This window comes from Telopea speciosissima, chromosome 8, assembly GCF_018873765.1.
Source record: "Telopea speciosissima isolate NSW1024214 ecotype Mountain lineage chromosome 8, Tspe_v1, whole genome shotgun sequence".
Lineage (NCBI taxonomy): Eukaryota > Viridiplantae > Streptophyta > Magnoliopsida > Proteales > Proteaceae > Telopea > Telopea speciosissima.
The window spans coordinates 33,109,410-33,181,498 of NC_057923.1; positions in this window are offsets into that span (position 1 = coordinate 33,109,410).

Sequence of the window (72,089 nt, forward strand, 5' to 3'; positions counted from 1 at the left end):
CATAGTGGTCATGAAGGCATTCACCTCACCGGCTGCTATACCTGGCTGAGGTGCGGCAGCAGTGGCTTGAGCAACCATTAGTGCCCTCGACGAAGTAGCCAGCACTTTAAAATCTTGAGCTTCGGTTCCGTCCGACAGTTCAACTTCTGGGACAGTTCAAGGGCGTCTTCCTCGACGACCACCTTGGTTAGTTGTTGTGTTGACCATCTCTGCTTTTCTGGAAGAAGCCACTTGTTTAATAAACCAATACTTCTTACCATGATCAACAAGCAGTTCCTATTTAACACATGTACATTTCCTATTCCATAGTTCCAGTGAACATTATATTGTCATCCTAGTAAGGTGTTATTATTTGTTTAATATTCTGTTCTTGTTCTATTTATTTGTTTTATGTTGGAGGGGTGTATTATGTTGTGATATGTTATGCATGATGTCATCTTAGATTTAATTTAAATAGCAATTCTCTTAATTATGTACCTGTGTCTAGTAGGCAAGCCTCTGCAACTGCCAACTGGTGATAACAATCTGCGCGTAAAGATAGGCTATGTCACCTCTAACCTCGTTTGCTAGGGATAGGTAAATGGCTCGACCCACGGGTCCACTAGTGTTCGCAAGAGCTAAGTAAACTACCAATTGGTTCTCAGCACAGGCCTGTATCTCACGTATCCGGATCAGTCTCCTCCTTAGTTGCCTCATGTATCGAATGCTGCTGGGGTCTCCAACCTGAACAATGCAGCAAGGTCCCGCCATGAAGAAGTTCTAAGTATCAGGCCGCTATGGTCACTTAATTTCAAGAATTAAGCATAATACGATAGGAAAATTAAGTAGCAGGAGCAGGAAGATAAGCAGGTCAGCCCGAGGTTGCACAAGGTGTCCTAGTTCCTACGGGGTCCAAATTCCTCTTGGTGGCCTAATAGATTCTATTCCTAGTTGAACTAGGTTATGGGTGTGGTAGAGCCTATGTTCCCTAAGATTCTATAATCACAAACATAGTACAACATACCTACGTACCTATGTTCAAGTTTGCACAGCATCAATCAACCATGGTTCGTACATACACAGAAATAGGTACATAATATTTAATATTAAAGTACACACTATTTATTTAGACATATACATATTTATTTATTCTCAACCAATAAAATAAAAGAAAAAAAAATTTAAATCTCCATGCATCTTACTCTCACTTTGACAGTCCACTATTATGTAATAACCTATTATTGTCTTATTTAGCCAAAATGTGTGTTATTATTTAATTATTTAAATTAAAATATTATTATTATTATTTTTTATTCACATATTTATCTAATTAATATTTTTAGGTCTATTATACTATTTTTAGGTGAAACTTTCACGTCCTAAAACTTTTACTGCAAAAACTGCAGAAAATCATTCTCTAGGCAATATCTCTGGGTGCTGCATCGCCCAGAGAATCGGAGCCCAGCCTATTTCAGTCTGAGATAGGTCATATTCACCCCATTTGTCCTGTACAGTCTTCCAAACACCCTGGGCAGTGCTCCAAGGCTTAGTGTGACCACTTCCACACCAAATCCACTCATTTTCACGGGTCCCCCGCGCTCCTACACGAATCTAGGGTAAGTTCTTTGGAAATTTTCTCCCATTTTGGACTGTTGTCCACTGATTTCACTTCTTTTGCTTTAAATCTCAGATTTTACTTGCCCTAATTTGTTTTTATCTTTCCTTCTTGCAGCACCATGTCTACCAGACATAGTACGACAAGGAAATCGGTGACACGCAAGAGGCTGTAGTCAGATCCCGAGCCTTCCTCGTCCTCTACAGTGCCACCGGCCTCACCAAGAGAGGATTCTTCCTTAGAGGAGCCAAAATTTGACCGGTTCTGGTTTTCTAGGTATGAACACTCTAGAGATTGGTCAAAGTTCAAGTCCAAAAGCATTGTCAATGGGAGAATGGTACAGGTGGATGACTTCCACCAATATGGGTTATATTCTAGGTTTAACATCCTAGGCTGGGCATCCATGTTGTCACCCACAGAGCCATGCTACCCGAACTTGGTTTGGTATTTCTATTGTAACCTAGTACCATCTGGGGCATGGGAGTTCGGTCTGGAGAGTAGGGTGAAGGGTGTGGACATCAGACTTACCACTGCCACCTTGGCAGAGATCCTTGGGCTGCCTGACACTGGCGAGAGATGTTACTACAAGCCCAGGATAGATATCTCAGATATGTTTTCCTTGGAGACTAGGAGGAGGATCTTCAAGGCATTGACTGGTTTAGAGGGGTTTCCTAAGTCTGAGGCTGACTATAAGCCTAGTGGTAGGATCATCAGTAGATGCATTTCATATAACATCTACCCGAAAGGCGAGAACCGGGGCAGTATCTCTATGCTGAGGGCTTACATCACCTACTGCCTATTAGGAGCTGGTAAGGGGGATCCAGTGATCAACCTCCCCTATCTACTGATGCAGGCCATGCTATACCATGCACAGAATCCATCGGATGGGAACCTATTGTATAGGAAGTTCCTAACCTTAGTGTTTAGACATTTTGATGTTCCCCTGGATGGAGAGTACATAGATAGGGACAGGTTTAGACCTATTAGCAAGAACCTCGATCCTGAAGATGAAAGTGCAAGGGGAACCAGAGAGTGATCCAGAGGAGGGTGATGAGATGGAGCAGGGATAGGAGTTTGGACTAGAGAAGCAGGCTAACATAGAGGGGACCGGTGCATAGTTTATTGATTTGCCCTCTTATATGCCGACTTGTGCTACGAGCTCACAGGTGCCAGAGTCCTACAGGTGGTTTGATATGATGGCACACTTTCAGAGCCTCCACACTCAGCTCACAGATATGTCTACGAGGATGGATCAGAACTTCTCGTCCATGGAGGGGAGAGTGGGTTCCGTAGAGTGGCACTTGGATTTCTGGGACACTTATTACCGCATCGACTCTCAACTGACTCAGCCTCCACCGAGTGATTTTCCCCCTCAGGAGTAGCTTTCTCGACTCGAGTTTCTTATGTTCAGCCTAACTTTCTTGATGTAGTTCTGACCTCTCTTCTTTTTTTTTTTTATCATGGTTTATGTATTAGTTTTTTTTTTTTTGTCAGCTTATGTATTTGGGAGTAGTACTTCCAGTTAAACTTTATGTAGTGGCTTCGGCCATAGTTAACTTTGTTTTTTTTATCAGTGTAAATATGCAACCTGTCTTTTAGTTACAGTTACCCCCTATGGCTTTTAATTTATTGCATGTTTTATCATTTGTAATTTATTATTCCTATTCTTCCATCTGTGAATGTAGAAAGAGCTTCTCGTTCTGATACCAAGCTCTGTTGGTCACACCCCAAACCACCCCTAGGAGGATTGGGTAGGTGACCCAAATTGCACGACCGCAATCCGCCAAATCCCACGGATCTAGAAGCAATGCTTACATTCATGAACCAAAATCCACACCTTAACCACAAGTAAGATCAGAGTAATGCAGGACATCTACAATTTATCAGAAATAAATGGAAGCATAGCAATACGGGAAATGGTGATAATATATACATATAAAAATTTGTTTGTTACATTCCCCAGCACACACAACCCACAACAAAAGAAAACATAAGCTGATAGGCACAACAATACAAACATGATTACATACAGGGTTAGGGCACCTAACCCCAAAAGAAGAAAGAAAGAAAAATAACTAAAACCGGTCCACGGTCAAAACAGGAAACCTCCTAACACAACAAAAAGGAGTTCCCAGCACAAAACATTAAAAGTACTCCTCAAAGGTCTTCATCCACGACCATCGAGAAAGTACGCAGAATTGGTATGACATTCGTCGGGGTCCATACCAACATCGTCATAACCACCAAAACTCTCCTCCTCAAAATAGCCCGCCATGCCACAGCGGCATCCACCTGTAGGATCATCTACAGGATCATCTAAGAAAAGTGCAACATATAACAGAGTGTGAGCCCCACCGAGCTCGTGAGCAAATAACATCCATCATGCATGCATATGCAACCACAATCCATAGATTCACATGATCTACATGATATACAAGTCTAGTTTTATTATTAGCCACCTATCATTACAACTAAGTCAGGTCTGTGCTACTACAATCCCAATGCATGTATCCCTGGTGTAAGCTTGGTTACCTCTTCTCGCGATACACTCATGGGGTTGTCGGAGAAAACCAGTCGACTCTAGCATCCCTTCCTAGGTCAGCCCGACTAGCCCTCTGATGATTATCCTGGCAAGCAACCATTTCTTCCCTCATGCACCATATAGGTGTTCTAAATCTATGCACCTTTCGGTGTTCCGATATATGCACCTTCCGGTGTTCTGATAATTGCTCCTTTCGGTGTTCCGATCCTAGTCACTCCCTGATAATTGCCTCCTAGGCATCCAGCACCTTAACCCCTACTAGCAAGGGTTTGTAGCACGGGTGATGAAACTCTAACCCCATATCTATATGGTATAGTATGAGTCAAGCAGTGTCAACCGCATTCATAGTACGGGCTACCGAAGGCCTCATTTCCAAGCCGAGTACGACATCTATTCTAACAATCACAATCATCATATTCATTTCACAGTGTTGATCAACAACAGTCATTATGCAGTGATTTGAGTAACTTTGATTGTAAGCATGTAAATGGCATAACAGACAAGATTCAATTATTAATAGCCGACATCAGATCACAATTACATTTGCACATACGATAGTATCATTCACTTACCAGTACTTGGCTCTAGGTATTCAGTCACAGATTCAATTCCAGCTGTTGTCTGATTGTTGTCCTCGAGCACAGGATCAAGTCCTAAACATAAGAGTCAAATAGTGTTTTATTCAGTTATTGGCCCTACACTGGTGCCCTAGGGTTTCCCTAACTTACTGGGTTAACCCAGGGTTTAGTTGGTCTCATTTGGAACATTGGGCCATACACTGGGTCTTAGGTCATATCCCGGTCCATGGGCCAAAGCCTAGGGCACATGGGTAATTTGGTCATTTACAGTGTCCACACCTGCCTCTACGTCAGATTTAGCCCATAATACATTTTACATTACAACATACTGTTGTCCAAGTAAAACCAAACACAGCAGTGCACAGTCATCTACGGGGCCCACTTAGGGTTCCAACCAATTTTCAAATATGGACAGATGTGGGGGAAGGTCATTTTTGTCATTTCCCACATCCCACAGTGTCCAGGGATCAAATCCCACAAGTTATTACAATTTTTCCCTTTTGTATCAAAAGATTCCTTCACTGGGCGATGTCTCTGGGCCTTGCTGCATCGCCCAGTGCCTACAATCGACAACAGGGCTGAGTTTCCAAGGCTGGGCTTTGCAGGGCCAAGGGTCTAATGGATCCTCTGCATGTTGGGATGGTCCAGTAGCCCTAGTGGTGGTCTACCTTATGGTCCAATCCATTTCACCATCAGGGTTCCAAGCAGGCTGTATCTGGCTGTCCAGAATACCTTGATGAATAGTGTATAGGGTTTGCAGATCTGAAATCTTGTGTTTCAGCCACATGCAAGGCTAAAACAATATGGGTTGGGTCTCAGCAGCCCTGGCTTGCAGTCTGGGCTTCAATCCAGTAGCCAAAAGGGGGTCAAGGCTATGCATGCATGCATGAACAGAATTCGGCCAAGGGAACAGCATATCGATTTTTATTTTTCAACATAGATCATGATTCACCATGCACAAGGTCCGCATGGCTGATCTGGACCAAGGCTGGGCAAACCTAAGCTGTTCTGGGCTGCCCAGGGTTGAAAAACACAGTATCCAAAAGGGAAAGAATGGTGAACAACAGGTATGCAGGGAATTTTATACCTGAAACAGAGCTGAGAAGAAGCTCGGATGAGTTAGGGGAGGAGCTGGCAGCAGCCCTTCTTCTTCCTTCCTTCTTCCTCCTTCTCCTTTCTCTTCTTTCTCTCTCTTCTTCCCTCTGTTCACTCTTTCGGATTCAAGTACAGCCAAGGGTTCTAAATGAACCAAATGGCCTCCTATTTATAGACTTAAGGCCCACTGAGGTCTGTTTGTTTGGTTAGGTCTCTTTTAAAAACTCATTCTTAAACTGATTCTGTTCAGTTCTGGGTGCACAGGTGGGGTCCACACTAAACCAAGGGTATGAGGTGGTCCCTCAGAGTCCCCTCTATCACTAGAGAGAGTCCATGGTCAAGTTGGGTGGTCCCCACAATTATAATAATTAAATATATGTAAAAACAGCCACTAGGCGATGTCACTGAGCCTTGCTGCATCGCCCAGTGCATGACCCAGTGAATTCCAGCAACTGAAATCAAAGGGGGATTGCACAAGGGTTTGACCCTAGGTCAGGGTATTGTCCCCACATGTCCACGATGGGTTTTTACATGATTTTTTAGAGGTGGGTCCCACCATTTTAGTGAGGAGAGAGATTACTTGGGATCCAAATCATTCATCAGTCTATGAGCTGTGTAAGTGCAGGGGTCTGCTAGCCATCTTCTAACAGGTATATAGGGAAACCTGTTTAGAGCATTTTCATTGATCTCATTGAGTGGAGTGATGCTCCACAGTGATCCTGGTGGCCTGGCCAGGGGTTCCTGCACTTTAGTCAGATTCTAGACAGTCAGGGGGCAGGGTTTGACATTTCTCCCCTCCTTCAAAAAATTTCATCCTCGAAATTTGCTTACCCAGTAATCCCAAGAGTTGAGGATACTTCTCCTTCATTTCTTCCTCATGCTCCCACAAAGCTTCTTCTGCTGGGTTATTTCCCCATCGAACTTTCACGAAAGCGATGGTGCGGTTCGGAGGTTATGCTCTTTTCTGTCCAATATCTCCGTGGGATGTTCCTCATAAGTCATATCCACATCCAACTGTTCGGGTTCAGCTGATAATACATGCATCAGATTGTTTATGTACTTTCGTAGCATTGACACATGAAAAACGTCGTGGATACTTGACAAAGATGGCGGTAGAGCCAGCCGGTATACTACGGGTCCCACTCTATTGAGTATTTCATATGGACCAATAAATCTTGGGCTCAACTTGCCTTTCTTGTTGAAGCGCAGTAGTCCTTTGGTTGGGGATACTCGAAAAAATACTTTTTCTCCGATCTCAAACTCGATATCCTTCCTTCGATTATCCGCATAACTCTTTTGTCTCGACTGGGCTGCCTTGATCTTCTCTCTTATGACATCCACTTTTTCGTAGGTTGCTTGTATCATCTCAGGTCCGAGATACTTCCGCTCACCAACTTCATCCCAATAAAGCGGAGTTCGACACTTCCTGCCATAGAGTGCTTCGAACGGTGCCATGCCAATGGTGGAGTGATAGCTGTTGTTGTATGAAAATTTCACCAGTGGTATGTGAGCATCCCAACTATCATTCATTTCCAAAATATAGGCTCGAAGCATGTCTTCCCAGTCGAATGGTCTCTCTCGATCGTCCGTGTCTCGTGGATGAAAAGTCAGATCGAGATTCAATTGAAATCCCAATGCCTTTTGTAGACTTCTCCAAAACCTTGAAGTAAATCGAGGATCTCTGTCAGACACAATACTGACAGGCATGCTATGTAAGCGGACTATGTTGTCAATGTATATCTGGGCAAGCTTTTCCATCGGATAACTTATTTTTATCGGTATAAAGTGAGCTGCTTTTGTCAGTCCGTCTACGATCACCCAAATTGCATTCATGCCCTTCCTGGTGTTGGGCAAGTTTGTTACGAAGTCCATAGTGATTCTTTCCCACTTCCACTCTGGTATGGGAAGTGGTTGCAAAAGTCCATACTGTCGGTGTCTTTCTGCCTTTATTTTTTGATAGGTAAGGCACTTGGACATGTAGATTGCTATGGTCTGCTTCATTCCAATCCACCAATAATATTTCTTCTAGTCCTTATACATCTTTGTACTTCCAGGGTGGATGGTATAGGGAGAGCTATGCGCCCCTTTAAGAATCTGGTCTTGAATATCAAAATCCTTAAGCACGCACAATCTATCACGAAACTTCAATGCTCCATCTTGGGCCAATGTAAAATCTGGGTCTTTGTGGACACCTTGTTGAATTTCCCAAAATATTTTGGCCAACTCAAGATCCAATGGTTGCTTCGCAATTATTTCTTCTCGTATCGACGGTTGCAGATCTAGTGCTGCTAGCTGCATAGCTGCTTCATTGATCACGAGCTCTAGATCAAATTTCCGAGCTTCCTCTATTAATTGCTCACTTACGACCAAAGATGCGAGAGATGCAGTCTAAGATTTTCTGCTTAATGCGTCCGCCACAACATTGGCCTTGCCAGGGTGGTACTGGTTCTCACAGTCATAATCTTTTACTAGTTCTAACCACCACCTCTATCTCATATTAAGCTCCTTCTGGGTGAAGAAATACTTCAGACTTTTGTGATCGTTGAAGATTTCACTCTTTTCACCGTAGAGATAGTGTCGCCAAATTTTTGACACGAAGACTACTGCTGCTAACTCCAAATCATGAGTAGGGTAATTCTTCTCGTGTTCTTTCAATTGTCTGGAGGCATATGCGACTACTTTACCTCTCTGCATCAGGACGCCGCCCAGGCCTGTTCTAGATGCATCCGTATACACTATCATTCCTCCAGTTCCATCTAGAATGGTCAGAACTGGAGCCGACACTAAACGGTTCTTCAATTCCTGGAAGCTTTTCTCGCATGCTTCATTCCACTCATACTTAGTTCCCTTCCTCATGAGTTTTGTCATGGGTATCGAAATGCGCAAGAAGTTCTCAATAAATCGACGGTAGTAACCGACCAATCCTAAGAAACTTTGGATCTCAGTGGCATTTTTTGGAGTCTCCCATTCGAGAACTGCTTTCACCTTGTCGGGGTCTACCTTGATCCCATCTTTGGCGATGATATGCCCCAGGAAACCAATTTGGTTAAGCCAAAATTCACTGTTACTAAATTTGGCATAGAGCTGGTGTTCCCGCAATCGCTGCAACACGAATGTAAGATGTTACGCGTGCTCTTCCTCACTCTTGGAGTACACCAGAATGTCGTCAATAAACACTATGATGAACTTATCTAGCACATCATGGAATACTCTATTCATCATATCCATGAATGCTTCCAGGGCGTTGGTTAGTCTGAACAACAAGACTAAAAATTCATAGTGTCCGTACCGAGTTTGGAACGCCGTTTTATGGATGTCACCGCTCTTAATCTTCAGTTGATGGTATCCTGACCTAAGATCAATCTTGGAGAAAACTCTTGCTCCTTGTAGCTGATCAAAAAGGTTGTCGATACGTGGCAATGGGTATCGATTCTTGATTGTCAGTATATTCAACTCGCAGTAGTCGATAAACAACCGCATACTTCCATCTTTCTTCTTTATGAATAGCACAGGTGCTCCCCAGGGTGACACACTGGGTCGAATAAATCCCTTCTTCAGCAGATCTTAAAGTTGTATCTGCAACTCTTTCAATTCGACTGGCGCCATTCGGTATGGTGCCTTGGATACCGGTGCTGCACCAGGGATCAGGTCAATCGCGAACTCTATATCGCGGTCTGGTGGCAACTGTGTTAGATCTTTTGGAAATACATCAGGAAATTCTCTGACTATATGGAGTTATTCTAAAGGTCTTATCTTTGCCTCCGTATCAAGTACAGTGGCTAAGAAGCCTTAGCATCCATCATCGAGCAACTTTTGCACCTGAAGTGCGGATAATGTTGTTCGCTTAGACTTCCTCCTCGATTCACTTTAATAGGTGAATTCTGACCCATCTTCTAGTTTAAACTTTATCTTTTTCTCCGCACACATGACGTTTGCACCATAGGCAGATAACCAATCCATGCCTAGTATCACGTCAAAATCATTTATTTCCATTTTTATCAATCGTGCGGTTAGTCTCTTCCCATAGATTTCGATCTGATAGGGGTCATAAACCTCTTTCAAACTCACGACACTCCATGTTGGCGTACTGACTACTAGCTCAGGCTCAATGTCTCTTGGTTGATCTTCCATCTTACTCGTAAAGGTTTAGGAGACGAAAAAGTGGGTTGCGCCCGAGTCAAATAATACTCGTGCGGGTATGGTTGAGACATTCAGGGTACCTAGGGTTTGTAGGTAATTTAAGTTATATGACATAAACCAATTCTCTAAAATTTATACTGTTCGACCACTTACCTGTCATAACATCGGGGTTCGCCTCAGCTTCTTCGATGGTCAAAGCACACACCTTTCCCTGCATCCGATTGTCACACGATTGAAATGGCCTAGCATAGGGTTGATTAAGTGAATTGTTGCCATATCCATGCATTTTACAATCTCTGGCCATATGCCCTTCCTTATTGCATAGCTAGCATTTGAAAGGTATAGCTTCAGGTGTCGTGGCTTTGCTCGCTTGACTTGCTGCTAGTTGGCTTGGCGAAGCTGCTATCGTCGCTTGACTTGTAATAGGTTGAGCAGGTCAAGTAAATGTAGGGCGAAAAGAATTCTAACCTACATTCGGCCTACGATACAGAGTTTGAGTAGGGCTTGAACTTGTTCCCCGGTAAACCTTATTTGGCCAACCATAGGTTTGGAAATTATTCAACCTTTTGTTCAAACCAGGCGACGTCACAGTCTTTTCTTTCTCTTTTTCCTTGAATCTATCCTCCATTGTCTTTGCCTTATCAACCATTTGAGCATAATCCCGAATATCCATGATTGACAAAACTGATCCAATCTCAGTTTTGAGTCCCTTCTCAAATTTCTTGGCCTTACTAACTTCCCCTTTCAAGTGCTCTGGAGCAAAGTGGAACAGATCTTTGAACTGCTGTTGGTAATCTAATACCGACTTGTTCCCTTGCACCAATGCAATGAATTCGGTTTCCTTTCTATCCTAGAAACTCTTGGGAAAGTAGTTCTTGAAGAAAACTTCTTTAAACTGTTCCCATGTGGGATTCGAGTGTGCAGCTTCTAGATTAGGTCTAGTGGCCTTCCACCAAGCTTGAGCCTCATTCTGCATCTGATAACCCGCATAAATAATCTTTTGCGCGTCCGTACACTCGAGTACTTCAAATGCCTTTTTTAGGGCACTGATCCATCGCTCCAGCTGCATTGCCCTCTGATGTTATTTTCAAAAATGCAGGCGGTTGGAGTTTCTTAAACCTTTCCATAACCTTGGCACTAGAATTTTCCGCTAAGTGCTGAGGCACAGGTGGTGGAAACAGTACGGGTCGATTAGGTGGTGGTGGTGCAGCACGTTCGTGCATCATAGTTGCAAATTGTGTAGACATCTGACCAAGCAACTCCTGTTGTTGTTGCATGGTTCACATCATCGTGGTCATGAACGCAGTCACATCGCCGGCTGCCACACTTGGCTGAGGTGCTGCTGCAGTAGCTTATGCAGCTGCTGGTGCTTCTGATGAAGCAGCCAATGCCTCAGAGTTTTGGACCTCTGTTCCATTGGGTAGTTCAACCTTCAGTACAATTCTAGGTTGTTTACCCTTATGACCTCCACGAGTACTTCTAGTGTTGACCATTGTTGCTTCTCTGAAAGGAGGAGCATGTTCAATATTCCAATTTCATCTAGGTGGGCAAATAGTTGTTTTCAAACTTAAGCAGGGTCAAATCTAGTACACAGTTCCAATGAGTAACATTAGTCATACCAGTAAGGTGGATTATTAGATTCATTTTCTTGGTTCATTAGGTGATGTGTTTCATTAAATGCTTTGTGTTTCCTCTTGCTTACATGCTTTTATGTGTCAATATGCTATGCATGGTGCTATATAAAATTCCAAGCTTTTAATTAAAGACTTTTAATTAATTACCTGTTCTAGCAGGCAAGCATCTCCAGCCTCTTCCCGGTCTCAGACTCCAATGCCCGTAAAAAATTCTATGTCAGCTATTACCTCTCCAGCTAACCTCAGAAAATGCTCTTGCTCTTCGGGTCCACTAATGGCTGCAATGGTTAAGTACAAGTCCAGTCAGTTTTCGGCCCAGGGTAATACTAGTCGTATCCTCCTCAGTCTCTTACGTAGATATCTAATAATAAGCATGGTACTGGGGTCTCCAGGTCGAATGAGGTAATAGGTCCTGTCATACAAAATGGTTCTAGGCATGAGGGCATACTTAATTTAAAGAATTAAGTACTTAACTATGGAAATTTAATTAACCATAACACCAACATAACAAATTCTTGGGTTGGCTCGAGGTACCTTAACGTCTAGAGATTCGATTGACTAGACAACCTATCAGATCCTGCTCTCAGCTATCCTACACCTTGGTTAGGGTAAGATCTATGCTTCCCACAGGTACCACGCACGTAACACAATATACCTATGTAGCTATGTTCAGTTTGCATCACAACATTACAAATGGGTTAATACACTGCAACAGACAAGTATATTTTATACGTATAATACACACTATAGTCTATATTTATATCATAAACTATATATAATTATTCTCATTAGCATATAGTACACATCTATTTAAAACCTAGTCAAATAGGTCTCCTTCTTAGTCCTTAATTATGAAATTTTACTTTTTGAGCCTATGTCCTCAAGTTGTGATTCCATTTTGTTGTAATTTGTCTCGTATATATTTTTCTTTATTTGATAACAATAATTAATTTAATAAATATATATATTTTTTTAATTTTTTTTTTATCCTTCCTTTCCATGTCCCATGAGGTTATTTTGCCTAAATATGAGGTTCCCATGCGAAAATACTGAAATTCCAGCAAGATTCCATCACTGGGCAATGTCTCTGGGCGTTGCCACATCACCCAGTGCCATCGCCCAGAGAATCGGGCTCAGGATTTTTAAGTCCGAGAGGGCCCCATTTGCTCCCTATTGCATTCCAAACTTCTCCAAACCTTAGGGTAAGGTTCTTGAAGGGTAAGGGGACCACTTCCACACCAAGTCTTAGTATTTTCTTGGCCTATTTGCGACTTCGCACGTGCCTAGGTAAGTTTTTAGGTTTTCTCTATATGTTTTACTTGTTTTCTCCATTTCTTCTTTACCTAGGTTAGGTTTTACTGATTTACTTGCCCTAAACTTGTTATTCTCTCTCTTGTTTTGTAGAAAATGTCTACGAGTTGGCGTACTACGAGGAAGTCAGTAGCCCAGAAGAGGCTATGGGCTGAATCTGAGGATTCTTCCTACTCAGAGATTCCTCCTCCATCTCCTAGAGAGGATTCATCTTCAGAGGAACCTAATTTCGACCACCATCTCTTCTCTAGGTATGAGTACGCTAAGCAGTGGAAAAATTTCATTTTCATAAAAATAGTGAATGGTCTGGTGGTGCGAGTAGAGGACTTCCATCAATATGGCCTTGTTGCCAAGTTTAATGCTCTAGGTTGGGCATCAATGTTATCTCCTACTGAGCCTTGTTATCCCAACTTGGTTCTGTACTTTTACTGTAACCTGGGGCCTTCTAGTGCCCAGGAGTTTGGGGTGGAAAGTAGGGTGAAGGGAGTGGATATCAGGCTGACCACTACCCTATTGGCGGAGATCCTGGGTTTACCTGACACAAGTGATAGGGTTTATTACCAACCCCGCATGGACATTTCCGATATGTTCTCTTTGGAGACTAGGAGGACTGTGTTTAGGGCTTTGACAGGTTCAGGGGATACTCCCAAGTCTGAGACTGCCTACAAGCCCAGTGCTAGGGTAATTAGTAAATGTGTGACCTATAACATCTACCCAAAGGGCGGCAACCGGGGCAGTATCTCTATGATGCGGGCATACATCACCTACTGCTTACTAGGTGCTGGTCAGGGGGTCCAATCATCAACCTCCCATATTTATTACTCCAGGTGATGCTTTACCATGCGCGGAATCTAGCCAATGGTAACCTTCCTTATGGGAAGTTTCTTACCTTGGTCTTCCAATACTTTGGGGTTCCACTAGAGGGCGAGTACATCGACAGGGTTCGATCCAGGCCTATAGACAAGACTTCTATTCTGAAGATGAAGGTGCCTGGTGAAGATCCAGTAGTGGATGAGGAGCAGGTGATGGCTGAGGATATGCAGCAGGACGAGGGACAAGGTGGTGATGCATAGGATGTGGATCAGATTGGAGAGGAGCAGGGTGACATCGGGGGTGGCGCTTAGGGCATGTACACAAAGGAGCAGGGGTTAGGTCCAGATGATCTCAAGGGTTTTGACACACAGTTTATAGACTTACCTACTTACGAGACAACCAGTGCCACCAGTTCGCAGGTTCCAGGGCCTCCAGATTGGGCTCAGGTGATGACATAGCTTCAGAGCCTCGGCGCACAAATGTGTGACCTGGGGTCTAGAGTTGATCAGGGTTTCACTTCTTTGGGCGGCAGAGTAGGTGCAGCTGAGCAGAGACTAGACTTCTGGGACAGCTACTTCCGTGTTGACTCACGCCAGCCTCAGCCTCCTACTGATGACCTTCCTCCTACAGAGTAGCTCCTAGCACCTTCCAGACACTTGAGGCTACATGATTATGCTCATCTTTTTTTTTTTGAGTAATTTATGTATTTTAATCCTTTACCTAATGTACTTAGTCCAGGATTTTTTTTTAGCTTATGCACTTGTTGAATTGCAGTTTATGTAGCCAATCTTATGTAAGTTTTATTAATTTAATGAAAATTCCATGTCTTTGTTTAATTGCCTCTACTTCCCTTGTAGCTTTCACTTATTTCATATTTTATGAGTTATATCTTGTTAATCCTAGTCTGCACGTAATGAATGTAAGAAGAGCCTCACGCTCTGATACCAAGCTCTGTCACACCCCAAACCACCCCCTAGGAGGATTGGGTAGGTGACCCAAATTGCACAACTACAATCCACCAAATCCCACAGATCTAGAAGCAGTGCTTACATTCATGAACCAAAATCCACACCTTAACCACAAGTAAGATCAGAGTAATGCAGGACATCTACAATTTATCAGAAATAAACAGAAGCATAGCAATATGGGAAATGGTGATAATATATACATATAGAAACTTGTTTGTTACATTCCCCAGCACACACAACCCACAATAAAAGAAAACATAAGCTGATAGGCGCATCAATACATACATGATTATATACAGGGTTAGGGCACCCAACCCCAAAAGAAGAAAAAAAGAAAAACAACTAAAACTGGTCCACGATCAAAATAGGAAACCACCTAACACAACAAAAAGGAGTTCCCAGCATAAAACATCAGAAGTACTCCTCAAAGGTCTTCATCCACGACCACCGAGAAAGTACGCAGAATCAGTATGACCTCCGTTGGGGTCCATACCAACATCGTCATAACCACCAAAACTCTCATCCTTAAAATAGCCCGCCATGCTACTACGGCATCTACCTGCAGGATCATCTAAGAAAAGAGCAACATATAACAGAGTGTGAGCTCCACCGAGCTCATGAGCAAATAACATCCATCATGCATGCATATGCAACCACAATCCACAGATTCACATGATCTACATGATATGCAAGTCCAGTTTTATTATTAGTCACCTATCATTACAACTAAGTCAGGTCTGTGCTATTACAATCCCAATGCATGTATCCCTGGTGTAGGCTTGGTTACCTCTTCCCGCGATACACTCATGGGGTTGTCGGAGAATACCATTCGGCTCTAACATTCTTTCCTAGGTTAGCCCGACCAGCCCTCTGATGATTATCTTGGCAAGCAACCATTTCTTAACTCATGCACCATATAGGTGTTCTGAATCTATGCACCTTCCGGTGTTCCGATATATGCACCTTTCGGTGTTCTGATAATTGCACCGTTCGGTGTTTCGATCCTAGTCACTCCCTGATAATTGCCTCCCAAGCATCCAGCACCTTAACCCCTACTGGCAAGGGTTTGTAGCACGGGTGATGAAACTCTAACCCCATGTCTATATGGTATAGTATGAGTCAAGAAGTGTCAACCGCATTCATAGTATGTGTCACACCCCCATCCCTGAACCACGGAAAATGCAACCGGAGCATACAACTATGCTCTCCAACCACCAGAATCACTGATGCAGTACCCAAGACTAACTCATTCACAACGACAGATAATAGGTAAAAGGAAAGGATTAATATTAATAAAATCAGAGTTAGCAGAAACTAGGTGATAGCATATAAAATACTGTCTATTCAAGTTTACCCCTTCAAGTACAATTCGTTCTAATTAGGATCTATGTATTATCACTGTATAATAAATACACTTATCAAGAAAGGAATAAAAAGAATACACCTTTGAATCAGAAGATAGTTTATCAAAGTGTAATAAAAGATGGCCACCAGCCAAGAATCACTGTTCCCTCATGGAACACATCTTACAGTAGCACTCCGGTACATGATCCTCATACTCCGGAGTCCACCACTCTTTATGACCTTCTTCAGGAGTCTTAAACTCCGCGCTGTCCTGCTCGAATGTACCTGCATCAATTAAAAATATGTTTCCTCGAGGAGTGAGCTCCAACTGAGCCCAATGAGTGGCTAAGCCACACAAGCATACACAATAATAATAATGCATGAGGTTGACTGCAAACCATACATGATGGACGGAAACCAAGGTGTCCCATACCACCAAGGTAGACCGTACATCACATACAATTTGCTACATGAATGAATGATGATGTATAGTTTTATTGTTATCCACCTAACACATAACTAAGTTAGGTATAGTACTATAGCAACACCTTAGGTAGCATCCCCGACATCGGTACCATAAACGAATGGTATACCGGCGATGACAAACCCGAGTCGTGCTGGAAGCCTGCCGTACCGGTCTCCACCAAGAGATATACGCAAACCCCCAAGTTAAATCCCGTCCTAGCGTTTGGCCCAAAATACGGCCGGTGCCCAAACTTCCCGGGTGGGTATACCCGAATAACAGTCAAAATCCGCGGATTTGACCGACACCTAACCCCCTGTCGGTAAGGGTCATAGTACTGGGTAAACATTTATCCTAGCCAGCATTCACCTATTGTATGAGTGAGGTACGCATGTGCATAGGCCAGAGGCCGAGTCCATAGATACCGAAATACGGTCGACCGGCTATCCTCTCGCCCCTCTAGCCCAGACGTACGTATACAAGTACGAGATGTGAATACCGAAGGCAGTCGGTCGGTCACCATCCTGTTTCCACCTAATGCAGTGGACAACTCTAATGCAATTTCAAGTATGGCAATCTCAAGCCCAGCACCCACCGGCACTTGGATCCCGCTTCCGAAGCCCTAGATCTACATGCCATGAGTGAGTCCATATTATAGAATCCCCAAGTCCAGCACCAACCGACACTCGAGTCCCATAACTAAATCCAATACCATTCGCACCATAGTGCAATAAAATAAATAATATCGGAAGACAAGAATGTAAAGTCCTATCAACATCTAAACATTTATATCGTCCTATATCTTACCAATAATTATATATTATAGCACACATGCATGAATGGCATTCGCAAGACACGACACACAAACATTCCATAAATTAAGACGTTTGCTTAACTCACTCACCTTGATTCTCAGTCAATCGTCAGTACGGAGTTCTTCAAACCGGCGTATGATGCCAAGTACACTATCCCACGTACTAATATGCCCTTGAGCCGGGTCAGTCAACCTAAAGAGGGTGTACAACGTGGGGAGAGATTAGTCCCTTAGGGCTAGAAGAGTTGGGCCCCATAAGTGATCAAACAAGGCTGAAATAGGGGACCGACACATACAGCAAGGCTATATCATGTGCCTGTCCATGTGCCTGTCCATATGCCTGTCCCTCTCGGACTTCCCACCGACAGATCTAGGTTCTTAGGGACTGGCACTTGCATGTGCCCGTCCATGTGTCTGTCCCTCTCAGGGACCGGCAGATCTAGTTTCTCAGGGACTGGCACTTACATGTGCCTGTCCCTCTCGGACTTCCCACCGACAGATCTAGTTTCTCAGGGACTGGCACTTGCATGTGCCTATCCATGTGCCTGTCCCTCTCAGACTTCCCACCGGCAGATCTAGTTTCTCAGGGACAGGCACTTACATGTACCTGTCCATGTGCCAGTCTTGCAGTTCATGCCATTCTGAGAATGGTTTTACCTTGGGGTAAAATGGGGTATTCTTAGGGTTAGTTAGGGGTTCTTGGCTATGAGTTCCACTCCATTAAAGGTGCCATCCCCCACATGGGTTCATGAATCCAACGCTTAGATAGGTTTTCCTTGTTAAGAAAACTCATCGATTTCAACCTCACACCTAGGGTTTTCCATAAATGGTTGGTGAAACCCATAAATGGAGGTAAAACCCCACTTAGGGCTTATCAATGGGGAAGGGTTTAAGGTGAAATAGAAATCATAAGGGTTCATTGGCTCTCATTACTTAAGAATGATACTATCCATTCATGGCTTCTTTACTTAGGTAAGTAATGATCCATCAATGGTAGTTCATTCCCAAAACCCTAGTTAATAGGAATAGATGTAGAGGGAGAGAGGCTTAATGTGAGGTTAGGTACCCCCACGAGACATAAGGTCAGCCATTAATGGCCTTCCAATTGAGGAGATGGAGCACTCAAGGTGTGCTCAACCAATTCAAACCCTAGGTAATAGAATTAGGGAAAGAGAGATGGAGAGAGAGAGAGAGAGAGAAAGAGACTCACCAAGGGTTGATGATGATAGCTTGTGCTCCACCATACTTCTCCCTTCTCCTTCCTTCTTCCTCTTCTTCTTTCTTCTTGTTCTTTCTTCTTCTCCTCTTCTTCTTTCTTTTTCTTCTCTCCTCTCCATGATTTAGGATTGTAATGTGAGGTGAATAGTAGTTTTGGGTCTTTAATAACCCATCTAGGCATTAGGTCTTGTTTGGTTAGTCTCAAGTCCTTAGGTCCATTTGCTTAGGAGCTTGTTTGGTTAGGTATAAGCCCAAGGTCTAGTTTAAGTCATTGGGCCATTGGATCCACTTGGACCCATGGCCCATGGCCCATGTCCTAAGTTCTAGTTACAAATAGAAAGAGGCTAAGCTCCTAAGCCCAAGCCCATTCTAGTTTTTATGCTTATTAATGGTCATGCATAGGCATGAATTATTCGGATAGTGACTTACTCCCAGTCATCACTAAGTGGATAAGGGCGATTCAGGTGCGGGCCCCACGGATCCCCATCATAAGGGAATTCCAAGAATATGCTTTCGTGGATGATTTTCCCCCTGTCTCTGACGGTGGATCTTTCCTCGAGGACTTCCCCTGTTTCGTGGTTAACAATCTTGTGTGATGGCTTGAGTATTATGACCCACAGTTCACGAGCGTACTCCACTCCCGGTTCTACACAAAAGGTTCAAACCAGATCGGTGGTCAGATCGGGTTTTAAACTGGGTTTTGGGCACAGATTTAACATCCTCCCCACCTTATAAGAATTTCATCAAAATTTGACATGTCTAGGTATCCGCATAGGTGGGGATACTTCGATTGCACTTCACCTTCTCATTAACAAGATGCCCCTTTAATTTGTGAGATTACAATCCATCGAACTTTAACAAAAGTTACAGTTTGATTGTGAGGATTGCTATCCCTACAATCAAAGTTTTCTTCAGGTAGCTCTTCATATGTCAATCCATGACAAGCGGATGTGGCTTTTTAGTCTAGGCAATGTCAATGTAGGGGTGTATCTTCCCAACATCAATATGTAAAATACATTAACACACTTGCCCTCTTTGTCGAAGCGAATTACTCCCTTAGTTGGCGATACCCGTAAGAAAACATAATCGGCATAGCTCTTCCATTTAGATTAAGCCGCCATGATTCGGTCCCTTATCAAATCTATTTTTCCACAAGTGGCTTGTATCAATTCAGACCCCAATATTCTTTGCTAATCACTTCATCTAATATAGTGGTGTTCAGAACTTTCTATTATACTATGCTTTGAACGGTGTCATAGCTATAGTCGTCTGGTAGCTGTTGTTGTAAACAAACACTATGAGTGAGATGTGCTCATCCCGACTACCCTTCATATCAATGACATAAACTCTAAGCACGTCCTCTAGGATCTAAATAGTCCTCTCTAACTTACCATTAGTTTGTGGATGGAGAACCGTGCTAAAATTCAACAGTGTCCCATAGCCTTCTGGAAACCACCACAGAACTTCAATGCAAACTTAGGATCACGATAAGAAATGATATCCACTGGATCTCCATGTAAGTGAGTCACATTATCCGTGTATAGTTTAGTCAACTTTTCCATTGGATAGATCTCCTTTATTGGGATAAATGTGCTAACTTGCTAAGTCGGTCAACAATGACCCAAACAGCATCAATACATTTAGCTATACAGGGCAATTTAGTGACAGAATCCATAATAATGTATTTCCACTCTCGTTCGGGAATAAGAAGTGATTGTAATAGTCCATATGGTCGTTGCCTCTCCATGTCACCTTAACTCGCTCACCATTGGGTACACATAACCTATCCCTGAACTAAAGGATGTTATTTCTGGACAAGGTAAAATCTGATTCCTCCTGCATCTCTTCCTGAATGCCATCTATCAATTTTTGTAACTCTGCATCGGTAGGTTGGGCTTCCTTAATCTTCTCCGCCAATAAGGGTTGTACTGTCAGGGCGACAAATAACATAGTAGTATCATCAATTAACACTTCCAACCCCATTCTTCTGGCTTCCTCTATAAGCCGCTCATTGACTGTTAAAGATGACAAGGAAGGGTTTGTGATTTCCTACTAAGTGCATCTGCCACCACATTGGCTTTGCTTAAATGGTATTGGATAGTGCCGGATAGAGGGGTTAAAACTGTGCTCAACTTTCGCTCCGGGACTGCTTAGTTATTTAGCTTAAACTAAGTTGTATTGATTTGTCCTCTAATAGTTTCCACCTTACACAATGGTATAAATCAATTTCGGTTTAGTTAATATAAAGTCCAGTATATATAAGGACGCAGTGAAAATCAAACTCTGAGCTTATATTTCTAGAAATAGAGAGATGCAACTATTTCCATATACTTCATCCAGTATCTGTACTCCTAAAATTTTGGGTTGAATGACACAAGGCTGTACTACTTTACTTACCTGGCTTTTCCTATGAGGACTTTCACTTTCGATCCTCCAATAGCTAACTCAGCTTTAAAATGAATTGGAATATTGATGGAATCCCTACTGTTCACTCCCAATAATGGAGGGGACATTCAGGGACCCATTACTCCACTTATATCTATTGTTGAGCAAAGTTTTGTCGAATCCTTCAGTTCCAGTTCCTTTTAGTTCTTGACTGCACTTGGCTACACTAACACCCGATATAATACTGTTCATCAACTTAAATTGCTAGATCTATCATTCTCTTCCAACTACATGATATAATCCATACCTCCTAGCATCCGTCCTAAATTATCCTTTCTAGATATCCATCGGTTCGTGGGTGTATAGACATATCGAGATTCAACTACGTGCCTATATATATATATTTTTTTCACCGTCCCTTCAGAATCTAGACACAAATATGGGGTTTCCTACTGGACAAGGTCCCTGAACGTACCAAGCCCATACACCAAGCCAATCCCAGCATTCCCGGTAGATTTACCAACAAGTCCTAAAAATGGCTCTCCTGAGAGACATATGGGGCCATAGGCTTACCCAAGGGTACTTAGGACCAATACTCAAAATTTCTAGGTGGTTGCCAAAGAAAGCCCGGGCCAGTCACTGAGGCCAGGAGAAAAATGAAAGATAATTTTCCCCTAATCATTAGCCTACGTAACAAGTCCTGCGGAGAGTCTCTCACCGACAGCTAGCTTAAGTAAATTGGAATTACAACTAACGACCGTGGGTGACTAAATTGAGTCATAAACTCTAAAATCAATAATGCATGCACAGGTGATAGGTATAGACATAAGGTACCTGACGCAATGAAATTTACCTTATTGTCATGCTAACAATGTAAGGAAAATAACGAATGCTAAGCATTGGTGAGTTAGGTAATGTACCTGCCACTGCGCCTGATGGTGACTCTTCCTCATCTGCAGGCATGTTGAATACACTCCCCTGGGGTTGCATGGGACCGATGGCCTGCAGGTTTTGCACATACACGGGCTTACTGTACGAGCAAGTCTTGGACAAATGCCCCTGCTTGTTGTAGTTGTAGCAACGAATGCCCAGGTGATGAGTTTGAGGTGTTTGTGAAAAGGCTCAGGTGAGCTTTTCTTTTGTATAAATTAGCTATTTGCTAATCCATCTCAATGTGTAAGCTTCTTCCCGTTCCCACACTTGCTTATGGTATGATTCACTATTCAAAATGTTATTCGTAATGTGCCTAACCACAACTTTTCTTCTTCTTTTTTTTTTTTTTTTTTTTTTTTTTTTTTTTTTTTTTTTTTTTATAGACCAAGGGCCCCAGTTCTTGATTGGTATTGGTGTATCTTGAAGTCGTTGGGCTTATGCAACAGCAATCCTATAATGTATAAATTTTTCTAATATATACAATAGCTCTTTATGGTTAGGCTAATCCCAATTATCATTATATTTTACATCATTGTTCATGACTTTACCCTCATAAACCTTAGTATATATCTTTTTTTTTTTTTTTTTTTTTTTTTTTTTTTTTAACTCTTAGGGTTTAGTATGTAGTTTCTCATCTTTTCTTCATTTCTAAACTAGTTTATGTTCTATGGAAATCTCCTACCTTTATTTGTATTATCAAAGCATTGTTCTATCAGCAAAATTTATATATTCTCACTTGTTATACTGATTCTTGTTTGTAGATAAGGCTTTTAATATTAAACTTTAATTTAGAGTAACCCGGGTCGTGTGAACACTGAATTAGTCCATGAGGTAGAGCATCGCGCTCTGATACCAAACTGTCACACCCCCATCCTTGAACCACGGGAAATACAACCGGAGCATACAACTACACTCTTCAACCACCAGAATCACTGATGCAGTACCCAAGACTAACTCATTCACAACGGCAGATAATAGGTAAAAGGAAATGATTAATATTAATAAAATCAGAGTTAGCAGAAGCTAGGTGATAGCATATAAAATATTGTCTATTCAAGTTTACCCCTTCAAGTACAATTCGTTCTAATCAGGATCTATGTATTATCACTGTATAATAAATACACTTATCAAGAAAGGAATAAAAAGAATACACCTTTGAATCAGAAGATAGTTTATCAAAGTGTAACAAAAGATGGCCACCAGCCAAGAATCACTGTTCCCTCGTGGAACACATCTCACAGTAGCACTCCGGTACATGATCCTCATACTCCGGAGTCCACCACTCTTCATGACCTTCTTCAGGAGTCTTGAACTCCACTCCGTCCTGCTCGAATGTACCTGCATCAACTAAAAATATGTTTCCTCGAGGAGTGAGCTCCAACTGAGCCCAATGAGTGGCTAAGCCACACAAGCATACACAATAATAATAATGCATGGGGTTGACTGCAACCCATACATGATGGACGGATACCAAGGTGTCCCATACCACCAAGGTAGACCGTACATCACATATAATTTACAATCATGCTACATGAATGAATAATGATGTATAGTTTTATTGTTATCCACCTAACACATAACTAAGTCAGGTATAGTACTATAGCAACACCTTAGGTAGCATCCCCGACATCGGTACCATAAATGGATGGTATACCGGCGATGACAAACCCGAGTCACGCTGGAAGCCTGCCGTATCGGTCTCCACCAAGAGATATACGCAAACCCCCAAGTCAAATCCCATCCTAGCGTTCGGCCCAAAATACGATCGGTGCTCAAACTTTCCGGGTGGGTATACCCGAATAACGGTCGGAACCCACGGATTTGACCGACACCTAGCCCCCTGTCGGTAAGGGTCATAGTACTGGATAAACATTTATCCTAGCCAGCATTCACCTATTGTATAAGTGAGGTACGCATGTGCATAGGCCAGAGGCCGAGTCCATAGATACCAAAATACGGTCGACCGGCTATCCTCTCGCCCCTCTAGCCCATACGTACGTATACAAGTACGAGATGTGAATACCGAAGGCAGTCGATTGGTCACCATCCCGTTTCCACCTAATGCAATGGACAACTCTAATGCAATTTCAAGTACGGCAATCTCAAGCCCAGCACCCACCGGCACTTGGATCCCGCTTCTGAAGCCCTAGATCTACATGCCATGAGTGAGTCCATATTATAGAATCCCCAGGTCCAGCACCAACCGGCACCCGAGTCCCATAACTAAATCCAATACCATTCGCACCATAGTGCAATAAAATAAATAATATCACAAGATAAGAATGTAAAGTCCTATCAACATCTAAACATTATATCGTCCTATATCTTACCAATAATTATATATTATAGCACATATGCATAAATGACATTCGCAAGACACGACACACAAACATTCCATAAATTAAGACGTTTGCTTAACTCACTCACCTTGATTCTCAGTCAATCGTCAGTACGGAGTTCTTCAAATCATCGTTCGATGCCAAGTACACTATCCCACGTACTAATACGCCCCCGAGTCGGGTCAGTCAACCTAAAGAGGGTGTACAACGTGGGGAGAGATTAGTGCCTTAGGATTAGAAGAGTTGGGCCCCACAAGTTATCAAACAAGGCTGAAATAGGGGACCGGCACATACAGCAAGGCTATATCATGTGCCTGTCCATGTGCCTATCCCTCTCGGACTTCCCACCCGCAGATCTAGGTTCTCAGGGACTGGCACTTGCTGTTAGGGTTAGGGTTTAAGCACAAGGTTGCTTAAAGCATTACACCCTGAGTATCTAGTTTGGAATACCCAGACTGCTGCCTCCAGCTAGTATATATAGAGAAACTAGGGTTTAGGTCAGATGGGCTAATTACTAGATTACCCCTCACAGCCTGGGCATAAACACAAGTAGGATTATATTAGAACATATGAAGGGATATTACATAAATACCCTTACAATCTCCTCCTTTGTTCTACATATATCCATTACACATGTATAGGAACCATTGTTCAATGAGTAATTGAATCAATATAAATTGAATAAATTGAATATCAATAATCCAATAAATCAAATAAGAAATAAGTAAACTTTAAGAAATAAAACTAGGGTTTTAGATCAAAAGTAAGCCCAACAATAAATCCAAAGTTTCACATGCAAGTGGCTAAACCAAAAAAAATAATCAAAAGGAAAAGTCCTTGCAATCCATGTGACTTTACTCATCAAGTAAGTCATCCTCATCGAGATCCAGATTTAACCGTTCTCCTCCATCTTCGCCATTCTCTGTAATTTGTCAAATATGAATTTCATAAGATATTATGAATTCAATCATTTACACAATAGTATCTAGTTCAACAATAAGAACTTAGTACATTTCATATATGGCTGAAGATAAATCAAAAAATAATAAGCATCATCATCAAGTTTCTTTACAAGAACTCGATCCTATATAGTCTCTATCATAAGGACCATACCATGTTTCCATTTGGAATACTGTGTTCGTCATATCAGTCATAGATTTATGTTGTATCATCAAATTTGGAATGGTACACCATACTATGAAAGACATGTCATCAAATTTGGAATGACATAAAGACTAGCACAATATCATTGAAACATATTAGACATTTTCCATATTCCTTTGTGGAATAACAAAGTAAGGAGACTTCATATGAAAATTTGCTACACCATCAAGTTTGGAATGGTTTCACAAACCCCCATACTTAGTAACCTAACTAAGTTATCTGAAACATGTAAACTGTCCCGAATGCTTACCAAGGCTAGATGAGATTCGAATAATTCAAAATAATACTGGGTTAGGTTAAGACCTGACTAAATGGTCTTTAACCCCATCTCCCCTGTAGTTTTGAATGTTCGATCTTTGTTCAATCCCTTTGTAAGGGCATCTGCCGTATTATCCTTTGATCTCACATCAATCAAAGTGATAATCCCTTGTTCTATTCTATAATTCAGCATGGCCTGTTTCAGCCTGATGTGTCTCCTCTTACCATTAAAGAGTGAGTTATTCACAGTTGTCTTTGTTGCTTGAATATCACAGAATATAGATATAGAGTTTAACTTAAAACTCCTCAATGGAATATCCATAGAAGCTAGAGCATAAAGTTTCGATTCCATAGATGATAGAGCAATACTAGTCTGTCTCTTGGATTTTCATGCTACAGCTGCTCCTCCTAGTGTAAATACATAACCACTGGTGGATCTGCTGTCTCCCAAATCTGAGCACCAAGATGCATTAGAATATCCTTCCAAAGTTGGAGGATGTCCAGTATAACATAAAGCATAACTTTGAGTACCCTTAAGGTATCTCATCGCCTCGATAGGGCATCCCAATGCTCTTTTCCAGGATTACTAGTGAAACGATTTAGTATGCCTATCGTAAAGGCTATGTCTAGCCTAGTGCAACTCATTGCATACATGAGACTACCAATCAGTTTAGAATAATCTAACTGATTCATGGTGTCACCTGTGTTAGGTTTCAATCGTTTGTTATAGTCATAGGGTGTCTCAATCGGTTTACAATCACTGTATCCCCAACTAGAAAGTAGCTTCTCAATGTAATGAGTCTGACTAAGGGTGATCCCTTGCTCACTGAAGCTTACTCTCATCCCAAGAATGGTGTCTACCACACCAAGATCTTTCATGTCGAATTCTTTAGACAAGGTTTCTTTAATGTCTCTCACTACAGAGAGATCAGAACCAAGAATCAACATGTCGTCTACATACAAGCAAATAATCGTGACCTTGTTTGACTCAGACAAAAAATAAAGGCACTTATCCGAGTTGCTGGTTTAAAAACCAAGGCTCTTTATTGTCTTATCAAACTTCTCATGCCATAATTTAGGTGCTTGTTTAAGACCATAGAGAGATTTGTTTAATTTGCAAACTCTTTTTTTAGAACTTTCCATGACAAACCTTTCAGGTTGGTTCATGTAGATTTTTTCTGTTAGGTCTCCATTAAGGAAAGCCGTTTTTACATCCATTTGATGCACAACATAGTGCTCAATAGATACTATGGCAAGAAGAATCCTTATTGTTGCCAAATGGCAGACCGGGGAGTAGATGTCAAAATAATCTATCCCTCTCACCTGTTTATAGCCCTTAGCTACTAATCATGCTTTATACCTGGCGATAGACCCATCCGGATTAAGTTTCTTCTTCAGTACCCACTTACACCTTATTGTCTTGGCCCTTCTAGGTAGATCAACAAGGTGCTAGGTCTCATTCTGCATTAAAGAGCTCATTTCCTCATCAATGGCTTCTTTCCATAACAGTGAGTCTCTAGATCTCATCGCTTCCTTATAGGTGGATGGATCAGCCTCTAAATGGTAGGTCACAAAATCCTCACCAAAATTCTTGGGTACTCGATCTCTAGTAGATACTCTTCTAGATTCTGATTCAAGGAGCATTGTGGGAGTAGTGTCAGAAACAATTGGTTCAGATTCCAAAGGTGATTCTGTAACCACTTCAGTCAAACCAAGCAAGGTCAGGCCTTTATCTCTGAGGAATTTATCCTCAAAGAATATAGCATCCCTAGATTCTATCACCACATTGGTTGATAGATCCAAAAATTGGTCTGCAGCACTGTCTTCTGCACAACCTAGATATACACAAATGTTTGTTCTAGTTCCCACCTTAGGTCTCCTAGGGTCTTGTATCCTAACATAAGCTATACAGCCCCAAACCTTAAGAGTCTCATATCTACAGGGATGATTATGCCATAGTTCATAAGGTGTAGAAGTCAGTTTTGAATGTGGTAGTCTATTTAGAATATGATTTGCAGTCAACACTGCTTCTCCCCAATAGCAAGAGGGCATGCCAGCTGTCAATAACATAGAGTTTAACATCTCTGTTAATGTCCTGTTCTTTCTTTCAGCTATGCCATTTGATTGAGGTGAGTAAGGAGCAGCAGTTTCAAGGATTATGCCTACAGAGGCACAGAATTCCTTGAACTCCGTCAATTTGTATTCTCCTCCCCTATCACTTCTAAATCTTTTAATTTTCAAGTTCAACTGATTTTCTACCCTATTCTTGAAAATTTTAAAATTTTAAAATGCTTCATCTTTAGATTTTAACAGGTATAAATGACAACATCTAGAAAAATCGTCTATAAATGTTATCACATACTTCGGACATCCTCTAGTTGTGTAGCTTTTAAAGTCACAAATGTCAGAATGTATAAGTTCAAGAAGTTGAGTGCTCCTAGAAACCGGTCTGAACGGTTTTCTAATTATTTTGGTTTGAGCACACACTTCACATTTGTTAAATCCAATTGAAGTGTCTAATGGTAAATTATGAGTTTTAGCTAGTTTGAGCATTTTCCTATAGTTCACATGTCCTAACCTATAATGTAGTATTTTGGGATCAAGTGAATTATGGTTAACCTAGTTTATTGTCTCATTAGCTAAACTCAACCTAAACATACCATTCAAATTATAAGCACATCCAAAATAAAAGGAGTTAACAAACAATGTTACTCTACCACTACTAAAAGTAATAGACATGCCAGCATCAAGCAAAATTCCAATGGAAATTAAATTCTTTTCAAAACCAGGAAAGATTTTAACATTTTTCAAAGTTAATATTTTACCTGATGATAGAACCAGGTTCACTGTCCCTCGTTGAGCCACCTTCACGATGTCTCCACTTGTAACAGTGACAGTCTTTGCTACTTGAACAACATCAGTGAGCAGGTCCTTGCTATTGCAAACATGACAAGTCGCTCTAGAGTCTAACCACCAATCTGAAGATGTACTGGCCAACCCCTTACCCTTGCCAACCATGGCAACAAAGTTAGTAGGCTCAATCTTGTCCACCAGCATATGAACTTCCTTCTGTGGTATGTCAGTGTTCCCTTTCTTAGGACCCCCACACTCAGATGCATAGTGACCCCACTTTCCACAGTTGCGGCACTTGCCCCTCTTTTTAAAATTAGTCTTTTTGGCTTCCAACTATTGGGGTTCTTTCTTAGGTGGCTTGGACTGCCTAGGATATTTCTTGGGTTGTGAAACCAAATTGACAAATGCCTGTTGTTGTTTCACCATCTCCAAGTTATTCCTGGCTCTGTTCTCATCTTCGATTCTAATGAACCGTTTGAGATCATCTAGCCCCACTTGTGTTTTCTTTCTGTGCATCTCAGTTTTAAAGGAATGCCAGGTAGAGGGTAACTTAAAGATAATTGCACCCACTAAGAATGCATCAACAACAGGGATGTTTTCTTGGTTCAATTTTGTTCTCAAGTTCTCAAAATCTGTTACTTGTGAAAGTATCTCCTTATCTTCTTGAAACTTGAAGTCCATAAACTTGTCAACCAAGTGAGTTTTTGATAGGTCCTCCTCCTTTTTGAATTGGGCTTCTAGGTTTACCCAAATCTCTTTTGCAGACTCATATTTACTATAGGTCTCTGCCAGCCTATCTGACAGGCAGTTCAATAGGTAGTCTTTGCAAAAATCCTCATCACTTATCCATTGGACTTCAGTTAGGTCTGTACAATCAAAAAAAGTATTTACTACAGTGTAGAAAATATTGAGGTACTTCAGTCCAAACTGAGTCCTCCTTTTCCAAGAACTGAACTCAGAGCCACTAAAGCTTTCCAATTTGATCATCTCAATTGAAACAGCATGTTTCTCCATTGTTCAGTGATTTGTTTATATGCCCAAGTAAAAATTTAAATAAAAATAAATACTTCAAAGAACAATTACACCTGATATGAAGAACCCTGGATTTAGACGACGGAGGAAAGGATGGCGGTGGTGCAGCGATGTCGACAGTCGTGGTTGGCACCCTAGTGATGGCAGGCACGGGTCAGTGGTTGCTGTTTGGTGACGGCTGGCACTGGTCACAACCCGTAGGTAGTGACCGATCTCAAAAACAAATAAAAAACTAAAGCCTTTTGTCTTCCTCTACTTTCTTTTTTTTTTTTTTTTTTGAATAGTCAAATCAAGGAAGTAGAAAAGAGCTTTGAAAAATAGAAGCTCCCTGCCAATAACGTACTCTGCCAAAAGGTAAACTCCAAAACTTCTTTTGATTTGATTTTTTTTTTCTTTTTCAAACCAATCAAATCAAAAGGGATTAATTGCTTTTGTCTTTGTAATCAAACAACCAAATAAAAAACCTTTGATAAAGGTTCTCTGCCAAGGTCTGCAAACGTTGCAGCTTTGTTTTAAAACCAAATCAAAACAAAACTTTGAGAAACGAAAGTCGTGACGTACGTTCGAACAAAATCATGAAGACAGATCTCCAAGCTTGATTGATCGTTTGATAAAGAATTACCTCTCAAACTGGAACCGCGATGCAAGAGCTTTGATCGATGCCGTCTTTGATAAAAGCGATAACCGTGATCGATTCGTGATCACCAAAAGGTCGATCAAATAAAAACTCTAAAGTCGATCAGAAAACCAGAATTGAGACGAAGTCGAATGTGAATCCGAAATCCAAAGCCGATCTTGATTGCAAAGAAACGAAAATCTTAATGCTTTAAGATTGTTAGGCTTAGGGTTTAAGCACAAGGTTGCTTAAAGCATTACACCCTGAGTATCTAGTTTGGAATACCCAGACTGCTGCCTCCAGCTAGTATATATAGAGAAACTAGGGTTTAGGTCAGATGGGCTAATTACTAGATTGCCCCTCACAGCCTGGGCATAAACACAAGTAGGATTATATTAGAACATATGAAGGGATATTACATAAATACCCTTACACTTGCATGTGCCTGTCCATGTGTCTATCCCTCTCAGGGACCGATAGATCTAGTTTCTCAGGGATTGGCACTTGCATGTGCCTGTCCATGTGCCTGTCCCTCTCGGACTTCCCATCGACAGATCTAGTTTTTCAGGGACTGGCACTTGCATGTGCCTGTCCATGTGCCTGTCCCTCTCGGACTTCCCACCGGCAGATCTAGTTTCTCAGGGACAGGCACTTGCATGTGCCTATCTATGTGCCAGTCTTGCTGTTCATGTCATTCTGAGAATGGTTTTACCTTGGGGTAAAATGGGGTATTCTTAGGATTATTTAGGGGTTCTTGGCTATGAGTTCCACTCCATTAAAGGTGCCATCCCCCACATGGGTTCATGAATCCAACGATAAGATGGGTTTTCCTTGTTAAGAAAACTCATCGATTTCTACCTCGCACCTAGGGTTTTCCATAAATGGTTGGTGAAACCCATAAATGGAGGTAAAACCCCACTTAGGGCTTATCAATGGGGAAGGGTTTAAGGTGAAATAGAAATCATAAGGGTTCATTGGCTCTCATTACTTAAGAATGATACTATCCATTCATGGCTTCTTTACTTAGGTAAGTAATGATCCATCAATGGTAGTTCATTCCCAAAACCCTAGTTAATAGGAATAGATGTAGAGGGAGAGAGGCTCAATGTGAGGTTAGGTACCCCCATGAGACACAAGGTCAGCCATTAATGGCCTTCCAATTGAGTAGATGGAGCACTCAAGGTGTGCTCGATCGATTCTAACCCTAGGTAATAGAATTAGGGAAAGAGAGATGGAGAGAGAGAGAGAGAGAGAGAGAGAAAGAGACTCACCAAGGGTTGATGATGATAGCTTGTGCTCCACCATACTTCTTCCTTCTTCCTCTTCTTCTTTCTTCTTCTTTCTTCTTCTTCTTTCTTCTTCTCCTCTTCTTCTTTCTTTTTCTTCTCTCCTCTCCACGATTTAGGATTGTAATGTGAGGTGAATAGTAGTTTTGGGTCTTTAATAACCCATCTAGGTATTAGGTCTTGTTTGGTTAGTTTCAAGTCCTTAGGTCCATTTGCTTAGGAGCTTGTTTGGTTAGGTATAAGCCCAAGGTCTAGTTTAAGTCATTGGGCCATTGGATCTACTTGGGCCCATGGCCCATGGCCCATGTCCTAAGTTCTAGTTACAAATAGAAAGAGGCTAAGCTCCTAAGCCCAAGCCCATTCTAGTTCTTATGCTTATTAATGGTCAAGCATAGGCATGAATTATTCGGATAGTGACTTACTCCCAGTCATCGTTAAGTGGATAAGGGCGATTTAGGTGCGGGCCCCGCGGATCCCCATCATAAGGGAATTCCTAGAATATGCTTTTGTGGACGATTTTCCCCCTGTCTCTGACGGTGGATTTTTCCTCGAGGACTTCCCCTGTTTCATGGTCGATAATCTTGTGTGATGGCTTGAGTATTATGACCCATAGTTCACGAGCGTACTCCACTCCCGGTTCTACACAAAAGGTTCAAACCAGATCGGTGGTCAGATCGGGTTTTAAACTGGGTTTTGGGCACGGATTTAACAGTACGAGCTACCGCAGGCCTCATTTCCAAGCCGATTACGGCATCTATTCTAACAATCACAATCATCATATTCATTTCACAGTGTTGATCAACAACAGTCATTATGCAGTGATTTGAGTAACTTTTGATTGTAAGCCTGTAAATGGCATAACAGACAAGATTCAATTATTAATAGCTGGCATCAGATCACAATTACATTTGCACATACGATAGTATCATTCACTCACCAGTACTTGGCTCTAGGTATTCAGTCACAAATTCAATTCAAGCTGTTGTCTGATTGTTGTCCTAGATCACAGGATCAAGTCCTAAACATAAGAGTCAAATAGTGTTTTATTCAGTTATTGGCCCTATACTAGTGCCCTAGGGTTTCCCTAACCTATTGGGTTGATCCAGGGTTTAGTTGGTCTCATTTGGAACATTGGGCCTTACACTGGGTCTTAGGTCATGTCCCGGTGCATGGGCCAAAGCCTAGGGCACAGGGGCAATTTGGTCATTTACAGTGCCCACACCTGCCTCTAAGTCAGATTTAGTCCATAATACATTTTACATTACAACATACTGTTGTCCAACTAAGGATAGTGCAGTAAAACCAAACACAGCAGTGCATAGTCATCTGTGGGGCCCACTTAGGGTTCCAACCAATTTTCACATATGGACAGATGTGGGGGAAGGTCATTTTTGTCATTTTCTACATCCCACAGTGTCCAGGGATCAAATCCCATAGGAAATTACAACTCTGCCCTTTTGTATCAAAGGATTCCTTCACTGGGCGATGTCTCTGGGCCTTGCTGCATCACCCAGTGCCTGCAATCGACAGCAGGGCTGAGTTTACAAGGCTGGGCTTTGCAGGGCCAAGGGTCTAATGGATCCTCTACATGTTGGGATGGTCCAGTAGCCCTAGTGGTGGTCAACCTTATGGTTTAATCCATTTCACCATCAGGGTTCCAGGCAGGCTGTATCTGGCTGTCCAGAATACCCTGATGAATAGTACATAGGGTTTTGCAGTTCTGAAATCTTGTGTTTCAGCCACATGCAAGGCTGAAACAATATGCCAGATAGGGTTTCAGGGCTGTACCCACCGAGGGTTAGGTCTCAGCAGCCCTGGCTTGCAATCTGGGCTTCAATCCAGCAGCCAGAAGGGGGTCAAGGCTGTGCATGCATGCATGAACAGAATTCGGCCAAGGGAACAGCATATCAGATTTTTATTTTTCAACATAGATCCCAGATTCACCATGCACAAGGTCTGCATGGCTGATCTGGACCAAGACTAGGCAAACCTAAGCTGTTCTGGGCTGCCCAGGGTTGAAAAACACAGTATGCAAAAGGGAAAGAATGGTGAACAGTAGGTATGTAGGGAATTTTATACCTGAAACAGAGCTGAGAAGAAGCTCGGATGAGCTAGGGGTAGAGTTGGCAGCAGCCCTTCTTCTTCCTTCCTTCTTCCTTCCTTCTTCCTCCTCCTTCCTCTTCTTTCTCTCTCTTCTTCCCTCTCTTCTCTCTTTCAGATTTAGGTACAGCCAAGGGTTCTAAATGAACCAAATGGCCTCCTATTTATAGACTTAAGGCCCACTGAGGTCTGTTTATTTGGTTAGGTCTCTTTTAAAAACTCATTCTTAAACTGATTCTGTTCAGTTCTGGGTGCACAGGTCGGGTCCTCACTGAACCAAGGGTATGAGGTGGTCCCTCAGAGTCCCCTCTATCATTGGAGAGTGTCCATGGTCAAGTTGGGTGGTCCCCACTATTATAATAATTAAATATATGTAAAACCAACCACTGGGCGATGTCACTGGGCCTTGCTGCATCGCCCAGTGCATGAACTAGTGAATTCCAGCAACTGAAATCAAAGGGGGATTGCACAGGGGTTTGACCCTAGGTCAGGGTATTGTCCCCACATGCCCACCATGGATTTTTACATGATTTTTCAGAGGTGGGTCCCACCATTTTAGGGAGGAGAGAGATTACATGGGATCCAAATCATACATCAGTCTGTGAGCTGTGCAAGTGCAGGGGTCTGCTATCCATCTTCTAACAGGTATATAGGGAAACCTGTTTAGAGCATTTTCATTGATCTCATTGAGTGGAGTGATGCTCCACAGTGATCCTGGTGGCCTGGCCAGGGGTTCCTGCACTTCAATCAGATTCCAGACAGTCAGGGGGCAGGGTTTGACACTGTCACACCCCAAACTACCCCCTGGGAGGATTAGGTAGGTGACCCAAATTGCATAACGACAATCAGCCAAATCCCACGGACCTAGAAGCAGTTAATACATTCATAAACACACATCCATAGTATTACCACATGTAAACTCAGAGTGCTGTAGAAACTACAATTACATTAAAGGATAAGGAAGCGTAGCAGTACAAGAAATGATTGTTATATACATAAGTAAGTTGAATCATTCCCTCTCTCACACCCACACAGAGAACAGTAAAAGCCACTAATATATACATCAACTAAAATAAAAAGAAAATATATACAGGGTGAGGTAGCTTAAGCCCCAAAAGAAGAAAGAAAAACTAAAAGCAGAGACGGGGATAAACTCCTGACACAGTCAAATAGGAGTCCCCAAGATAAAAAGTAGCATCAGCATCCATGTCAACACCCTTCACGGGTCAGTCCTCAGTAGTCACCGAGAACACTCAAACCATAGGCACAGCCTTTGTCGGGGTCCACACCAATATGGTCATAACCACCAAGGCTCTCCTCCACGTAATGAGCCTCCCCGCCACAGTGATATCCACCTGTACAATCATCTAATAGAAAAGCATGTATAATAGCATGTGAGCCCCACTGAACCCGTGAATGAAACATATCATCATGCATTCATATGCAACCACAAACATATGGATCCTACATGAAAATGTAGTCCAGTTATTTATTAGCCACTTAACATCACAACTAGGGTAGGTTAGTGCTACTGCAATCCCCAATACATGTATCCCTGGTGCAGGCTTTTAACCCCTTCCCGTGATACACCCATTGAGTTGTCAGAGAGGACCAGTCAGCTCCCGCATTTGTTCACCAAGGTCAGCCTGACTAGCCCTCTATGATTAACCCATGAGGCATCCGTCCCTTTTTCTCTTTTCTTTTCTTTTATAGCTTATAGCCCGACATATAGCTTATAACCACATTTCTTTTCTTTTCTTTTCTTTTTCTCATATATATGGTCACTCCCATAGGCATCCAACACCTTAATCCCTGTTGGCAAGGGTGCGTAGCATAGGTGATGAAACTCTAACCCCATATCTATATTGCATCGTATGAGTCGGGTGGTATCAACCGCATCCCATTCTACGGGCCACCATAAGCCTCATATCTAAGCCGGCTACGACATTTAGTCTAGCATTCACAATTAGCGTAGAATATTCAAGCAGAGTTGTCCAACAATCAACACAATGTTTTAATGGATTTTATAAGATTTGAATTAAACATGAATCACAGTATTAATAGTATAAAAGTTTAATTTCAGCATGTTATTCATGTTACATGTACCTATACGATGACATTCCACTCACCTTGGCCTGGTTCTATAAGATCAATTGCTATTTCAGTTCCGGCTGCAGTCTGGCAGTGCACCTCGTGCGCGGGATCAAATCCTAAAGTGTTAAATCAGACACGTGTTATTTATTGTTCAAACTATTTTTGGGTGTCCTAGTGTTGATCTAGACTCACTGGTTTGACTCGGTGCTCAGTCTGATATCACTTGGAATTCTCTGGGTCTTGCACTGGGCTTTGGGTCTATGTCCCGGTGCATCATCCGAAGAATGTGGTTTAGGGTCAGGTATGGTATTTTACCACTGTAGTATATGGTTCATGGTCCCATCAGTCTTACAACATATTTCCTAGGTCAGTAGTGTAGCTGGACTAATCTAGGCATGGTTTCCTAGCCTTGCGGGGCCTACTTGGGTGCCCAAGGTACAAATAAATGTGGACGACTGTGAGGAGGGGTATTTTCATCATTTATCTCCTTACACTATTCATAGTCCATTGGTGGAAGCCCCCAAAGTCAGATCTGCAGAATAGCCATTTTTAATTCTTTGGGCGATTCACTGGGTGATGTGCGCATTGCCCAGTGCATCGCTCAGAGCCTGTTTAAAATGTGAATAGGTTGTAATTCTTGGGTTTTGCACCATAGGCAGTGCCATGGTCGATCCCTTATGCATGTTAGGTCATTATGGACCCATGTGGAGTAGTTTGCAGTGGTCCACATGGATCATGACCTGGGCCCACCACTTGGCAGCCAGAAGCTGCCCAGCTAGCCCAAGGAATAGTAACCCAGTTGTGTTCCAGCATATGGTCTTGGATTGGGCTTCATGTAAGGGTGATCCCACGTAAAATAGGCTGGTCTAAGGCTATTACAACACAGGGTTAGGCTGAGAGCAGCCTGTGTGCACATATCCAAGTCCTTACAACACTGAATCGGATATCACATGATAAGAGTTGGAGACACTAAGGCAAGGGCTGAATGAAGGGTTCTCCAATTTCATCATGAGGTTTAGAGAGAAGGCTGTAAAGATATGGAGCCTTCGGACAAAAGCAGAATAGGTGGAGATGATCTTGGAGAATTGGTATGGAGAATATCATGATTGTCTCTACTATCAACATCTCACAGCTTTCAACGTGGTCGTAGCCATAGGGAAGTGCATTGAAGACAAATTGTTCAGAGATGCTAATGGCCTGGACAATCACATGGTGCAAAATCAAAATCAAAACTTGTAGGTGAATATGGTAAATTCAAGTCAGCGTGAGTTCACTGATTTGGGCATGACTAGGTCTATGGCATACACCAAGTTGAAGAAATTAGGGCTTTTGGGTATAGTTCGATCGCGACCAGTCACAGATCCTCCACCTTCTTGGTATGACCCGGATCACTACTATGACTATCACACCCAAAAGGGGCACCCTACTGATGAATGCATTGCACTCAGGCATGCTATTCAGGACCTACTAGAAGCAGGAAGGTTCAAGCCAGGGGCAGAATAGTAGTCTACTAATCAAACAATCAACATCCTCGAAGAAGATTTAGAAGGGTTTGACCCCACTTCCTTGATCCAAGCTTCGACGGTTCCTTCAAAAGAGGTAGTGACAAGAAAAAGTCTCCATCAATGATATTCACCCAGGATGTCCATGAATCTTCTCTTCCTTCAACAACTGATATGACCAAGCCGAATGGGCTTGAAGGCAATGAAGAGATCAAGGAAGAAGAGGTTTTGGTAGGATTGCAATCTTGGATTGACCTTTTGCCTTTCCATCTCTAAGAACAGATTATGCATCAGGTCTTACAATCAAGGAGTGAAGATTGCCTGGAATTGTTTCATGAAATTACTCTCTTCAACCATGGGAATGACGACCTCCGAGGACTTCCTGTCCATCCAAATTATTCTTTCTTCAATATCTTCGGGATAAGAGATATCTACCAATTGTCTACTAAAGTCCTTTATTTCCTCTGGTACCTCTATGAAAGATATGTGGTAGCATTCAATTTCCGTGTTCCAGAATTATTGACCTATATGAGGTAGGATGAATCGCATCCAAAATTTGTTCCCCTCGATCATACACAATGAAGTTCCTTCTTTGGTTTTAGACACAGACTCAATGGCTCGGGCAATTATTTGGTTGTGCAAAATAGAATGTCCTCTAGACCCTCCATAGTCCTCACTGGAGACATGAGTCGCAAGGGGAACCTAATTTGATCATGCGTTGACCTCGCTGCACCTTTCATTCTGGTACAACATTCAGTTTGGTGGATTTCTTTAACAGAGGATATGGAAAGGATGATTAGGAGAAGATAAGTAATCATTTGTGTGAGGTTAACAGAGTCCCTAAGGAGTAGATTCCTTCAAGTTCATGGGAAAATCCTTTTGATGCTACCACATGTTTTAAAAGTGAATACTTCTTTTACATTGCAAGCCTGCAAAGTGGTAGAATTACCAAAGAAAGTTCTCTGTATTCCTCTGATGGAACAAGGGCAAACACTGATTGAGGGCATCACTGTCGCCCGAAAGCATTAAACTATGGTCATTAACTTGATGAGCATCAGTCTCGCTGGCCAAATTAAAATGGATCCAGTACCCAGCTCTGGTTAGAAGGGCACTCTTGATGGTACAAACTGCACAGTCCCGTGACAAAGCAGTGACAACACTTTACTCTTGTGTAGATAGGATCACACTAAAGACATCATTGGGTCTGCATCCCTTAGGTCTTTTCATTCAGTCAAATTTCCTTCTGTAAACTCATCCACCGTGTGTTTTTCATTAGCTGTCAATGAATATGTTTTCTTGTCTATCTACTCGTTCTCTTTCTTTTTGCTTTCATTCAAATAGCAGTTTATGATGATCTCATGACTGTTAGATAGAAAAAAAATCTACCCATTTTTTCAAATGTCAAAGTCTTGATGGTCAAAGATCTTGAGCTTTCCATACATCTGATCCCCGTTCAATGAGCCGGAAGCCTAGATGAAGATTTCATCTCATAAAGCTTGTTAAGGGAGGCCCCCCTTTGGCCGCTAGTCATCCCAAATAAACCCTGAGACAGCAAAATCCGCTAGACCCACAGTTGTGCCTTAGCCTTTTCCTTTAAAAAAAACTTCCTTTGGCCTATTTACGCCTCACTACCCATGTATCCTCTTGCTCATCAAAATTAACTTCTAGGGTCTCACCAAAAGAAGTCTCCTCGGTGAAGTAAACTATCACAAAGGCAATAAGTTTTCGAAGGATAAAAAAAAAAAGAGTAGCTCCGTCTCCACAACCAAAGTTGGGCCAATCTAAAAAAAATGAGTTAAAAAAAATGAGTAAAAAAAATGAGAGCAAAATAGATACAAGAGTTCAAAAAAAAAAAAAAAAAAAAGAGAGGATGCATTGGCTCAAGATATTGCAAACAATTGGGAGCAATTAGACCATGGGGCAAAAATTACCAAATTTCCTTCTGAGATGGAATTGTCAAAATTATCAAGGTTGAAATTACCAAAGTCTTCAGTTGAAACACGAGAGGGATTATAGAACTTCTCGATTACACTACTGAAAAAAAAATGTTCCTCAACAAGTTCAGTTACCAGACTCTTGGTAGAATTTTTGGAGCAGAAGTGTCAAGTCATGGTTCTACCCTAGGGGCACATTTGAGCCTCTACCATCCTATGGAACCCAGTCCTAAGCCCCATTACAACCTAGCAAAGCCCTCCTGGGCTAAATGATGATGAGACTCTCCTCAGCAGCTTTGAGCTCACCCGGCTATGATGGAACTTAATTATCAAGGCTTTGACATTGGGTCATCTTTATCTTGAACTACGTTCGACCTGATCCCTACTTAGGGTACGTAGGCAACTTAATAAAAGAATAATCAAGTTCGGTCCTCCCACATATACAATCCTCCGCTCACCCATTTGCTTCTTATCTCTTCCACTCTATTCCCTCATTCATCAGTATCTCTCTCTTTGATGCGACCCAATGATAGATAAAAAAAAAGAAAAAAAAGACAGCCTATTTACCAAGATCAAGGGAATTTATGGTTTATAAAGTCCTAAGGATCGGAGCATCAACAACAGTGTACTCATTCTTTTAACAAACAAGGTGACCAGGGGAATACCAGAAGAGGAATCAAGTTGTCACTGGGACAATCTCTATTCGAGATGATGGGGCATGTTGCATTAGGAAATCGTTAGCGGTTCCTTTGAGTGCCATAACCTACAAAAGAACCTGGGTGACAAAGGAGAACCGGTGTGGTTATGGCCTAGGACTCTCCAATGCCTAAGTTAGGTCTCTCTGAGCAAATAGATGAATGAATAGAATTCAAGATGGGTTTATGGGGGTAGAGTACCTTCCTTTTTATAGTAGAGTATGGTGGTGTGGAGAGTCTCAGTCGGTGATGAGTAATCTTCGTGATTGACAGAGTCCTCGGATAGCAAGGCTCTTCCTTGGCTGGTTGCTTCTCCTCTGGTGACAGTGTCCCAGTTAGGTTGTCGTTCTTAGAGGATAGATGTTGATACATTGTCAGATATGGTGCTTAGTGTTTATGTCCATCTAGGACTGTATAGTTGATAGGCGGTGTTCTAGAGTCCTTGAGGCGGTGTACATCTAGTTGACGACGACAGTGACGATGGTGTTGGTCTCCTATCAGGATCCACGTTCGTGCTTGTATCCACGTGTGTTTGAGGTCCATGCCTGCGTGTGGATGGAAGTCCACACCCCAAGGGGTTGGTGCCCAAGGGAGGTCGTACCCCAAGGGGTTGGCGTCTGAGGGTGGCCGTACCCTAAGGGGTTGGCACCCAAGGGAAATTGTACCCCAAAGGTTGGCGCCCAAGGGTGTGGGTGGTCCGCGCCCATGCTAGTTCTTCCTTTGGTCCTATTACGGTCCACCTCCTTAGACCAGACACGTGGCAACCTCCAATTAGTCTTCATGAAATCTGGGTTTGTCTTTTGCCCCCCACTCTCTTGGGTCAGAATGTCCAAGAGAGTAGATTCTGCATTCTCAGGGGGTCTATTGCAAATTTCAGCTCATCGGAGGGTATACCTGTGAATCACTTCGTGAAGTGGGAGAGGTTGTGGGTTCCAGCCTCTCTTCTTGCACCCTTTATTTTTACTTTTCTTTATGTAGATATATCTTCTCCATCTCTCTCTTCCTTTTTCACTTTTTCATCCCTTCACTTTTTTGCTCTTCTCTCTCTTGCTTTTGGATTTTCACTTTTCTTTCTTGGAACTTTCTTCCTTGTATGCATTTGGCATTTTCTTTTTTGGTGCCCCCAAGTGTTTGTCTTTAGGTGGCATAGAGTAGTGTGACTATCCATCATTGGCTTTGGCCCTTTGTTTGTCTTGCTAGTTAGCCTAGTGCTTACTTTGGTGTACTTCCCATCCATGCTTGTGTCTTGGACCTACAGCGCTCGTGCTCATACCTCATTGGTCTGTGCTTGGTGCTAGGGGTCTTGATCTGCTCCCTTACATCTTAGTCCGTGCCTGGTGCCCATCGGTTCGCGCCCCCATGCTTCGGTCCGCATCTAGTGCCCAAGTCTGCACCTGGTGCCTGAGTCCGTGCTTGGTACCCTGTCCACGCCTGGTGCTCTGGTCTTGGTCCATGCCCCTGTACCCTGGTCTATGCCTGGTACCCTGTCCACACCTGGTGCCTTTGGTCCACGCCCGGTACGTGTTGTTTTGCTCTTCTTCTTCTCTCTCTTTTTTTGTTTTTTGGTATCTTCCTTACGTACTTACCTGTCAATGGTTGCAGGTTGACAGTCTCCTTCTTGTGTTGATTGCTTGACTGACCTTGGGAGGACACCATTTTGAGTAAGTAGTCCGCTCTACATTCATGTCTTTGTCTAGTGATTCTGACCTTGCCATAGTTGTGGTTGGGTCTTCTGTGGAGCCTTCCTCTGGGTCGTCCTCTCCTGCAGACTCCCCCTCCCATCGCCTTTCCCTCCCACTAGTGATGAGGAGGAGGAGGCTTCCATTGGGACCAATCCTGGCGGAGGTCCTAGTGCTTCTGGGTTAGCAATGCCAGGTGCTGACCCTTTGAGCAAGTTATCTCGGATTTCTAGTGTTATTACTACCTCGAATTTGGCTTCACTTTGCTGAGAGTTCCATATTCCTTTCGAGGTAGTGCTTCGTGGCCCTGGTCTTGACGATCGTGCTTTTTCCCATTGAGAGGATGAGATTTGCCTCTACCATATCTTTTTCACCCACGATCTTCGTTTCCCCATTTCTCGCTTTGTTGAGTTGGTGCTAGACCACTGGCACCTTACCCCCAGCCAGGTGTTGCCCAACTCCTGGAGGGTGATCTTGGGTTTTTATATTTTCTTCGCCCGGATGGGACTCGTCGCCACCGTTCCCCTATTCTCGTACTTTTATATGTTGAAGAAGGGGGAGGGTGGATGCTATCATTTCTCTCGTCGCCTCCCTAGGGCGTGTTTCACCGAGCTCAACCTCGTCGAGGGGATCACTAACTCGGTGAAGTATTGGAGGGATCGGTTCTTTTCCCCATGGTCCCCCATTGCACATTACAGACTACTTGGGAGGCCATCGATATAAGGAGGGAGAACCGCAGCCTCGAGTTAAGTGACTTCGAGAGTGAGTCCCTCAAGCGGTGTCAGGGATGTGATCCATTGAACATCCATGAGTTGGATTCTGAGGCTTTCCTGTTCATGTGGAAGTTGAGTCCCAGTAAGATGCCCGGTTTTCTATTTAGTATTTGTACTTGTGCTTTTCTCTTGGAATCTCTGTAGCTTGATTTATTGTTGTTGTTGTACAGTGGACCTTCGACCGGATATTAATGTCTTCCATGCCAACCTGCGGAAGAGGGCTGCTCAGGTTGGTTCATCTTCTGGCAGGGATGTTCCCACGGCCTCTAGACCTTCCCCTATTGTCACTGCTGGAGTGAAGCGGAAAGGGGGTCCTGACCCACCCAGTACAAGGAGTGGTCCATGGGTTATCCTCCCTAGACCGAGGCCTGCTGCTGATGCCCGGAGACCTTCTTTTCCCCCCTCTACTGTAGTTCAGGGGGTGGCTTCTTCTTCTGCAGGTACGCCAGCCAATCCGCTAACTGTGTCTATTACTGATCCGCCAACTCCATCTACTTTGGTGCTTCCTTGGGAGCTTCAGGAGGGTGCGGTCTTATCGTGTCTTGGTGTACCTCATGAGTGGCTGGACCAGGGGAGGCATCCAGCTGAGCGTTCGACCCTGCAAGGGATGAGTGACTCAGTTCTGGTGCACTCTCTCTATCAGGACATGGCTTCGGTGAGTCATATTTCTCCATTCATTATTTTCAATGTCATTATGTGATGGGCTTCTGATGTTCTTCTTGTTCACAAGTTCAGCATCGCACCACTGAGGCGGTACTCTGTCTTTAGCAGAAGGCATTCCAGGAGATCCAGCAGACCTGCAAGCTATGCAACATGGAGAGGGAGCTCCAGGAGCATCGAGTTGCCCAAGAGGAGGTTGCCGTTCAGGTGAGGAGGATGGTTGAGGAGCTCAGGGTTATGTCTTCCCAGAGCATGGCTATGGAGGCTGAGAGTTCAGCCTGAATTCATGCCTTGGCGGAGGAGCTTCGAGATTTGAGGCAGAGTTATAGGGTTGAGTTAGCCGAGGCTGGCAGGCATGCTGTGGAGGAGTACCAGAAGTCCCCGGAGCTCATGGATTGGTTCTACAGGGAGAACTAGGGGATATATGACGCAGGGATTCAAGACTTGGCCGCCTACGTTCTTGAGGAGAGTCCTGGTTATGACTTCTCATGGTTTGCGAGTGTTGCGACATTAACTTTAGTCGCTGCTGTGGCCACTGACGTTCCTGCGGGGGAGAGCACTACGGTGCCCGAGGAGGGTGTTACTCGGCTTGATGAGAGCACTGTTCCTATGAAGGAGGACATGGCACCCCCTCCTGTGGCCGAGATAGCGTCTCCTCCAGAGGAGGATGTGACTCCCCCAGTGGAGGTTTCTTGACTTTTTGTGCATATGACATGGTGGACTTGTGAATTCTGAACTATGTGATTACTACGACCTTCTTTTCTGATTACGTGTAGTTAACTTCTTACCTTCTTCGCATATTGTTTCTTGTGGTTGATGTGTATGGTCTATCTTCAATAGTTATTTGATCCTTAATGCTTTAATGATTCCCGGACCTTGGTACTCCAGGTGGTCTACGAACCTTGGTGGTCCACGGACTTTGGTGGTCCACGGACCTTGGGTGGTCTTCGGACCTTGGATGGTCTATGGACCTGGGGTGGTCAACAGACCTTGGATGGTCTTCAGACCTCGGTGGTCTACTAACCTTGGGTGGTCTGCGGACCTTGGATGGTCTTTGGACCTCGGTGGTCTACAGACCTGGGGTGGTCAACGGACCTTGGGTGGTCTACGGACCTTGGTGGTCGACGGACCTTGGTGGTCAATGGACCTTGGTGGTCGACAGACCTTGGTGGTCGACAGACCTTGGACGGTCTATGGACCTTGGTGGTCTACGGACCTTGGTGGTCGACGAACCTTCATGGTGGAAGTGATTCGATTGAGTAGTAGAAGTAGAGGAGTATACCCAAAATCAACTATTTACTTCAAATAAAATTTCAAATTATCCTTGAAAACTGTAATGCATCTACTGCTGACATCTGACTACGCTATTACTACTGCTACCGCTACTGCTGCTATTACTACTAGTGACTTTGCTACTACTACTGTTGGTACTACTGCAACTACTCTTACTGGTAATACTTCTTCAGGTGTTCTGAGTTCCAGGTACGGTCTACCTTTTTGCCCCCCGGAGTTTTCTAGCTGTAGGTCCCTGGATGTATCTGCTTGGAAACTATGTATGGTCCTTCCCAATTGGCAGACAACTTTCCTTCCTTTTGTGGTTCCGATGCCCTTGCCCTCCTTAGGACTAGATCCCCCTGATGGAATAGTCTTTCTCTTACTCTGGCGTTGTAGTACTTGGCTGTTTGCTGTTGATATGCCATATTTTTCAGCAATGCCGTCTCTCGTACCTCATCCAGGAAGTCCAGGTTTGCTCGTAGTCTATCATTGTAGGTGCATTCATTGAAGTGCAGTACTCTGTGGGACATGGTGAGGACCTCTACCGGTGCCAGTGCCTCTGTGCCATATGCTAAGCAGAATGCGCTTTCTCCTGTGGGTGTCCTTACTGTGGTTCGGTACGCCCACAGAACAATTAGTGGCTCCTCGACCCACTTCCCTTTGGCTCTTTCTAGCCTTTTCATGATTCCATCTAGCAATATTCTGTTCGTCACCTCCACTTGACCATTGGCCTATGGTTAGGCTACCGATACAGGCCGATAGTCAATGTTGTAGCTCTGATAGAAGGCTCAGAATTTGGGGTTATTGAACTGCTTCCCGTTGTCTGACACTAGTAACCTTGGTACCCCGAACCTGTAGATGACATCGTCTCGAATAAACTTCTCCATTTCATTCTCTATTATTTTAGCTAATGGCTTTGCCTCGACCCATTTGGTGAAGTAGTCTATGGCGACCACCAAGTACTTACAGTTCCCTGATGCTGCTGTGAAGTCGCCTAAGATGTCCACCCCCCATATGGCAAAGGGAATGGGGTTGAGGATCAAAGTGAACTTGGTGGCGGGTAGATGGGGTACTGGGGCGAACAATTGACATTGCTTGCAAGCCTTGACATACTATATTGCTTCCTCTTGCATTCGTGGCCAGTAGAGCCCCTGACGGAGGACTTTGTAGGCTAGATCTCTTCCTCCCATGTGGCTTCTGCATATCCCCCCATAGACCTCTGCCAGGGCATACTGGGCTCCCTTGGGTCCTAGGCACCGAAGCAGTGGTGCTATGGCCCCCCCTCTTGTATAGTACTCCGTCTAGGATGGTGTACTTCGCAACTCTATTCCCATCACACTCTGTTGTGATGTGCAAAGCCCGATTATGACCTTTCCCTCTAGGTGTCAAATCATCTTTGGAGAAAGAGAGAGTGTTTTGCACAGGTGGTCCCTAATTTTATAGTTCTTGCTTGATCTGGCTCTGGAATGGAGCGGGTGAGTAGGGCTTTTCCCTTATCCTTAAAATTCTTCCCACTTTTGGTCTTCGAAACCATAGGCTCCTTTCCTTTTATGATTAGCTCTACTGGGCATAGTTCTTCATCTTCCAAGTCACTTTCAATTATTATGAGAGCTCCTACCATAGGACTCCTCCTTCTTGGATTAGCAACTTTGCCCTCAGCTTTCAAAGCAAGTACTGCTTTTTCATTTTGTTTTTGCAGTATTTTGGACAATGCTTCCTGTTTCTCATTGAGGCCTGATGAAATGAAATAATTTTGGCTTCGGCGGTCCTGTTGGCATCATTTGTTGATTCTCCTCAAAGGTTTTATGGGTCAATTTTTGTAGCTTCACCACTTCGGACAGAGATCCCTCTTCTGATGTTTCCTCATTACTAGAGATCACAAGATGAATGTTCTCCGTGGGATCACTTATTTTCTCATTCACCTTGATGTTGTTGAGGTGGAACCACTAGCCGTGTGCTTGCATGATTTCGTGAAATTCTCCACTTCCTCGACTTAGGGATGCCGGAGGACTTCCGCATAAATATTTTGCCAAAGCGAACACTAATGTGACCAAGTCTTCTAACTTTGTCATGATCCAAGGCAATGGCCATTTATCAACTATCAGATGTTGTCGTTGTAATGCTTTCTGGTATCTTGCGTCTATAGGGGCTATATTGAAAAGTATTTGGTGAATTTTGTTCACTACTCAGAGGATTCTTCTTGCTTTGAATGGAAGGGACCATGCTCCTAATGGAAGGTACCATGCTCCTGGTCCACAGATTTCTTCGCACCGGTTGATTAGAGGCTCTACCTCCATTTCTGATGCTTCACTGGGTAGCTTGTCACTAGTGTCTTCACTCATTGCTTCATCATTTAGATTTTTGCTAGATGCCTCTTCGTTTGAAAGTTCTTCGGAGGTTTCACCACTGGAGTCACCTCCCTCTTCCCTGCTGCTATCAACAGGGTGGATTCCCTTTGTTGGGTCAAAATATGGATCTCTGGTATCCATGTTACCGATCTAGATCTCCCATTCTTCTATCATCCTTGGGGGATCAGAATATGGTAAGTTATCTGAGTATATTATGGGGTCTTGAGGAGGATTCCCAAAGAACTCCTTTACTGAGGCAAGATTTAATCGGGTTATGTTCCTCAACTCATGTAGTGTTCTTTGAAGAAAGTCTTCCTCCGCTGGCGATTCTATCTATTCACATTGTGTCGCGAAGTGACTGCATACCATGTTTGGGAAGTCAGAATTAGCCTTGTACAGGATGTCATGAGTTGTGGACACTAGCTCAAGGATGTCTTGCACTTGATAGAAGATGCTCATGCCCCATTTATCAAAGTCTTCTCCTTTGACAAACCATGCTCTTTTTTGGATTTTCTAGAGATCCTACTTCCTCGGTGTTGTTGTTCCCTTAATCTTCTTAAGGGATAGGCTGGATGAGGCCAGTTGGGTCCGTTTCATCATCATCGAATCCGATGTTGTTTACCCACTATAGAGTTCCTATTGCAGATTCAATAGAGAACTCATCTTCAGATTATGGCTTAACTTCTTCTTCTTTGTTGTCGTTAGTATCTCCTTCCATCTGAATCAGAAAAGTGTCTCCCGATAGACTCTCCCAGATGGCTAGCACGGATACAGCTTCGATCAGACTTGGTGTGATCTTTTTAATGATTCTGACACTGCCCACAGACGGCTCTTCTTTAATAGGTTGGACATGAACTATCAAGCCAGTGAAGTCTTCTTCACCTTTTGAATTTTCCATATATGCCATGTGACTGATCTCATTATCAGTGAACCCATTCTTTCCCAATTGCGCATCAGGCCAAATGCTGTCAAGTTCATTCTCTAGATATTGAACTTTCACCCTTCAGTTGTTGGAAGCTAAACCCTTTCCTTGGTCCCATCGCTGTCCGGCTTCTATTGAATCTTCTGTTACAGTTTGTCCTTGCACAATAGGCACACAAACCATCATCCTTTTCGCTTTTCTCTTCTGAGCATATTGGCTTCTGCCACGAAATGGTGTCGATTGACTCTTTAACATCTCTTCTTTTTATATTTCTTTCAAGAAGTTGCTAATATTGGTTCATGCTTCTATAGGGAGATCCATCTGCACCATGAGGTGTACTCTGTCCCTCTATACCATTCTTAACTCCTTCAAAGGTGCTTTTATGGGTTGGATCAGAGAGGTGGGGTCAACACCCATTATTCCTTCTCCCAAAGCATTCATAGACCCAGTGGATGTTCTCAGGGAATCAAGTTCATCTTCTTTTGACAGTGCATTCATGGTGGTGAATGTTTTAAAAATCCTGTGTTGTTGGGGGCAGAGATACTCATGATATACCCCATGTAGATTCCCTAAGATTATCCCCACTTGCTCTTCCTTCGTTAGGGGGTATTGCATCTTTTCAGTTTCTTTACAAAACCTCTTGACGAAGTCGAAGTATCCTTCATTTGGCTCTTGTCTTAGTGCCTCCAATTCTCTTCTTTCTTTCTTGCTCTCTTCTGTTCAGGCTATTAGGATAGCCCTATAGACTCGAGCATCCATTAACTTTCTTCCTTATCTCATAGGCTGAATCAGGACCATAAGGTCCTTGAAGGGAACATCCTCCTATAACATATTCACCTCATGGTTTGGCAAAGGATTTGTTGTCACATTGGGTTGTTGTCCCATCATCAGTTCAATATTCTTTGCATCTATTAGATCTTGTATAGCATGCTTGAGGTGTATGCATCTGTTGGTTTGATGGCCTTTCTGATTGTGGTAATAGCAATGCAACTCTGGTTTGTATTCCAGAGATAGGTTTGCCAAATCTACATGTCATGGTAGCACAACGTCCAACATCCCTTCCCTTTTGAGCTTGAAAAAGAGATGAGTGAGTCTCATGTTCCCAAAAGTAAACTGTCTGGGAGGGATTGACTACTTAGCTTGAGTCACCAATGGTGAGCATTTGTTGGTGAACTTGCTTCTCGATGTACTGGATGGTAGTCACTGCATTCACTTTAGGGCCTTTTCCTTTCTCTCCTCTATTGTTCATGCTAGAATAAGATCTAGAGGCTTCCTTGGTCGAAGCCTGGGCTTGCTTCCCTGTGAATAGGTTGTCCTCAATACGCTTCCCTGTAGCTGTGAGGTGTTGACAGTAGAGGCAATCATGATACTCTCCATTTCTGATTCACTTGGGTGGTTCCATATCTTGGATTCCTTTTCCCAAAATCTCATGATGAAGTTAGAAAACCCCTCGTTGGCTCCTTGCCTTAAGGTTTCCAATTCACGCCGAGCGATGTCCATTTCAATGTTGTAAGAATACTGCTTGGTGAACTCCTTTACCATTGCCGACCAAATTTGAGTTTGAGTTTGGTCTAACTGAGTGAGCCACCTCAGAGCCGATCCAGCCAGTGAGTAAAGGAAAGCTTGTCCCATCTGATTTTCTATGAGATCCCATGCTCTAGCCACAGTAATAAAGATTTTCAAGCAGGCTTTGGGGCCTCCAGTTCCATCGAACTTATCAAGCTTCTACTTGAAATCTTTAGGTATTCTTCCTGCCAGGAAGAAGATCGAATCATCTTCTGGTTTCACAAATGCCTTGCCCATTATGGCAATTTTCAGTTCCTCAATCTTCTCCCTTATCTGCTTTTTCCTTTCAGTCTCGTGTGGATTCTGTGGGATGTTGACAACCACAACTTCCTTCTCTTTCTTACTTTGTTTTTTTTTTTTTGTAGTATCCAGGTCATTGTCTGATCCCAAGTGTGTACGAAATGTCTCCTTCCTTTGGTTGTAGCGCTAGCTCTTGTCCATCTCAAGGTAACAATTTCAATTTATGCATTGCCAACATGGGTGACCACATTCCAGGGTATCGATGATGGACTATGCCTGTCAAGCCTACCCCTGACTGACTGGAATTTTGGATGAAGGACAAGGACCTCTGACCAGTCACCCAAACACACTGTGAAGTATTACTCTAGTGGTTGAACCCCCGAGGATATCCTCCTACATACCTGCTAGAAGATGGATTGCAGACCCATGTAGTTACACTGCCCACAGCATGATGTACTGCATAAACCCCAAGTACTATCTCTCCTATCCATAAATGTGGGGCCCACACCTATACAGATGTGTATAAACCTTGGGTGAGGTGTTGGTGCAAAGCCCAAGCCCTGGGCCAAGCACCTATGCAAGCACAGGGCCTATACAGCATTGTTGTATTCTCTGGGCGATGCACTGGAGGATTGGTCCAATCACCTAGAGAATCGCCCAGAGTGGCTGAATTATGTATTTTGGACTCCAGACATGTGGGGACCACCCATACAGACCATGAACATTCCCTAGGGGTAGATGGGAATTTAGGAACCATTACCCACCCCTGGAGCCATGTGGACCCACCTGAGCAGCCAGAATGGCTTAGAATTTAGTAAAAAAATGATTTTGGAGTAAGGGGCTGGCAGCCAAGTAGGCCCTAGTCATGGTTGGCCTATAAATAGGAGGGCCCCAGCCCAAAATAGAACTCTTGGTACTATTTAAACCGTGGAGAGAAAAGAGAGGAAAGAAAGAGAGAAGGGAAGAAGAAGAGAAGGAGAAGGAGACCAGAGCTGCCTGCCCTCTGTTCCTACAACCCATTCATCCTCAGGTAATGAACTTTACCACCTGATGCTATTGTTCTCTGTATTCTCTTATGGATCCCTACTCTGAGATGCTGTTTCTGGCTAAACAAAGCCCAGAACACTTGGGGACTGCCTTGGGATGCCTCAGATCTGACATGCAAACCTGTTGCATGAAAGATCTGAGCATTTTAAGCATGATTTATTTGCTTATATACTGCTGTGACTAAAATCAGTCTCTATGCCAGACTACACTGCCCAATTGCACCCAAAACAAGCAGTCTGGGCATGGATCCTTACATGTAAGTAGATCCTTGCTTGGATTTGTGTGGGAATAGCTTCCTACCATGAATGTACACGTAAAACTACCCTTGCATGCAGCCCAAACCGTGGTTCTGAGTTGGAACACAGCCTGGGCTGCTGTTCTTTGAGCTATCTGAACTGCTCCTGGTTTCCAAATGGATGAACCAAGCCAAGAACCACTAGAACCATTGGATTCCACTCCAAATGTGGTCCATAATCATCCCACATGCAACCATGGTCAATCCCATGGCTGCGCATGTCAAACCCTGCGCCTGACTGACTGGGATTTTGATTGAAGGACAGGAAAACCTGACATGGCACCCAAGCACACTGTGGACTAGCACTCCAGTGATTGAAATTGATGAAAAAACCATGAGGGTGACCTCCTATATGCTTGTCAGTAGATGGATCACTGACCGTTGCAATTGCATAGCACACAGCATAATGTATTACCTAGACTCCAGGTATTCTCTCTCCTCTCCATAAATATGGGTCCCACCCCTGGAAATGTGTATAAAAGACCCTAAATGACATGTGGGTACAAGGCCCTGACCCTGGGTCAAACCCCTGTGCAAGCCCACAAAGAATCAGCTTTGCTGAAATCTCTGGGTGATGCAGACATCACCCAGAGACATCACCCAGAGTGGGAAATTGCTATTTTTCTATGATTTGATCTATGGGGACCACCCATATTGGACATGGGCACCCTCCATAGGTTGAGGGGAGTCTGAGGGACCACCTCATACCCTTGGATCACTGTGGACCCCACTTGAGTGCCCAGAATGGCTGAGAATGCAGTCAAAAATGCATTTTGAAAACAGGCCCTAGTCAAGGGCTAGGCTATAAATACCAGTGCCTTGGGTTCATTTTAGACCCTTTGCTACTATTCAAATCGTGGGGGAAGGGAGAAGAAAGAAAAGGAAGAAAAGAGAGGAAGAAGAAGAGGAAAAGAGAAGGAGAAGAAGGAGGAGGTGCAGCCCTACACCTTAGGCCCTGAATTTGTGCCTCCTCAGACCCGTGCAGGTATAAACATCTATGCTCTACCTGCTGCCTTGATGATTTACTACTTTCCTCTTTGAATCTTTGAGGTTTTGATGGGTTTCTGGCCATTGGCAGCCCAGAACAGCTGGGGGCTGCCATGTACCATCTCAGATCTACCATGCAAGCATGATGCATGGGAGATCTGACCATTTTATGATGATTTTCACATCTGTTTTTGCATCTGAAACCGAAACCAAAACTGTGCCTGGCTGCACTACTATGTTGCACTGAGAACAGGCTGTTTGGAGTCCTGATTGCATGCCCTAGCTGCATGGGACCTAGACCTAGGTGGTAGCAGCCTTAGATCATTGTAATAAACATGAATCCAGCTTTGGATGCAATCAAAACATTGATTTGCAATTGAAGATACCCTAGGTTACTATTTACTGGGCTGTCTGGGCAGCTCCTGGCAGCCAAGTGGGGGATCCCATTGAAAATCCACAAGGACCAGCGCAAAGTATGCCCTTGGGGGTCCAAGATGACCTAACATGCATGGGGAGAGGATCCATGCACTACGCATTTCTCAAAACCTTGGAATCTTAGCCTGATTCCGATTTTGCAATCTCTGGGCGATGCACTGGGCGATGCAGACATCACCCAAAGATATTGCCCAGTGAATGAAACTTCATTGTTTTGCTGATCTGACTTGGGGGACTTTACCCATAGGCCATGAAACTGTATGGGAAGGTGGGAAATGACCTAAATGCCCCTCCCCACATTAGTCCACATGTATGAATACTTTGGGTACCCAAGTGGGCCCCGTAGGACTTGGAAACCCTGACTATGATGGCCCTGCAGCACTGTCAAGTTGGGGATAGTACAGTAAGACTAATATACCCTAGGGACATGTACCAATGTGACAAATGACCATTCTACCCCTAGACCACCATCTCTTGATGATGTACCGGGACATAGGCCTAAGGCTCAGTGCAAGGCCCAGAGAATTCCAAGTGATGATCAATTGTACACCGAGTCAACCCAGTGAGCTTAGATCAACCCTAGGACATCCAAAAATAGTCTGGATTATTAAATGACAAATTTCTGATTTAAATCTAGGATTTGATCCCTCACTCGAGGCCTACATCCAGACTGTAGTCGGAACTGATTTTGCAGCTGAATTCTTAGAGCCAGACCCAGGTGAGTGAAATATTATCGTGTATGTATGTGTAACAGTATTATTTTGCCGGCAATTAAATTATTTAATTATAATATTATGTTCTTTGCTTCAGTTCAATTACTCAAAACTATTACACATTGTATGTCTGTTGATCAACTCTGTGATTATATCACGATGACTGTGAATGTTAGACTAGATGCCATTGTCGTCTTGGAAACGAGACCGGTGGTAGCTCGTAGTATGGGATACAGTTGACACTACCCGACTCGTACGATGGCATATAGACATGGGGTTAGAGTTTCATCACCCGTGCTACACACCCTTGCCAATAGGGGTTAAGGTGTTGGATGACTGTGAGGACTACCGTAAAACCCTAGAGGCGTTTACGCAGGGAAGCCTCAGCACAGTTGGGATGCCCCAAGGCAAATTTGCTGAGAAGCCTCAGGCTACAAGCTTGGGAAGCCCAATAGGTGAATCTTGGCTATATGCCACATATGAAGTTTATCCTTGAATTACATGTCGGGAAGCACCGGAAGGTGAGATTTTATTGAGTTGGTTACCTCACTAGTTCAATCCAAAGGGCTGATCAGGTTGTCCTGGGTAGGGAGATGCTGGAGCCGGCTGGTTCTCTTCGAAAACTCAATGTGTGTATCGTGGGAAAGGGTAACCAAGCCCACACCAAGGATACATGTATTGGGGATTGTAGTAGCACTAACCGGACTTAGCTGTATTGGTAGGTGGCTAATTAAATAATCTGGACTTGCATATCCTGTAGGATCATGTGGATTGTGGTTGCATATGTATGCATGATGATATGTTTTGCTCACGGGCTCAGTGGGGCTCACACTTTGTTATATATTTTTTTCTCTTAGATGATTGTGCAGATAGATGCCACTGTGGCATGGAGACTCATTATGAGGAGTAGAGCCCTCATGATTATGATGTTATTGGTATGGATTCCGACGAAGGTCGTGCCAATGATGCGTGCATTCTCGATGGTCATTGATGAAGACCAGTGAGGGGCGCACTTGATGCTTTTTATCTTGGGGACTTCTTTTTGCTTTTGACAGGAGTTTATCCCTGTTTCTGTTTATGGTTTAGTTTTTAGTCTTTTCTTTCTTTTGGGGTTGAGTTATCTCGCCCTGTATATATATGTATGCATTTCCTTTTGGCTTTTGTTCTTGTCAGTTTTTACTTTTTAGTTGTGGGTTGTAATGGGGGAATGTATCAGAACTTATATATGTATATATATCACAAACATTCCCATATCGTTACGCTTTCTTTCTTTATTATAATTGTAGATTATCTGTAGAACTCTGATCTTACTTGTAGTAATGTTACGAATGTGGGACCGTGAATGTATTAACTGCTTCTAGATCCGTGGGATTTGGCAGATTGCCATTACGCAATTCGGGTCACCTACCTAATCCTCCCAGGGGGTGGTTTGGGGTGTGACAGAGCTTGGTATCAAAGCGTGAAGCTCTTCTTACATTCACGAGATGCAGAATAGGAATAATAAGTCACCAACATTAAAACATGTAATAAAGTAAAAGCTACAGGGGAGGTAGATGTAATTAAATGAAAAGATGCAATAATTACATTAATTTAAAGATAACTGTGGCCAAGCCACTACATAAAGTTTGACATTTTACTACTTCCAAATTTACATAAGCTGACAAAAAAAAAAACTACATACACCACGAACAAAAATAAATACATAAGCTAAAAAAAAGTAAGATGATGTGAGTCTGAACCTCGTAAGTCAAGGTAGAAGCTGGCTGGAACACTACTCCGGTGGAGGCTGAGACTGGCGAGAGTCGACGCGGTAGAATCTGTCCCAAAAGTCTAGACACTGCTCTACAGACCCCACTCTACTCTCCAGAGATGAGAAGCCCTGATCCATGCGTGTCGCCATATCGGTGAGCTGAGTGCTGAGGCCCTGGAACTGTGACATCACCTGTGACCACTTAGATGGCTCTGGCACATGCGAACTAGTGGCACCTGTCGCCTCATATGTGGGAAAATCTATGAACTGTGCACCTAACTCCTCGAAGTCACCCTGCTCATCTCCCTGAGTGCCTCCCTTCTCTCCATGCTCCTCACCTGCTCATCATCACCTTGAAGCTCCATCTGCTCATCCTCCTCAGGATCATCACTTGGCTCCCCTGGTACCTTCATCTTCAAGATCAAGGTCTTGTTGATGGGCCTAGACCTATCTTTCTCCATGTACTCGCCATCTAGAGGAACCTCGAAGTGCTAGAAAACTAAAGTAAGGAACTTCCCATATGGAAGGTTCCCATCAGAAGGGTTCTGAGCATGATACAACATGGGCTGGAGTAATAAGTATGGGAGGTTTATAACTGGACCCCCCCTTGCCCGCTTCCAGTAGGCAGTAACTAATGTAGGCTCTCAGCATAGAAATGCTACCCCTGTTTCTGCCTTTAGGGTAGATGTTGTAAGACACACACCTACTAATAATACAAGCACTAGGGTTGTAGGATGCCTCACATCTGGGTGTGCTCTCAGAACCAGTCAGTGCTTTGAAGACCTTCCTCCTAGTCTCCAAAGAAAACATATCAAAAATGTCGACCCGGGGCTTGTAATAACATCTCACCTCAGTGTTGAGCAGCCCTAGGATCCCTGCTAATGTGGCGGTGGTTAGCCTGATATCCACCCCCTTCACTCTGCTCTCTAATCCAGACTCCTGTGCCCCAGATGGCACCAAATTGCAGTAAAAATACCAAACCAAGTTGGGATAACAAGGTTCTATGGGTGTCAACATAAAGGCCCAACCCAAAGTGTTGAACCTAGTGAACAAACTGTACTGATGGAAGTCATCCACCTGTACTACCCAGCCATTGACAATCTTTAGGGACCTAAACTTGTCCCAATCCCTGGAGTGCTCATACCTAGAGAAAAGAAACCGGTCAAACTCCGGCTCCTCCGATGAAGAATCATCCCTACGAGAAGAAGGTGGCACTGTTGAAGAAGATGAATGTTTGCTCTCAAACCGTAGCCTCTTGCGTGCTACAGATTTCCGTGCCATTCGGTGGCTAGTAGACATTAGGCTACAGAAAGGGAAGAAAAGAAGAAGTTAGGGCATGAGGAATTGATAAAAACCTAACCAAAACAAGAAAAAAAAATAAAGAAAAGACCTAATGTAGTGAAAATAAGCAAAGAATCTTACCTAGGCTTGCATAAATTCGCAAAAAACCCAAGGAATTGCTAGGAAATGGTGTGGAAAAGGTCACACTACCCTCCAAAGGACTGTCCTAGGTGTTTAGGAAGTTTTAGAAAAGGAATAGAATGAAATGGGGCCCTCTCGGACTAATATAACTGAGCCCCGATTCTCTAGGCAATACCACTGGGTGATGCATCTAACGCCCACAGACATCGCCCAGAGATTAAATTTTTGCTGTTTTTGTGTGACAGCTCATGGAAACTTTGGCTTTGCCTAAAATAACATTAATAAACATGAAAACATAAATTTTTATGAAATAATCATAACTGGTATAAAAAAAAATTAATTAATTAGTTATTTTAATTAATCAATTAAATAAATTCAAATACCACCTAATAACCTTTTTAGGAATATATAACCACTACTTGGGGGTTCTAGTATAAAACACATAGGAATTTGGAATTTACTTGTGAGTAGAAATATCTAATAATAGATAAATTGTGTATATACCTATATACAACTTGTGTGTTCTTGGATATTAATATTATGTGCCTAATACTGTGCGTGTATAAACCGAGTGGTGTGATGCTATGCAAATCCGAATATAGATATGTAAGTATGTTGTAATACGTATTTACGACGTGTAGTGAGCGTAGGTCTTACCATACCCGCAGCCTAGGCTAACCAAGACTAAGGTTCAATAGGTTGTCCAGTCAAGCTGAAACCCTAGATGCTAAGATGCCTCGAGCCAACCCATTTATATTTTATTGACTATAGACGCTTAAATTCCTATAACCATGTACTTAATTCTTTTGATTAAGTATAACCTGATGCTTAGAAACTTTTCATGACAGGATCATACTACCTCAGCCAAGCCTGGAGATCCCAACAACATGATCTACATTAGGCAACTAAGAGAGAGACTAAGTCAGATACGTCTAGTACTACCCCAAGCCGAGAACCGGTGAGACTTTTATCTAGCCCTTGCTGCCATGAGTTGACCAAGGGAACCAGATTTCTATCTGTCCTTAGCCGAGGAGGTTAGAGCCGACATAGCGTACCTGCTCGCGATGGAATTTGTGACCAGAAGGAAACTGGAATTACTTGCCTATTAGACTCAGGTAATAATTAAAAGATTTTTACTTAAAAATTTAAAGTCTATCATATAGTGCCATGCATGGCTTATCACTACATAAAATGTTTAAGGAACAAAAGACAAATGGAAGAAGCACCTTATAACAAACAAGAAAGATATATCTAACAACATACCACTGGTGCGACTACAGAAATCACTAGAACTATGGAACAGGTGTGTACATGTCTTAACTAGGAATTAATCTGTTGACCCCGAAAGAAATGTTGGATTATTGAGTGTGTTGCTCTTTTCAGAGGAAGGCAATCATGGTCAACACAAGAAGTTCTCGGGGTGGACGCAAAGGAAAGCGCCCACGTGTTATACCGGAGGTTGAACTGCCAAATGGGACTAAGGCCCAAAATTCTGAGGCATTGGCTACTTCATCGGAAGCACTAGCGGCTGCTCGATCCACTGCTGTGGCACCTGATGAGCACATTTATATGTGAAATCTTAACGCATAAAGCATACATTTTACCACATTGGACAGAGTTACTCGGTGCTTTCTTGTGCTTTTCAGGGTTTAAGTGAATTATTGTGAAAATAGAGGAGATGATGCTAAGGAGATGTTTTTAAGTTTTTTAGAGGTGTTAATAGTATGGATGCTTAGCCCATCGAGTCAGCTTCGTAACGGTTCAAACGACACTTGATTTCGAGTTGAAACGAAGAAGTTATGGTCGTTTCTGTAACGACGCGCGAAAATGGTCTGTAGGAGTTTATTTATAATTATTAACAGTCAGACGGGGACAAAGTGAAGCGAAAGTTCAGATTTCGGGGGCCTTAAAGCAATTATCAAAAGTTACTTTACTGTACCCGAAAGATTCCATTTAGAAGGCTCTGGATAGTCCAACTTCAACTTGAGATATCTTGGGCTCCCCAACTCCGAATTGGACGAAATTTGGGTCTATTTTGGGTGATTTTTTGCAAGAAACACAATGGTGAGGCCTATATAAGCACCCCATGCTCCACGTTTTCTGAAGGACAGAATGGATATTTTATTTATTCTTAAAGATTCCATTTGGAAGGCTCTGGACAGTCCAACTTCAACTTGAGATATCTTGGGCTCCCCAACTCCGAATTGGACGAAATTTGGGTCTATTTTGGGTGATTTTTTGCAAGAAATACAATGGTGAGGCCTATATAAGCACCCCATGCTCCACGTTTTCTGAAGGACAGAATGGGTATTTTATTTATTCTTAAAGGAATCCTAGTCATCACCCTTACTCTCTCTCTCCTCCAACTTCTCAAGGGCACTTCTGGAATTCTACTTGGGATAGATTTATATTTTTTCATCTATGGAAGGTTGAAAAATCAAAGATGCTTTGATTTTATTGCTTGGAGAAGATATCTACAAAGAAAAGGAAGCACTTGTTAGAATTGGAAGTTTATTTTTCTAGAAATAGAAGGTCTATGTAAACAATCTTCTCTTCTTCTTTTTTCTATATTTTTTTTTTTTCTTAGGATTCAAGGCATTGTAAAAGAGGAAAGAGAAGATAAGATTCTTTTTTCTTAGGGAATATTTCTCCTACACTTCCATCTTCTCTCTTCTCCTCTCTTCCACCTATAAATACCCCCTACCTCTCTTGTAAAAATTGCTCATTCACTTAGTGAAATTTCTTCTCTTCTTCTCCTTCTAATTTGTGATTTTTGGCTTTTCTAAGTTCTAGTTTGCTTTTATGATTTTTAGTTAATGGTTATAATAGGTTTAGTTTATACTTTGATTTCAATTTAAGTCTTCAATTGGGTTGTAATTTCTTAATTCTAGTTTAGATTTTAAGCCTTCTAGTCTAAGTTCTTAAGTTGATGACAAGACTTGAAGATTTAGAAGAGGAGGCCATGGTAAGTTTATGCAAGTATTCAAGCTTTTCAATTACATTCATGCAAGCACATCCAGGTTTTACTATCTAAACTCTCAATGTCATTCTCTATCTCCTCTATCTCTCTCTATCTTCTTCTTCTTCCCCCTCTATTTCTTTTATTTTAATTTTATATGGTTGTGGTTTATGGATGCATTTTTATTCCCTTATTTCTTTTTATGTGGTTAGTATGTGTGGCTGCATTTTTATTCATTTTAATTCACTTTAGTTTGATAGGTTAGATGCTCATGTGTTAGGACGCCGATTTAATTCCTTAATTTTGTTAGATGCTTATGAGTTAGGATGCATTGATTTTTGTTAGTTTAATTTAGCACTTTAATTTGGTTCACTTTGCATTACTTTTAAGTTAGTTAAATAGAATGGTGTATATCTCCTCGTATTCGACCCGTAGCTACGATTGACCCGTACGCTTGCGGTTTTATTTTAACTCAAACAAGTTTTTGGCGCCGTTGCCGGGGAGATTATTGTCCATTTTATTTATCTGATTTTTAAGTAGTTCGAAATGTTTGAGTTTATTATTTTCTCTTTTTTTTTTTTTTTTTGAAAAAAAAAAAAATCAGTTTTTGAAAACCTCTTCTTGTTTCTCTTCTGTTTCAAATAGTGTGCGTCCAATCTAAAGTCCTTCATATGCTTCAACCCTCCATCTTTTGGTGTCCCTCATAGGATTAAATTACCTATGACGCTACATCTTGACTTGGTTGGGTAGATTGACATGTGACTTATCTTTGGAGGTGACCACTCTTGATAACAGGAAAGCGACATAGTGAGAGTGTTGGAAACATAAACGTATAGTAGACCTCCATTCTACATTAGAATCCATATTGGAGTCGTACGTAGGTGGCTATAGAAGACTATACGGGTTCCCTTGCTGTCAACCTATATGGCATCCTTACAGCTTTGGAACCATTGTTTCGATTTTTGAGGGATAAATGCACTATCTATCTTGGGCTCCCTCTTATTTTTAGTATTTTTTTTTTCTCAAGTCTTTTAGTTTTTTTTTTCTTTAATTTTTCAAAGGAGACCTCATATTTGTTTAGGTGGCTAAGGTGTGGACTCGTGATTCAAGTAATTGTCTTATTAGAATACCACCTTCTCCACTACCCTTAACCCCACCTTTGACCATGGGTGACCAACAACCTAAGACTCTTAAGGATAGGTTTTACCCCACCAGGGCTGCACAACCCTCATTCATTAGTCTGCCTGCTATTATAGGGAATAGCTATGAACTTAAGACCAACTTCATCAGTATGCTACCCCATTTCCATGGGATGGCTAATATGAGGATGTATATCTCTTCCTTAGGGAATTTGAGGAGATCTGTGTTCTAATTAAGGGCTAGAATTTGACTGATGATGCAGTTAGGCTTAGGTTTATACCTTTTGTCCTGAAAGACCAGGCCAAGAAGTGGCTCTATAGACTGCCAACAAACTCCATTAATACATGGGATGAGTTCACTATTGTCTTTTTGAGAAAATTCTTTCCTCTTCACAAGACCAATAAGCTTAAAAGTGACATTCTCCAGTTCAGGCAAAAACCACATGAGTCCTTTTCTAAATTCATGGAAAGATTCAAGGACCTCCTCTTAGAATGTCCTCACCATGGTTTTGACTTGTGGCAGCTGTGCCAAATTATTTATGAGGGTATTGATTATCAGACCAAGCAACTTGTAGAGTCTATGTGTCCAGCAGGCTTTACTTCTTTTTCTGAGGAGAATGATGCATGGACATTCTTAACCAACTTGGCTGATAAGATTAGGGAATGGGAATCTTCCCAAGAGGCTGAAAGGACCACTAAGGGATATCTCATTGAGGGTATGTCAGCCAAGGAGGCCAAACTTGACAGCCTCATAAAACGGTTGGAGTCCATAGTTCTTAAAGAGTCTATACCAATTAATCCGGTCAGCCAGGTCAACCATGTGTCAGTATACAGTTGGTGCCAAACCCCTGGACACCTTTCTGAGGAATGCCCCAACACCTTGGTGGGAAATTCCAGCACTGAGAATGTAAGTGCTCTCTACCAAAATAACCCATATAGCAATACTTACAATCCAGGATGGAGAAATCACCCCAGTTTCTCTTGGAATCAAGGGAACCAAGCAGGCCCATCCAACTTTAACCATCAAGGCCAGCTTGGTGCCCAAAGGCCCAACTATGCACCACAAAACCAAGGAATGTCTCCTAACTCCTTTCCCCCTCGTCCTCATCCAGGACCTTCTATTAATTCTACTAGGCCTCCTCTCCTTGCACCTTATCTGCAACCCCCAGGGTTTATCAATACAGGAGAGGCAACAAGACTGAATGAGATGGACAATAAGATAGCTCTTCTCATGACAAGCCACAATAACATGGAAAACAACTCACCCAGCTTGTCACAATCCTGCATGAGAGGGAAACAGAGAAGTTACCTAGCCAACCTGAGCCAAATCCTAGGCATCAGGTTCATATTCAGCAAGGTACCCAAGCTCCTCCAACCAATGTTGCATAAGGCCAACAGCACCAAGGGCCCTCCAGACAGGTAAATGTTGTTTATGCTTTAAGGAGTGGCCGTGAGTATCAACAGACTAGTGCGCCTCAGTCTTTACCATCTCATACTCCTGTTGACTCTCCCCCTTCTGAAGAGGCCATTGAAGTGCCTACTGTTCCAAGTTCGTCTGATGAATCTAAAGATATACCAGATGATTTGGTTAAGGAAACCAAAGAGGATTCTGTTGAGGAAGTTAAAAAGACCAACCCTGAAAGAATTTATACACCACTTGCCCCTTTCCCAAATAGGTTGGTTAGCAAGAAGTCTCCTTCTGTGGAGAAGATATTGGATGTGTTCAAACAGGTTCAGGTGAATAGCCCCTTGTTGGATGCTATTGCCCAGATCCCCGCTTATGCTAAAGTCCTCAAAGACTTATGCACCCAAAAGCGGACCACCAATGTGCCCAAAAAGACATTCTTGGCTGCTAACATTAGTTCTCTAATCTCACAGCCAGTAGCAGCCAAGCATAAGGATCCTAGAAGCCCCACCATCTCTTGCACTATAGGTCATACCACTATTGATCATGCCTTATTGGACCTTGGTGCAAGTGTGAACCTCTTACCCTTTCATGTCTACCAACAACTGGGATTGGGAGAACTGAAACCGACCAAAATTACTCTTCAACTTGCAGATCGGTCGGTTAAAGTTCCTAAGAGAATGATTGAGGATGTCCTGTTGAAGGTTAGGGAATTTATTTTTTCTGTGGATTTTATTGTTTTAGATACCCAACCCACTGCCAACTTTAAGGACCAAATCCCAATCATATTGGGTAGACCATTCCTAGCTACCAGTAATGCTTTAATCAATTGCAGGAATGGTCTCATGAAATTATCTTTTGGTAATACTTCTGTTGACTTCAATGTGTTTAGGTTGGGCAAGCAGCCTAATATGGATGACGAGGTGCATATTCTTCAAGGATTTTCCGATGATATTGATACGTTCTTTGAGATTGATTTTGATTCAGGATTTCAATAATGTATGCAGGAATTGGAGGGTATTGATGATACCCCCTTATCTGAGGTCTGGAGCATCCAACCACCTTTGGAGCCCCTTGGACCCCTATCCACTTCCATTCCCAAACCCTCTATTATTGAGCCCCCCACATTAGAGTTGAAGGCATTGCCCTCCAACCTCAAGTATGCTTTCTTAGGACATGATCATACTCTTTCTATTATTATTGCTTCTGATTTGACTTCTATTCAGAAAGAAGAGTTGATTAAGCTTCTAAAGGACCATAAAGAAGCCATAGGTTGGACCATGTCTGACATCAAAGGTATTAGCCCCTCCATTGTTCAACATCATATACATCTGATGGAGAGTTCCAAACCTTCTAGGGAACCCCAAAGGAGGGCTAATCCTATGATGAAAGAGGCAATCAAGAAAGAGATCCTAAACTGCTTGGATCATGGCATCATTTATCCTATTTCTGATAGCCAATGGGTGAGTCCTGTGCAGGTTGTGCCTAAGAAAGGAGGAGTCACTGTAGTTGAGAATGCCAATAATGAGTTGATTCCAACCCGCATCCAAACGGGATGGAGAGTGTGCATTGACTATAGGAAATTGAATGCGGCAACTTGGAAGGACCACTTCCCCTTGTCTTTTATTGATCAGATGTTAGAGAGACTAGCTGGCCATGAATATTATTGTTTTCTTGATGGTTATGCAGGCTATAACCAAATTCCTATTGCTCTAGAGGACCAACACAAGACCACTTTCACATGCCCTTATGAAACCTTTGCTTACCGGCGTATGCCTTTTGGGCTTTGTAATGCCCCTGCTACATTCTAAAGTTGCATGATGAGTATCTTTTCTGATATGGTAGAGCACTTCCTAGAGGTGTTTATGGATGATTTTTCTATTCACGTCTCTACTTTTTCTAATTGCTTGCATCATCTCTCTTTGGTTCTTAAAAAATGCATAGAAAAGAACTTGGTCCTGAATTGGGAGAAGTGACACTTCATGGTAAAGCAAGGCATAGTTCTTGGTCACATTGTGTCCAAAGAAGGGATCAAGGTTGATAGATCTAAGGTGGACCTTATTGCCAATTTACAACCACCCAAGAGTGTGAAGGACATTAGATCTTTTCTTGGCCATATAGGTTTTTACAAGAGATTCATCAAGGACTTTAGCCAAATAGCTAGACCTCTCACTTCTCTTTTGGCAAAGGACTGCCCATTTGATTTCTCTTCTGAGTGTTATGATAGTTTTGAGCAATTGAAAAGACCTTTGACCTCAGCCCCCATTATTCAAGCTCCAACTTGGACAGTTTCATTTGAGCTTATGTGTGATACCTCTGATTTTGCTATAGGGGCTGTTCTTGGGCAAAGAATCAACAAATTGCCCCATGTGATTTATTATGCAAGTAGGACTCTTAATGATGCACAGCTTAATTATACCACCACTGAGAAAGAATTTTTAGCTGTTATGTTTGCTTTAGAGAAGTTTAGGCCCTACTTGGTTGGATCACATGTGATTGTTTATACTAACCATGTAGCTATCAAATATCTTGTGCAGAAGAAAGATGCCAAGGCTCGGCTCATTAGGTGGGTCCTTTTGTTACAAGAATTTAATCTTGAAATTAGGGATAAGAAAGGGTGTGAAAATTTGATTGCAGACCATCTATCCTGGCTGCCTAATTCCTTGACTGTTGATTCTCCAGTCAACGAGAATTTTTCTAATGAGTATCTGATGGCAGTGTCTAGTGAACTTTGGTTTGCTGACATCATTAATTATCTGGTTACGGGTGTGACACCTGCACATTGGTCCACCCAAGATAAGAATCATTTCTTTTCACAGGTTAAATATTTCTTTTGGGATGATCCTTATCTTTTTAAGACTTATCTAGATCAGGTAATTCAGAGATGTGTCCCTGATCATGAGCAACAATCTGTCTTATCTTTTTGCCATGATCAGGCTTGTGGAGGCCATTTTGGGCCTAATAAGACTGTGGCCAAGGTTTTATAGTGTGGATTTTATTGGCCTAGTCTGTTTAAAGATGCTTTTAATTATTGCAAGGCATGTTCTTCATGCCAATCCTTAGGGCGTCTTACTAAGAGAAATATGATGCCCCTCAACCCAATTCTGGTGGTTGAGGTGTTTGATGTATGGGGTATTGATTTTATGGGGCCTTTCCGTAACTCTTTTGGTAACCTGTACATATTACTTGTTGTGGACTATGTGTCCAAATGGATTGAAGCAGTTGCTTGTAAGACCAATGACCACAAGATGGTTGTGAAATTTCTGAAGGAGAACATCTTCTCCCGTTTTGGTACTCCCCGGGCTATCCTTAGTGATCAGGGCAAGCATTTTTGTAATCGGCCTTTTGAGGCCCTCATGAGAAAGTATGGTGTCGTCCATAAATTGGCCACACCCTACCATCCCCAAATCAGTGGCCAGGTTGAGGTTTCAAATAGGCAGATCAAGCAAATTCTTGAGAAAACCATCAACCAGAACCATAAGGATTGGTCTAACCGATTGGTAGATGCGTTGTGGGCCCATAGGACAACCTTCAAGATCGATCTTGGTCAATCTCCGTACCATCTGGTGTATGAAAAAGCATGTCACTTACCTATAGAGATTGAGCACAAGGCCTTTTGGGCTATCAAGAAGCTTAACTTTGACCTACCCACTGCAGGTGCCCATAGAAAACTCCAACTATCTGAGTTGGAAGAGCTTAGGAATGAGGCATATGAGAATGCCCGGATTTACAAGGAAAAAACCAAGGCTTTTCATAATAGGCACATTTTGAGAAAATCTTTTGAGGTAGGCCAAAAAGTTTTGTTGTACAATTCTCGTTTGCGTATCTTTCTAGATAAGCTACGTTCTAGATGGGATGACCCCTATATTGTTCAAAAAGTTTATTCTCATGGGGCTGTTGAAGTCCTCAATCCAAGTACAGGAGCTACTTTCAAGGTCAATGGCCAAAGATTGAAGCCGTACATAGAGATGCCTACTCCAGTTGAAGAAGAGGTCATGGATCTCCATAAGCCTCTTTACCTTGACCCCTGATATCCTGGTATGTATCCCCTCCCTTGTCCTTATTCTTTCTTTTCTGCATGCATTGAGGACACTGTATGAATTAAGTGTGGGGGGGGGGGTGTGTTGGACTTTAATTGTGAATTATGTGAATTTTGATTGTGGCGATAGTTTTTGGTTATGTGCGTAAGTCTCTTCGATTTGCAAAGCGAGAGTGAGAGGGAATTAGGTGCCCTAGCATGCGAAATAATAAAAAAATCCCTTTTCAAGGATGGTAGTTGGTTTGTATCCGGTGATGGGGATTGAGTTTGAAAATATGAGTGCTACTTCATGTGATGGTTAGATTCCTCTATATGTTTATGGGCCCCTTTGATCTTTTGGCTAGTAGTTGAGACCAATTTGTTTGTGGCAAGGCATGAAAATGAAAGGGAATGAAAAAAAAAAAAAAAAAAGAGAGAGAGAGAAACAGAAAGAAAAGTGGAATTCCTTGGGACTAGACAGGGCACTGTGCTTCATGAAGCAGGGTGACTTGATCGAAATTCCTTGGAAGGAAACTTAAAAAAATAAAAAATAAAAAACTCTTACATCAATGTCTCAATGTCTTATGGATATATGCAAAAAGCAAAGCTACCAAGTATTTGGGTGTCTGGTGTATGCTCCACCATGTCATTCAGAGAATAGTAGTAGAGTAGAAAAAGAGTTTGTTGTTGAGAAAAAAAAAAAAAAAAAAAAAAACCTTTTGCCTTAATGCCTGGAAAAGAAAGTATGGTCAAAAATACTCAATGCCTAAGTCTTTGGTTCCATCAGTATTATGAGTGGTTTACTTGAAGGTGAGTAGTGTTCAGAAAATATGAGGAGATCCCTTGACCTTGATGCATGCTTGTTACTTGAATTGATGTGGGGTGATAAAATTCAAGTGTGGGGGAACCTTTGGCTCCTTAATCTTTAGTTGAATATTTCTTTGAGATTGTGTGCCCTATCTTACTTATGCTATGAGAAAAATTTACATCATTCTTTTTTATTTATTGAATTTTGGGTGTATATTCACTGCAAATACCCACGAGACACAACTCGTCCACTAGGGGTAACCTAGGGGTTGAAAGGCTTGTTGCACATGCTAAGTGCAACCGTGATTCCTACGAAAGTGAGCTAGGATTTTTTTTTTTTTTCATTCTAAATTAGTTTATCTTTTGCTTTACTTGAGGACAAGTAACGTTCAAGTGTGAGGGAATCTGATGAGCACATTTATGTGTGAAATCTTAAGGCATAAAGCATACATTTTACCACATTGGACAGAGTTACTCGGTGCTTTCTTGTGCTTTTCAGGGTTTAGGTGAATTATTGTGAAAATGGAGGAGATGATGCTAAGGAGGTGTTTTTAAGCTTTTTATAGGTGTTAATAGTATGGATGCTTAGCCCATTGAGTCAACTTCGTAACGGTTCAAACGGCACTTGATTTCGAGTTGAAACGAAGAAGTTATGGTCGTTTCTGTAACGACGCGCGAAAATGGTCTATAGGGGTTTATTTATAATTATTAACAGTTAGATGGGGACAAAGTGAAGCGAAAGTTTGGATTTCAGGGGCCTTAATGAATTATCAGAAGTTACTTTACTGTACCCGAAAGATTCCATTTGGAAGGCTCCGGACAGTCCAACTTCAACTTGAGATATCTTGGGCTCCCCAACTCCGAATTGGACGAAATTTGGGTCTATTTTGGGTGATTTTTCGCAAGGAACACAATGGTGAGGCCTATATAAGCACCCCATGCTCCACGTTTTCTGAAGGACAGAATGGGTATTTTATTTATTCTTAAAGGAATCCTAGTCATCACCCTTACTCTCTCTCTCTCCTCCAACTTCTCAAGGGCACTTCTGGAATTCTACTTAGGATAGATTTATATTTTCTCATCTATGGAAGGTTGAAAAATCAAAGATGCTTTGATTTTATTGCTTGGAGAAGATATCTACAAAGAAAAGGAAGCACTTGTTAGAATTGGAAGTTTATTTTTCTAAAAATAGAAGGTCTATGTAAACAATCTTCTCTTCTTTTTTCTATTTTTTTTTTTCTTTTTTCTTAGGATTCAAGGCATTGTAAAAGTGGAAAGAGAAGAGAATATTCTTTTTTCTTAGGGAATATTTCTCCTACACTTCCATCTTCTCTCTTCTCCTCTCTTCCACCTATAAATACCCCCTACCTCTCTTGTAAAAATTGCTCATTCACTTAGTGAAATTTCTTCTCTTCTTCTCCTTCTAATTTATGATTTTTGGCTTTTCTAAGTTCTAGTTTACTTTTATGATTTTTAGTTAATGGTTATAATAGGTTTAGTTTATGCTTTGATTTTAATTTAAGTCTTCAATTGGGTTGTAATTTCTTAATTCTAGTTTAGGTTTTAAGCCTTCTAGTCTAAGTTCTTAAGTTGATGACAAGACTTGAAGATTTAGAAGAGGAGGCCATGATAAGTTTATGCAAGTATTCAAGCTTTTCAATTACATTCATGCAAGCACATCCAAGTTTTACTATCTAAACTCTCAATCTCATTCTCCTTCTCCTCTATCTCTCTCTATCTTCTTCTTCTTCCCCCTCTATTTCTTTTATTTTAATTTTATATGATTGTGGTTTATGGATGCATTTTTATTCCCTTATTTCTTTTTATGTGGTTAGTATGTGTGGCTGCATTTTTATTCCTTTCAATTCGCTTTAGTTTGATAGGTTAGATGCTCATGTGTTAGGACGCCGATTTAATCCCTTAATTTTGTTAGATGCTTATGAGTTAGGATGCATTGATTTTCGTTAGTTTAATTATTTTAATTTAACACTTTAATTTGGTTCACTTTGCATTACTTTTAAGTTAGTTAAATAGAATGGTGTATTTCTCCTCGTGTTCGACCCGTAGCTACGATTGACCCGTACACTTGCAGTTTTATTTTAACTCAAACAACACCTCAACCGGGCATGGCATCCAGTGAAGTAAATGTTCTCATGACCACAATGATGTGAGCCATGCAGCAACAACAAGAATTGCTAGGCCAGATGTCTACGCAATTTGCAACCATGATGCATGAGCGTGCAGCACCACCTCCACCACCCAACCGGCCCATACTTTTCCCACCACCTATGCCTCAACACTTAGCGGAAAACTCTACCACCAAGGTGATGGAGAGATTCAAGAAACTCCAACCACCCGTGTTTTCCAAATTGACTTCGGAGGCAATGCAGTCGGAGCGGTGGATTAGCGCTCTAGAGAAGGCATTTGAAGTGCTTGAGTGCACGGATGCACAGAAGCTAATATGTGTGGGTTATCAACTACAGAATGAGGCTGAAGCTTGGTGGAAGGCTACTAAGCCAAATCTGGAAGCCACTCATCCAAATCCCACGTGGGAGCAATTTAAAGAAGTCTTCTTCAAGAACCACTTCTCGGAGAGCTTCAGGGACAGGAAAGAAGCTGAGTTCACCACACTGGTACAAGGGACCAAGTCAGTGTTGGATTACCAATAGTAGTTTGAAGACCTGTTCCATTTCGGTCTAGAGCACCTGAGAGGGGAAGTTAGTAAGGCAAAGAAATTTGAGAAGGGACTCAAAACTGAGATTGGATCAGTAATGTCAGTTATGGACATCCGGGACTATGCTCAGATGGTCGACAAGGCAAAGACGATGGAAGATAGATTTAAAGATAAGGAGAAAGAAAAAGCTGTGATGTCACTCGGGTTAGGCAAAAGGCCAAGTAATTTTTCAGACATTCGATTGGCCAAACAAAGCTTACCATGGAACCAGTTCATATTCCAACCCGACCCCGTACCATAGGCCGAACGTGGGTCAGAACCCTTTCCGCCCCACTTTCAATCGACCTACTCAACCGGCTATGAGTCAGACGACAACGGCAACTACAACAGCTCGACCAGCCACAAGTCAAGTGAGCCAAGCCTCTACACCAGCTGTTCCACCCTATAAGTGTTATGTGTGCAACAAGGAAGGGCACATGGCCAAGGATTGCCGATTGCGTGGGTACAACAACAACTCACCCAACCAGCCCTACACTAGACCTTTTTAGCCACGGGATAATCGGACGCGAGGAAAGGTGTTCGCAATGATAAATGAGGAAGCTGAGGCAAACCCCGATATATTGACAGGTACGTTCACTGAACACTGCTAAGTTATAGGGAATAACTGGTTTACTTTAGGTGATCTAAATTATGTACAAACCCTAGGTACCCTGAGTGTCTCAACCATACCTGCACGAGTATTATTCGACTCGGGCGCATCCCACTCTTTTGTTTCTACTACCTTTGCGAGTAGGATGAGAGATCAACCGAGAGACATCAGGCACGAACTAGTAGTCAGCACACCGACGGGTAGTGTCGTAAGATTGAAAGAGGTTTACGACCCCTACCAGATAAAGATTTGTGGGAAGAATTTCACATCACGACTAATAAAGTTCGATATGAAGGACTTTGACGTGATATTAGGTATGAATTGGCTATCCACCTATGGTGCAAACATCATGTGTGCGGATAGGAAGATAGTATTCAAGTTGGAAGATGGGTCAGTTTTCACCTATCAAAGTAAACCGAAAAGGAAACCCAGAAGGATAACCTTATCTACCCTCCAGGCGCGAAAGTTGCTAGATGAAGGATGCCAAGGATTTTTTTCCACTGTAATAGATATGGAGGCAAAGATAAAACCCTTGGAGGAACTTGACATCGTTAGAGAATTTCCTGATGTTTTTCCAGAAGATCTGACCCAACTACCGCTGGATCGTGAAACAGAGTTCGCAATTGATCTAACCCCTGGTGCAGCACCGGTATCTAAGGCACCAATCGAACTGAAGGAGTTGTAGGTTCAACTTCAAGACCTTCTAAAGAAAGGTTTTTATACGACCCAATGTATCTCACTGGGGAGCACCCGCGCTGTTCGTAAAGAAGGATGGTAGCATGCGGCTGTGTATCGACTACCTCAAGCTAAATAAGCTGACCATTAAGAATCGATACCCGCTGTCGTGCATCAACGACCTATTTAACCAGCTACAAGCAGTAACAGTTTTCTCCAAGATTGATCTTAGTTCGGGATACCATCAATTGAAGATTAAGAGCGGTGACATTCACAAAATGATGTTTAGAACTCGATACGAACATTATGAATTCCTGACTTTGTCGTTCCGATTAACCAACACGCCGGCAGCGCTCATGGACATGATGAACAGAGTATTCCATGATGTGTTGGACAAGTTCGTCATTGTGTTTATTGGCGACATTTTGGTGTACTCCAAGAGTGAGGAAGAGCACGCTTAGCACCTTACCTTTGTGTTGCAGTGGTTGCAGGAACACCAGCTTTACGCCAAGTTCAGCAAGTGTGAATTTTGGCTACACCAAATTGGATTCCTGGAGACATCGTCACCGAGGACGGTATCAAAGTAGACCCAGGCAAGGTAAAAGTAGCTCTCGAGTGGGAGACTCTGAAGAGTGCCATTGAGATCCAAAGTTTCCTAGGTTTGGCCGGTTGTTACCGCCGATTCATTGAAAATTTCTCGCGCATCTCGGCACCCATGACAAAACTTACAAAGAAGGGCGCCAAGTTTGAGTGGAATGAAGCATGCGAGAAAAGCTTTCAGGAATTGAGAAATCGATTAGTAACGGCTCCAGTTTTGACCATTTCTGACGGCACTGGAGGAATGGTAGTATATACTGATGCATCCAGAATAGGATTGGGTGGCATCCTAGTGCAGAAAGGTAAAGTGGTCGCCTATGCCTCAAGACAATTGAAGGAACATGAAAAGAACTACCCCACTCATGACTTAGAATTGGCGGCGGTGGTATTTGCGTTAAAGATATGGCGGCATTACCTATACGGTGAAAAGAGTGAAATCTTCAGCGATCACAAAAGTCTAAAGTATTTCTTCACCCAAAAGGAGCTGAATATGAGACAGAGGCGGTGGCTAGAACTGGTAAAGGACTATGATTGTGAAATCCAGTACCACCCCGGCAAGGCCAACGTTGTAGCAGATGCGTTGAGCAGAAAATCTTAGACTGCATCCCTCGCTTCCTTGGTCGTAAGCGAACAGTTGTATGAAGAAGCCAGAAAGCTTGATCTAGAACTCGTGATCGAAGGAATGGCTATACAACTAGCAGCTATGGATTTACAGCCTTCGATATGAGAGGAGGTAATTGCGAAGCAACCACTAGACCCCGAGCTGGCCAAGATTATTTGGGAAGTACACCAAGGAGTCCATAAGGATCCAGATTTTTCATTGGCCCATGATGGTGCATTGAAGTTTTGAGACAGATTATGCATGCCTAATGATTTTAACATCCAAGATTGAATCCTTAAAGAGGCACACAACTCACCCTATTCAATCCATCCTGGAAGCACGAAGATGTACAAGGACTTAAAGAAGTACTATTGGTGGATTGGGATGAAAGAGACCATAGCAATATACGTGTCTAAGTGCCTCACCTGTCAACAAATAAAAGCGAAGAGACATCGACCGTATGGATTGTTGCAACCACTCTCTATACCTGAATGGAAGTGGGAAAGGATTACTATAGATTTCGTGACAAATCTACCCAACACCAGGAAAGGGATGAATGCGATATGGGTAATTGTAGACGGACTGATGAAGGCAGCTCACTTCGTACCAATCAAGATAAGTTATTCAATGAAAAAGCTTGCCCAGCTATATATTGAAAATATAGTTTGCTTATATGGAGTGCCTGTCAGTATAGTATCTGATAGAGATCCTCAATTTACCTTAAGGTTTTGGAGGAGTTTATAAAAGG